General features: G+C 51.9%; 3 protein-coding genes across 4 annotated transcripts; 1 reads left to right on the forward strand and 2 right to left on the reverse strand.

The window, feature by feature from the left end:
• Positions 1-14,826: 14,826 nt before the first annotated feature.
• Positions 14,827-20,838, reverse strand: RNF112 (ring finger protein 112). Of its 2 annotated transcripts, none has more exons than XM_036073480.2 (14): positions 20,637-20,838; positions 20,400-20,440; positions 19,366-19,651; positions 18,976-19,182; positions 18,739-18,867; positions 18,400-18,504; positions 17,897-17,947; positions 17,522-17,578; positions 17,367-17,441; positions 17,108-17,225; positions 16,785-16,945; positions 16,646-16,699; positions 16,458-16,532; positions 14,827-16,376 (listed from the first exon to the last, which is right to left on the reverse strand). In XM_036073480.2, the coding sequence occupies exons 1-14, from the start codon at positions 20,688-20,690 to the stop codon at positions 15,906-15,908; spliced, it is 1,884 nt and encodes a 627-aa protein (XP_035929373.1). In that variant the 5' UTR covers positions 20,691-20,838; the 3' UTR covers positions 14,827-15,905. The 2 variants fall into 2 exon arrangements, with proteins under 2 accessions (XP_035929373.1, XP_035929371.1); XM_036073478.2 differs by having other exon boundaries at positions 16,785-16,951; positions 20,637-20,833.
• A 29,529-nt stretch (positions 20,839-50,367) lies between these two features.
• MFAP4 (microfibril associated protein 4) lies at positions 50,368-53,467 on the forward strand. Its single transcript, XM_036073481.2, has 6 exons — positions 50,368-50,424; positions 50,697-50,775; positions 51,036-51,190; positions 51,662-51,758; positions 51,846-52,028; positions 52,419-53,467. Exons 1-6 carry the CDS (start codon positions 50,419-50,421, stop codon positions 52,664-52,666), a joined length of 768 nt encoding a protein of 255 aa, XP_035929374.1. The 5' UTR covers positions 50,368-50,418; the 3' UTR covers positions 52,667-53,467.
• A 118-nt stretch (positions 53,468-53,585) lies between these two features.
• On the reverse strand, positions 53,586-58,720 carry MAPK7 (mitogen-activated protein kinase 7). The gene is made up of 7 exons (XM_036073476.2): positions 58,534-58,720; positions 58,004-58,240; positions 57,182-57,347; positions 55,509-56,587; positions 54,724-55,403; positions 54,198-54,331; positions 53,586-54,066 (listed from the first exon to the last, which is right to left on the reverse strand). The coding sequence occupies exons 2-7, from the start codon at positions 58,233-58,235 to the stop codon at positions 53,913-53,915; spliced, it is 2,445 nt and encodes an 814-aa protein (XP_035929369.1). The 5' UTR covers positions 58,236-58,240; positions 58,534-58,720; the 3' UTR covers positions 53,586-53,912.
• Between the last annotated feature and the right edge of the window lie 2,228 nt (positions 58,721-60,948).

The raw sequence follows: 60,948 nt of genomic DNA on the forward strand, positions 1-60,948 counted from the left end.
GTCCCCTGGGAAGATCTGCATTTCTGGAGCCCAAATCTTGAGTTGTGGTTGGGATGATTTATGATAGTAAGGAGTAAGAATGGTAACAATCACTGTGTGTCATCTGGTTATTTTTCAGCCTCTTTTCATCACTCTTCATACCAGCCCCCTTTGAAACAGAATGCTCCTGTTTTGCGTATGGGGAAACTGAGACATGGGGAGCAACAGTGTACAGAACAAGGGTGCACAGCAGGTAAGTGGCACAGCCAGAACCCTGGCCAAGTCCACTCCACAGCCCCTGTGCTCATGGCTACATTCAATTTCTCAGTGCCCTTCAGCCAGCTTACGAGGAACATATGTGTAATATGTGTAATTGACCAAGTTGGGTTTTTTAACTGGATAGAGGGTAGGAGAATGCACATCATGGGGACCTATTAGGGGATTTGGGCACTAGGTGGGTGATTTGGTGAAGGGTCCAATCCAAGGAAGCCAGGGATTTGCTCCACATCCAATGCTATTAGAAAGCAGGGAACAGTCTTACAATCGGGCACTTTGTGGATGGCACAGTGACCTTATTTGAATCTGTTCTTAGATGAAATTATGAAGCAGCTTTGTTTCATTTTACCCTGGTCTCAGAGTAACCTCTGAGGTTGATAGTCTATGAAGGTTCGTATGTCCAACAGAACAAAATGGCCTGGCTGTGAGCCTCAGACAGCGTCATGATCACACTGAGATCTAGCTATGAATATTAGATCAATTCCAGATGTCAGGGGCTGCTTTTTTTCCCTCACAGTTTCTCTTTGGCCAAGGACAGATGACGTCAGGCTGCGGGACATTAATTCATGATGTCTAGATTTTTACCCTCGTTAAGATGTTGTTAAGAACAGAAGCACCTGCATTACACATACTCTGTAGCTGACCCAAGTTAATCTCTGCTTTTCTTTCTGTTGTAGTTTGAGTTGTGGGATCACCTGATGTGACAATGACTGCAGTAGCTTTTAAAACTCTGGACAAGATATATAAATCAACCGTGAAATAGGCAAGTAACACAAACAAAATGACTATCGATGCTTGTGATAGGTCTCCAAACTAATAGGTCCCACAGTCTAGTGGGTCTGTTTTGGAGAGTCAGGTCCTTCTTCTTTAGCTTAGTCACAGACTGTTCCATATGCCCTGTAGCACTTACGTATGTGTAACAAGATGTGCTATAGCATTAGGACCCCCCGCCCTCCTTGGCTGGCTAAGAGCAAGTCAAAGGCTATATGATTGCCATGACTACTTTAGCTAATACATTTAGACTAGTTTTTGGGCCTTCAGAATAGAAGTATCATCTTTGACGACTTTTTTGAAGGTTAGGGAAAAGTTTGAACACCTTTTCTAGTTGTTTGATTCCCTTTGTGGGAGATGTATTTTGTGGAGTATGAATGAAAAGGGAACCAATTATCCCTTCTGGAAGTTTTTAAGAGTAATCTGTGTTTCGTTTGTTTTACGAGCTTCTGGATGTCTTTTTTTTAAAAAAAGATTTTATTTAGAGAGTGTGTGAGCAGGGGGAGGAGCAGAGGGGCAGAGAGAGGGAGAGGAAAGAATTTCAAGCACTGAGTGCAGAGCCCCACGTGTGGCTTGATCTCATGACCCTGAGATCATGACCTGAGCTGAAACCAAGAGTTGGACACTTAACTGATTGAGCCTCCCAGGCACCCCTGGATGTCCTTTTCAGGACACATGATTGACTGGAGTGGTGGTAGTTTTAAATATCTGAATAACTCTAACAATTATTCAGGTTACACAGGATAAGTTAGAATACGGTAGACAAGTACAATCCTGATATCTATATGAGGAGTAATATCTTAGTGAAGTCTACATTATATTGGGAGCAAAAATATCATTTATTATAATAAGAATGAGTCAATTTGTGTTTCTTTTTTTAAAGATTTTATTTATTTATTTGAGAGAGAGAGAGACAGCGAGAGAGAGAACACAAGCAGGGGGGAGCTGGAGAGGGAGAAGCAGGCTCCCCAGTGAGCAGGGAGCCCGATGTGGGGCTTGATCCCAGGAGCTGGGATCATGCAGATGCTTAATGACTGAGCCACCCAGGCACCCCTAGACTGTGTTTCTTGAGTCTTCACTGATACCAATACAGTATTTCAAGTTGGCCTTTGCTTAGTGCACCTAAGGAGGTTTTGTGGGGTTTTTTTAACCCAAAAATCTGACTTGGAATTTGTAGCCTGAACAATTACTGGCACTCATGCAGGGCTGGGAAGAGATCCAGCATGGAAAGGGCTTATAATACATGGGACTTGATATTGTCTTCCTTGAAAGGCTGTTGTACTTTGTTCTGGAGCATGGCTAAGCTACTGGGGATCCATTTGATCCTTTCAAGCTGTTTGTCAGCAGAAAATCCCACACTCTTTAAAGGAATTCAACAACATTTGGGACCCAACAATGTAAAAGTCACAATGTCTAGCATTCAATTAAAAATCGGTAGGCCATGGGTGCCTGGGTGGCTCAGTTGATTAAGTGCCTGACTTCGGCTTGGGTTGTGATCTCAGGGTCCTGGGATCGAGCCTGGTGTCAGGCTCCATGCTCAGCAGGGAGTCTGTCCCTCTCCCCTCACCCCACACCCTGCTTGTGCTCTCTCTCTCTCTCAAATAAATAAATAAAAATCTTTAAAAAAAATCAGTAGGCTTGACTCAAAAAGGGGAAAAATCCTGTCACAGGCTACAACGTGGATAAACCTTAGAGATGTTATGCTAAATGAAATAAGCATGCTACAAGAGGACAAATATTGTATGATTCCGCTCATATGAGGTCCCCAGAGTAGTCAAATTCATAGAGACAGAAAGTAGAGTGGTGGTTTCCAGGGCTGGGAGGGGAGTTGTTTTTTAAGGGGGACAGAGTTTCAGCTTTGCAAGTATGGAGTTTGAATGGTGGTGATGGTTACACAATAATGTGAATGTATTCAATGCCACTGAACTGCACACTTAGAAAATGGTTACAATGGCAAATTTTGTGTTATATATATTTTCCCAGTAATTTTTTTTCAGAAAAAATCAAAAGGCATGGAAAGAAGCAGGAAGATATTACCCATAATCAAGGGGAAATCTATCAGTAGAATCAGATCTCTAAGTGACAGAGATGATGGAATTAATAGACAAAGACATAGAAACAGTTATAAATATGCTCTGTGTGCTCAGGAATGCAGAAGATCAGGAGCGAAATAGAAGATATTTAAAAAAGAAAGACCAGATGGAATTTACAGCAGAGTAGATATTAGAGAGTAAAGATAAGAGAGGAAAATACAGAGAAAGAATGAAAAGAGGAGGGAAAATAGAATATCAGGGACTTGTGGGACAATATCAAATAGTCCACCGTACATGTCATTGAGGTTCTAGAATGATAAGAGGCAGAAAAAACTTCAAAGAATAATGTCCTGAAATTTTCCAAATTTGATGGAAACCAACAGATGCAGGCTCAATAAACCCTAAGCGCAAGAAACATAAAGAAAACCACACCAAGGCACATCTTATTAATAATTACTTTATTTTTTTAAGATTTTATTTATTTATTTCAGAGAGAGAGCATGCACGCGTGCTAACAGGAGGAGGGGCAGAGGGAAAGAAACTCAAGCAGATTTTGTGCGGAGTGTGGAGCCCTCTGTGGGGCTCCATCTCATGACCTTAGATCATGACCTGAGCTGAAACCAAGAGTCGGATGCCCAACGGACTGAGCCACCCAGGCACCTCATATTAATAATTACTTTAAATGTTAATGGCCTAAATAATGCAAACAAAAGACAGATATTATCAGATTGGGTAGAAAAGCAAGACCCAAAATATGCTCTCTATAAGAAACACAATTTAAATATAAAGACACAGCTGGTTAAAAGTGAAAGAATGAAAAAGATATATTAGGCAAGCACTAAATAAAACACACCTGGAGTAGCTGTATCAGTATCAGACAAAGCAGACACAAAAGGACTTTTACCAGGGTGATAGAGAAACCTTTCATAACACTGCATTCAAGGGAAGACATGACATTCTTGAATGTGCCTACACCTAAATAACAGGACTTCAAAATACATGAAGCAAAAACTGATCAAACTTCTGGGAGAAATAGACCACCACTTATATATATATCATATCTATATTTATAAATAGTCCACCATTACCGTTAAAGATTTCAACATTCCTCTCTCAGTAGTTGATAACCAAGTAGATAAAATCAGTTCAGACACAGAAGGCTTAGCAATGCTGGAAACCATGTTGACCTAATTATTATTTTTTAAAAAGACTCCACCCAATAACAAAAGAGTTCTTTTCAACCGTTCCTCTTTCTCTGTGGTTCCCTCCCTGACTGAGGAACAGGAGTTCTTACTTTCTCCTGATTCCCCTGTAAATCCACAGGGGAGATGCCCACTCTGCTGGTGGAGACCTACCATATTCTGTGCTCCGATGGAGTGTTTATGGAGCTCCCTGGACAAAAAGCTGACTTGGTTACCCTGTGCCTCCTGAAAGAGAGAGGGAATGACAGACTGGCAGCCTTACACCGTGCTGGAAAAGCACCCGGGCTGAAACAGATCCCGGCACCACTCTGGGGCCTTGAGAATTAGGATACTGGTTTCTTTGGAGATGTAGAACTGATAAAAATAGCTTACCAAAAGGATAAGCCATGGCCATGTGTAAAACAATATCTTTTTCAAGGGCTCTATTAGAGGAAATCAAACCAGTTATTTTAAAAATTAGACAACAGGGCCGCCTGGGTGGCTCAGTCGTTAAGCGTCTGCCTTCGGCTCAGGTCATGATTCCGGGGTCCTGGGATGGAGCCCCGCATCGGGCTCCCTGCTTGGCGGGAGGCCTGCTTCTCCCTCTCCCACTCCCCCTGCTTGGGTTCCCTCTCTCGCTGTGTCTCTCTCTGTCAAATAAATAAATAAAATCTTTAAAAAAAAATTAGACAACAAACCATCATTTTTTAAAAAGGGACACTCACCCTTTTATATTCCCATACCTCCAGCAAGCAAGGAAGGTGAATTTGAGATAAAACGTTGACCCCTGTGGGGATTTGTACCAGATCTTAGGGAGGCGAATGAGTTTGTCCTTTCATTGAGCCCTGTGGTCTCTACACCTGCAACTTTTCTGACTTTGATTCTATTGCTTGCAAAGTTTTTCTCTACATTCTGCTGTTTTCTTTTTTCTTTTTTTCTGTCCCTCTCACTAATGAGCTCAAATTCCCATTTGCTTTTACCTTTGAAGGAGTCCAATGTGTTTTTAGCAAAGGATTCCTCAGGAGTTTGGGGACTCCTACTATTTGTCTAGCTGTCTTCGGGAAACCTGTCTCACTGAGTGATCTATAATTATTTGGTATGTGGATGATTTGCTGGTAGCTTCAGAAACTAAAGAGTAATGCAAAACTGATACTTTGGCTTCTGACAATTCCTCGCCACGCAGGGACGTAAGACCTCCCTAGACAAACTGCAGTATTGCCAAACTGGGGTCAAATATTTCGGGCATTGGTCGTGGAAGGCCACAAAGTGTTAGAATGTAGGAGTTGGCCAATTTTGCAGATGAAATAGCCTACAACAACAATGAAGCTACTTAGACAATTTGGGGGACTAGTAGGATATTTTCCACAGTGGATTCCAGCTTTTGCAGAGCAGGCAAATCCTCTGATAGACCAACTGGTTGATAATACTCTAGGCCCTTGTGTTTGATCCCTAGAATCTGGAGGAAGCTTTTCAACAACTGAAATTGGCTGTGGTCTCTCCCCAGGCAGTGAGGATTCCAAGTTTTGAAAAATCTTTCCATATGATTTGCCATGGAAACACAGGCACTGACTGCTAGCAGAATTTAACTCAAGAGTTGGCATCTGACTCTAGACCAATAGCATTATTTCTCAGCTCTTCTGGATGCCTCCAAGCTGTGGTGGTAGCAGTCACCCTTATTGAAAGGGCCAAGCCTTTCTTGGGGTCATTTGACTTCTTGGCCCATGGTCATGGGCCATCTTTCAAGTGCAGAAGACCCAGCATTGCAGGTGCGCCATCAGACCAGTTCTGACCAAGCGGTATAACCCAACCCCCATGCTGTGCTTGGGAGACATGACCTCCTAAACCATGCTACTCTGTTACCTGATCAGATAGATGGCTGGGACTGTATGATGGCAACAGAGTTAGACATTAGGCCCCGATTGGATTTATCTGTCATTCCATTTCAAAATTCAGATTTGATCCTGTTTCCTGCTGGGTCACGCTCAGGGACAAAATGGCCAAGACAAGACTTCCTGCACTGTGGTGGCTGCTCATCAAACCTCGGAAGCTTAAGTTTTGCCTGAAATTAAATCAGCACAAGTGGAGTTAACTGCTAGCAGTTACTAGGACCATGATTCTCAGTTGAGGACTTAGAGCAAATCTACATACTGATAGTAAATATCTGTTCAGGGTCTGTCGAGCAACAGGGCAAACTTGGAAAAATAGGAGACTCTTGACTAAGATGGGAACTAAAATATCTCACGGAAAATTAAGAGCTGAGCTGTCAGAGGCTTTGCAGCTCATGTATCAGCAATCAGTTATAGACTCACGTCGGGCAAAATGTCGGCTTCTAAAGGAGCTGATTTTGCTGACAGAGCTGCTGGAGCCCCTGTTAAAACGTGGACCCCAACCTTAGATGTTCCATTTTTAATGCAAGTAATTTCTGCTCATTTTCAAAAACATGCTTCATGAAAGGAAATGGACAAATGTGTTGAGAAAGGGGCCAAAAGTAATTCGATTGGACTCTGGGAATCCACTAACAAAATCATCCCTGTACCATACTTCCCATCTGCTTGGTTAGTAATGTGCCATCAACAAAATCATCTGAGTCAATCATCTGAGAGGGATTTTAAAGGCACTAGACTCTTACCATGACTACCAAGCAGCTGACATTATCCGAAATGTATCTGAGATGCACCGTGCTATCAGGAGAATTCTTTCCAGGCCACTGCCAAGGCAGGCATAGGAGGCACCTGGGGGCAGCTCAATTCCATAGAATCGACACCTGTGGAAGGTAAGAGATTTTTTGTGTCGTTATGGTTTGCGGGATGTGTGGTGACCTGACATCCATTGCCACTTAGGAGTCATGCAAATCATGCTGGGATACTTCCTGTCCTCTCAGCCCTTTGGACAAATAGAATGGATGAATCCAACTCTGAAAGCTTCATTCAGGAGTCTACCAAGTGAAAATGGCCTAGGGCTTTACCACCAGCCTTATTAAAAATGAGAGTGATCCATGTCTCTCACTTTGAACTTAAGAACTTATGTTTGACAGGCCTATGAATTTGGTCTGAGACCATATTCTGTGCCCAGTTTAGCTGAATCCTCTCATAAACATGTTCAATACTTAAAAGGGCTTCTCTCCCTAGAAACTGTGAGACATAACATCATAAGGAGCTGGAAGGACCAATTGGAAGAGGTCTACCACCCCTCTCAGCCGGGGGATTTCATGTACATAAAGGTGTTCCAGTGGACAGATGCCTGTCACCACACTGGGAGGGACACTTTCTTTTTTTTTTTTTAAAGATTTTATTTATTTATTTGAGAGAGAGAGAATGAGAGACAGAGAGCATGAGAGGGAGGAGGGTCAGAGGGAGAAGCAGACTCCCCGCCGAGCAGGGAGCCCGATGCGGGACTCGATCCCGGGACTCCAGGATCATGACCTGAGCCGAAGGCAGTCGCTTAACCAACTGAGCCACCCAGGCGCCCCGGGAGGGACACTTTCAAGTGTTCTGATACAGCTATCAAAGTGAAAGAAAAATCCAATTGGATTCATGCTTCTAATGTGAAGTCAGCATCTCAGAAAGAAGGGACTGAGGTTCCCACAAGGACTTGAAACAAGTTTTCGAGAATCACTGATATTGGTACTGAGCTCAATAAAAAAAGAGCTTTTTTTTTTCTTTCTTTCTTTCTTTCTTTTTTTTTTTAGAAAAGAGCTTTTCTAGTGAAATTATTATTATCATAAACAGCCCTGCTGGCTTATTCACAGTAGTGATTATCTCAATTACTTTAAGACTCACAATTTATTAGAAACAAACATGTTATTTGGAACTTTGTTACTTCCTTTGAAATGGTTCCCACAATTACATTTTTCTGGGTTTTTTTTTAAAGATTATATTTATTGGGCGCCTGGGTGGCTCAGTTGGTTAAGCGACTGCCTTCGGCTCAGGTCATGATCCTGGAGTCCCAGGATCGAGTCCCGCATCGGGTTCCCTGCTCTGCAGGGAGTCTGCTTCTCCCTCTGACCCTCCCCCCTCTCATGTGCTCTCTCTCTCTCATTCTATCTCTCAAATAAATAAATAAAATCTTTAAAAAAAAAAAAGTTTGTTAAAAAAAAAAGATATTTATTTATTTGAGAGATAGAGAGCGTGTGAGAGAGAGAGAGAGCACAAGGTGGGTGAGGGGCAGAGGGAGAAGAGGACTCCCCGCTGAGCAGGGAGCCCGATGCGGGGCTCAATCCTGGGACTCTGGGGTCATGACTGACTGAGCCAACCAAGAGCCTCCACAATTATGTTTCTGATCAGCTCCATATTGTACTCCCAGGAGAGACACGGTCTGGACGTACAAGTCCAACTACCTATTATTGGCAAAGTGAGGTTGGGACCATCTTCATGAGTAATTTTTGATAATGCTAAAGTAAAGGGAACTAATATGCATCTTGATACCATTCAAGAAAAAATTGTTCATGACACTTAGAGAACCATAAAGCAGACTTTATTCAGGACCATGGGATAGGTGTAGGGACCTCTGCAAAGGGGGTCTTGTGATGGGGGAAGAGATTGGGCTCAACTCCAAACACAACAAGGAACAGTGGAAATTTATAGCCAAGGAGTAGGGTGGGGGTGGAAAATCACCAAGAGGAAACATCAGGGTTCGGGGGGGATTCTGACTAAACTGACCTAATAGGAGTCTTGCTGAAGGCAAGCCAAGGTGATCAGACATCACCTGGGAGTGGTGGGGTGAAGAACCCCATCAGATATCCAAGCTGACCATATATCAAGGGTGGGTAATTCTGGCTAAACTGACTTAGCAGGATGCTTGCTAAAAGCGAACACAAGGATAAACATGGAAGCCCAAAAGTCAGGGCCTAGGTAAGAAGCAAGTCCAGAAGATCTGGCACAGAGTTTGGTCAAGGAGAGAATTTTTGTCAATACTCAAACCCAAAATTTGACACCAAGTGTCTGAGGCTGTCTTTACAACTAGAATTGTACTCCCCGGGTCCCCTTCTTTATGGAATTTGCTTATTAAGGCGGCCATCCAAGGACAAAAAGAGACCTAATAGATACAATCCTTGGAGGAATAAAACAGGCAAGGTCTAGCTAATGCTTTTTGATATTAATACTTTGACCAATAAACTCAGTGCTTCAGGACAATTATGAAAACATGTAATATGATTGCAGTGGAAATGGGGGACACTTGGAATTGGACTGTTGGGACTAATTTAATGCTGGAGGAAAAACTCACCACAAAGTTCTCAGAGGTGCTCAGTGACAAAGCAGCTTAATGGTTAGCTACCAAGCAGCTCTGAAATATCACCGCTAGCTCAGCATGACAGACCTGCTATCATAATATATTATTGACTTGGACTGATGCCAACAATAGCCTACTGGTATTAGACTTAGAACACCTAGAGCCATGGACAGTACACCTGGCAAACTGAGTCTGTACTATTCCCAGGGTCCCTCACAAGAAGCCTTTGCTACTAGATCATGGCCATGGGCATCTTGATGTCTTGCATCAAGAAATATTGTTTAGGATGATAGAAAAATTACTGAAGGACCTAAATTATCATGTAAGTGTGAGTTTACTCATGCAATTGATGGGAACTCAGGACAAAGGTATTGGCCTTACGAGAAAAACTCTTAAAATGTTAGATTGTCAGGCTCTGGAGTTATGCTATTCCTTCCACTAAGATGAGGTAAGACTTTATGAGCAACTACAAAATAATACTCAAATAGTTAATCCCGTGAGAGGGTAAACAATAAAATCAACACACAGTTTGTAAAATTAATGTATGTTGAAGGAGAATTTTTGCACATTGCTTATCAACGGGACTTGAGACACACTTCTCCCTCACCCCACCCCACACCCTGCAAAATGGCAGCTTGGCATATAGAGGATTTTGAAGCTCAAGGAATTTGAGAAGTGGCAGGTTCAGGAAAGGCTTTCTGACCTTCCCCTAAAACAGGTCATGAAACTCTCATGTGAGAGGCACCCTCCTTATACCCAGAGGAAAGGAGCACCCTTATCTCTGAAGATGAAGGGAGGGGGAGAGGAATTGGAATGAACAGGCCTTGCTTAGTTTCTCCTTCTATCATACTTTTCCACAACTTTCCACTCTTCATCAAACCTAGCATAAAAGCACTCAGGCATAACCACTTCCTCAGGTCTTCATTTCCTTGTGAAGACTCTCATGCAGCATGAAACTTACATTAAATAAATTTGTATGCTTTTCTCTTATTAATCTGTCTTTTGCTATAGGGGCCCTAGGTAAGAATTTAGAAGAGTTTTTTTTTTTTTTTTTTTAAAGTCAACTGAGTAAATGTTTCAGATCTTATTGGCTTTATTCAATGACTCATAAATTCAGCAGCATCCAATGTAGCAGACAGAAAGGAGCTCCAAGGAGCCGTATGAAATGCAAGACTTTTATAAGCAGAAGGGAAGAGGAACAAGGAAGTTATACTAGGCAGAAAAGCAGGTTGCTTATTGCAAGGTCATTTTCCTTTAGGGGATTGCTAAGGGTCTATCAGGCAGATGGCCTAACTAGTTACTGATCAAGTAATTCCTGAATGGTTTAAGGTTCAATTTCTGGAAGAGCTGAAATTCTAATTAAGTCTCAGTTTGATAACATGGGCTTAGCACAAGCAACTCCATTTTGCACCTGTTGTCTTGTTTTTAATGTTTTTTTTGTTGTTGTTACTGTTTTTGTTTTTAGAGAGAGGGAGAGGGAGCATGTGCGAGTGGGGCGGGGGAAGGGCAGGCAGAGAGAGAGAGAGAGAATCTTAAGCAGACTCCACACTTACAGTGGAGCCCAATGTGGGGCTCGATCTCACGACCCTGAGATCATGACGTAAGTCAAAATCAAGAGTCAGACGCTTAACCAACTGAGCCACCCAGGTGCCCCTGTTGTCTTGTTTTTAACAAGTAAAAAGGAAAAGATATTTTTTCCTCCCTTACATAATCAAGAATTTGCTTTAAGTAAATATGTCTATTGTTGGTATACACATTTGAAGACTTTTCCGCAAGTCCATATCATACTAAATTTTCTAATTCATCCCAGTGTGATTCTGATAATTACTTGGCTTTGCATTTTACCACAGAATCGCTGAATATTTCAATGACTGCAAAATGCCGAGAGAAAGGTAGAAACAGCAATGGAGATCATTAGAAGTTATAATGTTACATTAAAATAGTGACAAAAGGGGAAAATTGCAAGGGTAAATTAAAATAAGATTGAATTTCCTTTCCAAAAGGAAAGAGATCTTTTCTCCCCCACCTTTTCTTGGAACTTTCCTTGAGAAAACTTGTATTTGTAAAGAATTCCTCTGTCCTAACCATGAGAGAGGATGGACTCTGAAAAACAAACTGAGGGTTCTAGAGGGGAGGGGGGTGGGAGGATGGGTTAGCCTGGTGATGGGTATTAAAGAGGGCACGTTCTGCATGGAGCACTGGGTGTTATATACAAACAATGAATCATGGAACACTACATCAAAAACGAATGATGTAATGTATGGTGATTAACATAACAATAAAAATTAAAAAAAAAAGAATTCCTCTGTCCTTTTGGTATGCATGCAAATTTTATTAAAGGTTAAATAAGCCTCTTACCAGAATTAAAACCCAGGAAGATTTTTCAGCAGGGCCTGGGAGCCATATCTTTTCAATGTCAACATCAAGGAAGACAGCGCCCCATCTCCCTGTTATCGTGGGAATCCAGCTGAGGCATCTCAACTACCTGCTCATCATAGAGGTACAAGAATTTTCATTTTTCCTTCAGAAAGAGGTCATTAACTAGCACAGACGGCCACCCCAGTGACCACAGAGTGATCATTCAACCCAATGAATGCAGAGTGAATTTGAAAGCACGTATAGCGAGTGGGACTGTTGAGTCCTCTTGCCTGACAAGTGTTCATACCTGAGAATATGCACATAGGGTCATATCTGCTTGTCTACATGGAAGTAGTGGGATTTCTTTTCTGTCTTAATAATTTTATGTCTTAACTAGCAGATGACCTGTGACACAGCCCAGTCTGAGTTAATGCTTACTCAGTAATAGAACTATTCCTTTTCGACATTATTAGTAGGGAGGGTTTTCTGGGTGGGCAGATTTTATTTTTCAAGATGTTTTCCTTGGGACACCTGGGTGGCTCAGTCGGTTAAGCAGCTGCCTTTGGCTCAGGTCATGATCCCAGAGTCCTGGGATCGAGTCCTGCATCGGGCTCTCTGCTCGGCGGGGAGTCTGCTTCTCCCTCTCACTCTCCCTCTGTGCTCTCTCTCTCTCTTTCTCAAATAAATAAATAAAATCTTAAAAAAAAAAATTGTTTTCCTCAACAGGGCAAGAATCTGCCTTCCATGTTACTGTAGGAGACAGTTTTACCAAATGTTTTATCATGACATAAAATGGATCCAGCAGTGTGTTTCCTCACTGCCCACCAGCCAGCCAGGTTTTCACCCCATTTCAAGGAGCACATTTTCACGTTAGTTAGGGTTCGGATAGGCTATGATGCAGTAATAAATAAACCTATACATCTCATCCACTTAATGCAAGTGAAGTTTCCTCCTTGCTCAGGGCATGGTTTAGTGAATGAATGGTTTAAGGGGAGGTAGGGGGCTCCTGTTCCATGCAGTCAAGACGCTGCTACAACAAAATACCACAGACTGGGTAGCTTACAAACAACAAATATTTATTTCTCACAGTTCTGGAGGTTCAGAAGTTCAACATCATGATGCCAGCAGAGTTGGTGTGGCGGCTGGTGAGAGCCTACTTCCTGGTTCATAGATGGCTGTGCCCTCACCTGGTGCCAAGGCACTAGTGATCTCTCTGGGATTCTTCTCTAAGGGCACTAATCCCATTTATGAGGGTGCCACCCTCATGACCGGATCACCTCCCAAACGTCCCTCCTCCTAATACCATCACTTGGTGGATTAGGATTTCAGCATATGAATAGGGTTGGGGGTGGGGTTCAGTCCACGGCAGGACTTAAGGAGGCAAGTTCTTTCGTGTGGTGGTTCTGCCATCTCCAACATGAGGACTGGCCTCAGAAGCAGGAACCACAAGCCAAATCCCCAGATCTCTAACCCAGAAACTTGTTACCTGAGAATCGTGCAGTTGGTGACCTTCAACAGGTCATAGAAGAGAAATCAGTCAGGCTTCAGCATCCCGCTGGGACCTTGAGCACAGAGTCATGTGAGCTCTTGTGAATTCCAGAACTGATGCTGGAAACCCAGAAGCCCCCTAATTGGGTTTGGGACCCAGCGGCCTGGTCATGGAGTCTGGAGAGACTTGTGGGGTGAGGGCTCACCTAAGCCAGGAACCTGACATCAGAAACCTTGGGTTCAAGTCTTGGCTTACGTCTGACTAGCCATGTCTCTGAGCTTCCGTAGAAATGGGTACCCTACGGGCTGCATGAGATGGTTTCAAGACTTAAGGAAGGTGATGTTTGGGAAGATGCTTTGAAACTAAAAGGCACAAGACAAATAACTACTTAATATGACTCATCTGGCTTTTGCGGAGCCCTTCCCCTGCGTGGCCGACAGCTCACTTCCATTCAAAGATCAGGGTGAAGTAGCCCACAGCAGCGCCTTCCAGAGCTGTTAGGTGGGATTTTAGCTAGACAAAACCCTCCTTCAGGGACTCTTTGGAACCCCCCCCAAAGTTCTAAGGCTGACAGTCCCGAAGTCTGGGAGGTTTTGTAGCTCATGGGTCCACCACATGATGATGGAAGGGCCCAAAAGATGCTTCCAGGAAGTCATTCTCGGCAAACACCGGACAAAGTCTGGACCCTACCCCCACCTCTGGCCCAGTCTCCAAACATTAGAGTCACCCTCAGCCCTCTGTCTTCACCCCACCAGTCCCCAACCCGGGCTTTGGGATTTCTCTGCGTCATTATTTTGTCCCCGGCTTGCTAACTGAAGCTTCTACTGTTGGGCCATGTGTCCCAGACCACGTCCTTCTGCCTCAGTCCCCCCAGCACTGTTGCCCGGAGCTGAATGGGAAGAGGGAAGAAATCACCAAAGAGGAGCATCTTGATTTCAGCATATCTGACCTTAAAAAATCTCTCTTCTGACATCTGTGGGGGAACCCCAGCTGGGGAGCGTTAGCTGAGACTTCCCCTCTCTGTAAAAGGCAGGCTTTGGACACGGTGGCCCCTGATCTAACTCTGCGATGGGGAGATGAGGCGGAGAGGAGAAGCAGCAGGTGAACGCAGGCTGGCTGACCCCCACGGAGGTGGGCCTGGGTCCTCCTTCCTCCGAGGCTTTAGCAAGGACTCCCCAGCTCTGCCTCCCCTCTCTCCTTCTGCCAGGACAGATGCCAGATGACAATCTGCTCGCAGGGTCATCAGAGGCAGGAGAGACTAGGGGAGCAGGACCCCAAGTCCTACTGAAAGGTGGCTGTGCCCTTGGCCTTTGGCCTGAGCCCTCCTGCAACCCCCGTGTGGGACCTCGGACACTCAGCTCCCAGATCTCTTGAATTTCAGCCTCCCTCTCCCTGTCCACAGGTCCCCACGATGGAGTGCCTTCGTTCACCTCCCCCCACCCCTCTGCCCCAAAGCCCTCTGGGGGCTGAATTCAAGTCCTGTTTCAAAAATTTACTGGGAAGCTGAGGCTCAAGCACACGTATTTTATTTTTTTAATATAACGAGCCCACGAGTACTTTACAGGGTAAATAGCCTAGAAGTCTTCCAGCAGGACTTCCTTGTCCCGTGGCAGGGCGCTGGGACCTCTGGGTTCCCGTGGAGGGCTGCACCCAGGTCTCCTGCAGACACGGGTTCGGGAAAGAGGGCGTGCTCGTGTCCAGTGTGGAAAGTGTTCCCTTTGCTGCCCCTTGCAGGGCTTCCATAGACTTAGGAGCGCTGCCTGGTTTAGCTCCGAATGCAATTACTGGTGTTTTTCTTTGGCATCTAACCCATCGTGGGGACAGCTTTCCAGAAAGAACTTGGGCACTCTGCTGTCCGAGCAGCCTCGACAAAGGGCACCACCATGAAGGAACAGCTGCAGGGACCCCCATTCAAAGTGCCCATGTGGCCTCCCTGGGGCTGCAGAGGGCAGGGGAGGCCATCATTATCATCCTGGGGCAGCCTGGGGAAGAGTGGTCAAAGCAAATGGCTCCACTCCGGGGTTCAGGCCACTGTCCACCATACCTGGACTCTTTGGTTTTGCCCGGTGGCCCCTCCTTCTCTCTCCCCCCCCCAGCCCCTCCTTTGTGCTCCCTGCCCCTGAGCACCAAGGTCACTCAACCTGGGACTTCTCCTCCCATCTGTGAAGGGATGGATCCTCTCTACCCAAGGGAGACTTCCAGAATGGTGCCTGCTCAGCCTTCCTACAATCCGGGGTCATCAGGGGAAAGAAGCCAGGGTGGGGAGGGTGGAGCCTCACTCTTGGTGGGAGACACTGGGGCCAAGTGGACCTGGGAACCATGGCAGGTCAGCAACGGTCCGCCACCAGAAACAGGCCCTATACTCTATTCGCTGCCCCCGGACACGGCCTCCTGGCCCCCGACGGCCTCTCTGGAGGATCCTGGAGCCACCTCGATTGTCCAGCTCAGTCAGCCACCCAGACACTGGGCATTCCACCGCGGCAGCGCGGCACACCGGGGTGGGGGGCGGGGGGGGCCCTCGGCACCACCCCCAACCCCTCCCCTCCCGCACCTCCTTCCCTCCCACCTGGCATCTCTTCCCCCCTTTGGTCACTCTTCCTGCAGCAGGGGCTCTCGGTCCCCTTCCTGCACCCTGTCGTCCTCCTCCTTCTCCATGCAGCCCACGGTGGCGGCCAGGCCCGCGCCCACGCCGCCCCCGACCACCGCGGCCCCCGTGGCCCCCACCGCAGCGCCAGCCGCCACCATCCCGGCCTCGGCAGCCAGCGCGGCTGCGGCCATGCCCGCGCCCACCACGCCGCCCGCCAGGCCCATGAGCCCGGCCCCGACGGCGCCCCCCACGGCGGCCAGGTGGCCACAGAAGCGCATGGTGTACGAGTCCATGAAGACCTTGGCCTCGGCCTGCAGCTCGGCCTCCAGAGCCTCCAGGGTCTGCTCTCTGCCCTTGCACAGCAGGGCCGCCCCGTGGCGGGCCAGGACGGCGTCCTTCTGGGCGCACAGCAGGTTGCGCATGGTGTCGGGCAGCACCCGCAGCGCCGAGAAGATGCGCTTGGTGGCCGCGTCCTGCGGCGGGGAGGAAGGGAGGCCGCTGAGCGCCCGCCCGGAGCCCGAGGCCTGGGGCTCCCGCGCGGGGCCGCCGCTCACCTGCTGCCGTACGTACTCCTCGAACTCCTTCTTGGCAGCCTCCACCGTCCTCAGGTCGTGCAGCTGGGCGGCCATCTGTCCACGGCAAAGCCAGGCTGCCTCCCTCCTCCCTCTCCCGCCCTCGGCTGCCTCCCAGGGCCCACGCACCCGGCCCCCCAGACCCTCCAGAGGGTTGGGGGGGGACGTACCTCGTCCGCGGAGGCAAACCCGGGCCCGGTCCTCCCCATCCAGCCCGAGAGGTTCTGCGGAGACATCAGGGGAGGGGTCAGGGCGGGCAGGGGGCGGGGGGCTCTCCGGGGCCTGGGGGCGGGCGGGAGGGGGGCGCACCTTGATTTCCTGAGCTAACTGCTGCCCCGTGAGCAGGCGTCTGTCCCCCCTGGCCACGGGGCGGCCCTCGCTCCAGTACCCCGGGCAGCGGCTCTTGGCGTGCTGGGGGGCTGCGCTCAGCACGTCCGCCACGTAGGCACAGAGGTGGCCGACATCGTCATCTGTGTCTGAGGAAGAGATTCCTCATGCTGAGGAGACCGGGGGCTGAGCAGGGCCGGGCTTTGGGAGGAGAAAGGGTGTCAGAGGCAGGGAGAAGCTCGCTGGGGCCAGGGGGTCGCCGGAGGAGGGCAAGCTGGGGAGGCCTTGTCCCCGGGGACGCTCACCGCAGGGGCTTCCGTGGCCTTTGCTTGCCCACCGACGCCCCGGGGCGGGCAGGAGGTAACAGCGGGCTCTCCTCCCTTGGAGCAGCTCCTGAACCTTGGGGTATTTGCCGAAGGATTTCTGAGAGACGGATGGGGAGACCTCTGAGCTAGGGACCAGGCTCCTGTTCTTGGCTCCACCGCAGGCCCCCTCAGGCCTCCCCTCCCCTTCTGCCCAGTTCCCCCCCAACCCCCTTGCATCCCCTCCTTCGGCACCCCTCACCTGGATGATGTCACCCACGCGGCCCAGCCCTGCCTTGTTGGAGTAGGATGAGTCACGAACTAAGAGATCTAGGTGCTGGAAGAGAAGGGGTCCTGACACCAGCAGCCTGGGGGTGTTAGGGTCTGGGGTGATGGGTCCAGAAATGGGTGTCTCACCTGGATTGGCACCATCCCATAATGCCTGCCCATCACCTCGGCCACGTGGACAAACATCTGGGGGTGAGGCACCAGGGGTCATGGCTGGATCACGCCAAGGACTGTGGCTTCCTCCCCTCTGGGCCCACTGGGGGACCCCCCACCCTCACCCCCATACTCTCCCCATCCCGCACACTCCCAGCTCTGGGATTCTGCTGCCTCTCCCAACCCGGCATCTCGTGCTCCACCCTCTGCCCTCAAACCCACCAGCCCAGCTCCAGGTCATGAACTCCTAGGCCAGAACTGGAAGGCACCCCATTATGGCTGGTCCAGTCCCCTGGACTTATGGCCAGGGCAGGAATAGGGTGGCACCCCAGGACCAAATTTTCTCCTCACCTCCAGATATTCCAGGTCTGTATCCTTCAGCTCCGGGGAGGTGTTGAGGATCTGGAACCAAGGAGAACAAGATGGAAGAGGGTCTGCAAAGGCAAAGAGATACTGGGAAGACCCCGGTGAGGAAGGAGCTCGCAGGCCGACAGTGGGGCCAGGACCCGGGAGACACCTGCCTGGGGGCCTCCGCAGCCTGCAGGGCCTGGGCTGGCCATGAGGGACCGAAGGCAGGCCCGAGAATGGTCCTGCGGGCCTTCAGCGGCTCCTGGGGACCTTTGACTTCCCTTTTGAACAAACCATGTTCCCACCTTCACCGACTGCAGGCATCCCTCCCTTGCAGGGGCATCCCCAGAACCTTTGGGGGGACCCCAGACACAGGCGTCTGTGAGATCAGGGTAAGCATCCCGAGCACTCCCAGGGCCAGCCCCGGGCTGAGATGTCCCCGTCCTGGAGAAAGCTGAGCGGGAGCTGGGCCGATGGGGCGGGGCACCGGATCACAGCGCCCTCACCTGGTAGGAGCTCAGCATCGTGGTGAGGGCACAGAGCTTGGTCCTGGTTTCTCTGCTCAGCTCGGGGCTCATGGCGTCCCCTGTGTCCACCAGGAACACGGCCACCTGTACAGGGGGCGGGGGAGGCGGGGAGATGAACCGAGGGGTCAGGCCTGCCTCACTCCGCCACGTGCTCCCCCAACCCTCCCTCGTCCACCGCATCTTCCTGTACCTGCCCCCAAAGCTTGCTTTCTCCATTCCCCTCCCCTTTGTCAATGATCTCCCCATCCCCCCAAACCTCTTCACTCTCTCCTCCCCTGCTCCGCAATCTTCACCTCCTGTGCCCTTCATGCCCCTCACCTTCCTCCCCTCCTTCCCCAGCAGGAAAGGGTGGCTCCACATCCATATGCCCCTGGTAAGGCTGTTGGCACCCCACCTGAACCCCTGCAGGGACCCTCCTCCTCTTGGCCAGCCGCCTCCCCCTGACTCCTGCAAGGCAGAAAAAGAGAGCATCCGTTGGTCCATCCAGCCCCCATTCCCCTCCCAATTCCAGGCTGGGACCCCTAAACTGCCCCCCTGCCCCAGCCCTTCCCTCACCAGGCTTGGCAGGCCCCGGAGCAGGTGGTTGAGGAGGAAGGTCTTCCCTGAGTGCTGCTCCCCCAGGACAGCCAGGAGGCAGACAGGGGTGTCCCTGGCCAGGGGGTGCTTCAGACAGCGGTTGATGGCCCCCATCCTCAGGATCAGGCCTCCAGAGGTGTTGATTCGCACCAGCAGCAGCGGCTCAGCCCTCACAGCACAGGTCTCCTGCGTCGGGAGAAGGAAGGTTCCCTGAGCCGCCAAGTGCGGCGCGCATCCGACCCCAGACTCTGTTCCCCACCCCGACATCCCAGAATAGAGCCAGAGCTGCTGGGCCCCTCGGGGATCGGACCCAGGTCCCTCCAGCTCCCCCCGCCCCAGCGGCCCCAGCGCCGAGGCCCGGGCCCCGACCTGCAGCACGGCGGGCAGAGGCCTCTGCGGCAGGAGCTTCATCTTCTCCCCCAGACTCCGGAGGCCCTTCTTCTGCTTGCAGATCTTCCGGCACTCGGGGCAGCAGGCTGGCTGGCAGCCGGGGACACGGTGCGTGCTGAAGCACCGCGTGCAGAAGTCATGGCCGCAGTCCAGTGAGATGGGTTCCCGCAGCCTCTCCAGGCAGATGGAGCAGGCAGGAAGCTCCCGGGGCGCCGCGGGCCGGGACCCCAGGCCCAGCTCTAACTTGGGGAATGGCGTGTGGGACCTGGGGTGGAGGGGGTGGGGGGCGGCAGAGCAGGCTGTTGGGAGCAGCATGGGGGGTGGCGTGCAGGGAGTACGGCGGGCTGGGAGTTTGGGGGGCAGGATGCTCCCAGAGAGGCCAGCTCACTGACTTGCACCCCAGTGCCGGGGATGGCAGAGCCGTGGGGACAGTGCTCCCAGCAGGGAGGCGCCCGGATGGAGTCCTAACCCTGCCCCATCGCCACCGCCACCGCCACCCCGGGCAGCCACGGGCAGGCTCCTGCACGGACTGATCTGGGCCCCCCGTTTCCTAACCGGCCAAGAGGAGAGGTTAGCAGCCCTGGGCTCATGGGGCCATTAGGGCACCCTGCCCAGTGCCTGGCACAAACCTTCTGGAAACCTCTCTCCCACAGCCTTCCACTGCAAGGGCTCCCACTGGGAGTTACCGGCTTCGGCCGGACCTCCCCCCCCCCAGGAGTGACACTTGCATACACACACCGTGGGGCCACAAGGAGAGGGTGGGAGCCTCCCGGTGGTGGGGCAGATGGCTCTGGTTCTTAGAAGATGCCTCCCGCGCTCCCTCTCAGAGCTGGATTTGGTCTCCAAGCAGTACCCACCGGATTCTCCCTGTCCCTCCCCCCACAGCAGATCCAGCTTCGGGCCCTCCCCTGGGACAGCCCGCAGGACGCCGGGGGCCACAGGGCCCAGGTTCCTGGACCCACAGAGAGCGAGCAGGCCTTGAAGCAGTCCTGCTGGCAGGCCCTGCCACTTACCAACTGTTGCGACTGCTTCCCACGAAGCTCCGTTTTCTCTCCTTGGAGACAAAAATGGGGGGCAGGGGGTGGGAATAAAACATTATCTAGAAGAGAATCCAGGTTTCTGTCTTCCTCCTGGGTCTCAGTGGCCTCCATCCCCCTTCTGCAGACCCATCCCTCGTCCCCAGGTGGCCCTTTCCCACCCCCACCCATTCTGCCCCCCCTCCCCCCCAGATGTCAGGACCCAGGACTTGCCTGTTTGCCCAGCCAGTGACAAAAGGAGATGATTGACAAGGCGGACCTCGGCATGGGGGGCGCTGGGAGTGGGGAGAGGTCTGCAAGCAGAGAGCGGAGGCCCGAGACAGAGACCCGGTCGGCTGCAACAAGGATGGCTTTCCTCCTGGAAGGGCCGAGCTGTGGCAGGTGGAGGGTGGGTGGGTGGGGGATGGTCTCCCCAGAGGAGCCGACCCGGACTCGTCAGAGCTGGAAAATAGATGTGACAGTCAGGAAAGAGGAGGCTGCCTCTGGACTCACCCCAGGGGGAGGAGACAGGACTGCGGGAACCAGGGCTCCGAAGGAGGGAGGGACGGAGCCGGGCCCAGAATCCCTGGCAGAGGCTGGGATGCAGGCGAGAGCCGAGGTGGTGAGTCGCCATGGAGACGGAAGGGAAAGATAAGGACAGGGAGGGGGGAGGAGGGATGGAGAGAGAGAAGCCATATGGGTGCATGGCAGAGATGGAGCTGTGGGCAGGCACGGCCCCTACTGGTCCAGCCAGGGTTCTTTCGGGGCCACCTAGCACGAGCACGGTGTGCAAAAGGAGAGGTGTGGGAAACGGGGACAGCACCGCCCCAGCTGACCTGGAGAGGGACAGGGAGCTTCCCTTCCGTCACTGGAGGAACATTTTACTGAGCACCCGCTCTATGCGGGGCCCCAGGATGCCGGCCTATTGCATGTGGTCCTGCGCCTTCCCTCCTAGAGCCGAGTCCCCAGCCCCCCTGGCATCTCTGACATTGGCTGTGTGACCCCTGGTGTCTCCCCCTTCCCATGGCTTTCACGTGGCTTCAAGCTCGTGACCGTCCCCTCTGGACCTTCTGACTGCCTCTTGACTGGCCTCCTCCCATCTGCTGCCCAGTGCACAGCCGGCGTCCCCCCCCCCCGCCCCCGCCCCAGCACAGCTGCTCCATGCTGTTCCATGCTGCTCCAACACTGGCCATAGCTCCCTACAACCATCAGATCAAAATCCAAACAACCTGGCCTGCACCTGCGGGCCCGAAACTTCCTCTCCGGGCTTTGCCCTCTCTCCCCCTTCCCTGCTTCTGCACCTTGGCTCTGGGTTCCCCCTGCCTGCATAAGGGGCCCCCCCTCCTCCCTCCGGAGAGACCCTCGCAGGCCCAGCTCAGATGCCATCCCCCCTCCGGGGACTGCCTGCCTCCCCTTTCCTGACTGGACGTGATCTGGCCGTCAGGTGGCTCGTGGTCAGGTACCTGGTTGTGATAGGTTCCGAGCGGCCAAGGCTCTGGAGCCAGACTGCTCTGGGCTTGCTTCCCAGCTGACCTGTATGAGCCAGGGGCCCTGGGGGTTTGCTTTCACTCCTCTGAGCTCTGAGGGGGTCACAAGTACGTACAGAAAACCACTTGCCCAGGGGAAGTTATTCTTAAGCCCCAGGTGCTAGGATGCAGAGGGGCAGGGGGATGGATTCACCCGGAGAAGTCCATCCAGTAGAGACCTTCCCTAGCAGGCGGGGCTGGATATTGCTCACGGCTCACTCTGGTCTTTCACACTTGGAAACGGGATGGCACTGGTCACGCACCCAAGAAACTGGCCCTGGTCACTCTGGCTTGCTGTGTGGATGACAGATCAGAAGGACGGGGCTGGAGGTGGGCGGGGAGGCCGGCTACAAAGGCTAGGGCCCCCACCCAGGCCAGGCACTGAGGGAGCTGCTTGCTGTGAGCTACTGTGGGAACTGGCCCCGCAGAGCGACAGGCCTGGGGAAACTTGTTGCATCCTGGGGCTGAGAGCCTCCCGCTCCTGGAGAAATTCCAGGCCTCCGTCCCTTTGCTCTTAGAGGACCCTGCTGGTATCTGGGGCTCTAAGGGGCACCCCTCGCCCAGGGAGACCGACTGTGGGGGTTAGGTGTGGATGGCCCCATTCTATCCACGAGGCTCTGTAGGCCTGTGCATGTTTCTACCGTCTCCAAGAAGGATTGAAACCTGATGGGAGCATGAGAATCTCCAAACTACAAGAAGAAAATGTCAAATCAAACATAATACCTGCTGAGTTTGGCACCTGCTACCCTCTACGTGATGTCAACGGGTGAAATCCACTCAGCTTATCCTCTTGAGGTCAGAATCAAATCACGAGTGCCACTGAGCCAAGAAATGGTTCCCGAGCACCTGCTGAGTGCTGAGCACCGAGCTGGATTCTGGGATAGTCGTCACGTGGGCCTACACACGAACAAGTAATTTGTTCTTACCAAATCCAACGCTGTAAAGATTATACAAATCCTCTTTCAAAAATTCAGGGCAGGGGCACCTGGGTGGCTCAGTCGGTTCAGCGTCTGCCTTCGGCTCAGGCCATGATCTCAGGGTCCTGGGATCGAGCCCATCACTGGGCACCCGGCTCAGCGGGGAGTCAGCTTCTCCCTCTCCCTCTACCCCTCCCCCCTGCTCTCTCTCTCAAATAAATAAATAAAATCTTTAAAATAAATAAATAAAATTAAAAATTCAGGGCAAAAAAATGTCTGTTCCACGTGGGCTATGGGCAACACTTGTTTGGGCGTGTCTGCTCTGATGTGGAGAGAGAGTTCCCCAAGGTCAAAGTTCCTGAGCACTGCAGGTAAGCCCTGCCCAGCAGGGGGAGGGGACACTAGCAGGTGGCCCGCTGCGCCTGTGCAGGGACCACAGTGTGTGGAAAGGAAAGGAAGAAACTGTGCTCTGCCTCGCCCCTTGGTTTCTAGCGGGTGAGGATCCCATGTGGGTCCCCCACAGTGCCCCCAGCCCACCCCAGGGACTCCTAGGGTCAGGAAAGGTCACACTGAGCCAGGCCTGGCCCTACAAGGTAGACAGGCCTCCAGGGGTGCTCCTGGGAGCTGAGTGGTGACTTCAGAGAGAGCAGAGCCCACACGGAGGGGCTGGGGCAAGAGGGTGGTCCTGGGTTTCAGGAGCTTGAGCTGTGGAGAGGGAGTGAGTTTGTTCATTCATTCACCCAACAAACATGGTGGCTCCTCCCTGTCTTTGGGACCAGCTCCCAGTGGCCCAGCTCTGACCTCCTGACCTCTGGTTTCAGCTTCTGGCCTGGGGAGAGGGGAGGGCAGAGAGTCGCTTACAGAAAAACCAGGAGCCAAAAATATAGTCTCCTAGACTGCGCCCCTGTTTGGGAAGGCTTCTGGGTCCCCTAATGCAGGCAGGAGCTGCTACATACACACACACACACACACACACACACACACACTCATTCACCTAATCACCCCCTCTCATGCCCTTCCATGCAAATTCACACACATACACGGTCAACATAGTCCCACTTACCCACACCGTGCACACCGCCCCTTGTCTGTATAGATTCCCCAGCACTCATGGGTGTATACTTAGACTCACAACCACACATGCACATCCACACACTCATACACTCGCTCCTTAACACACTCACACACAAACACACTCGCATGCATGCCAGGGCCCTCCTACTTGTGCACACTCACACATGAGTTCACACTTACTCCCATGTGCACGCACACAAGCCACAGACTCCTACTCCTGGGCGTTGTCCCACACACCCTACGTGCATGAACTTACCCTGCGTAACACAACCTACAAGGGAGGTACTACATTACTCCCATTTTACAGAGGAAGAAACAGACCAGAGAGGTTAAGTCACTTGTCCAAGGTCACACAGCCATTCATGGCAGAGCTGGAATCCAAACCCAGTCAGTCAGGCTCCTGTGCCCAAACTCTTGACTACTACATTCTATGGTTTTCTGGGTGGCAGAAATTATGTCCGCTATCATCAGCCTGGAAAGCAGTTTGTGGTCTTGCTGTGTCTCCCTATGCAGTCACTCACTTCCGAGAAGGAAAGAAAAACTGGACAAGGCCTGGTCTAGGTGGATATTGGAATTAGGAATCAGGCAACTTCGTTGTGGATGGTTCTGACCCCAGCTTGCTGTGTGACCTTGGGCAAGTCACTGATCTTCTCTGGGCCTCAGTTTCCTGCTGTGTAAGTGGAAGGGGGCTCAATGAGGCCAGAGGGCCCTTCTACTGGAGAGTCCTGCTCCTCTCCTGCCTCCCTGGCCTGGAGCTTCCCAAGGGCACGGGGCAGGCCGGCACTCCCCAGGAAGCCTGGTCTAGCAGACACTGGTGAGCACTGGGTCCCTCTTTGTCCAGCATCGCCACCTGGACAGCTCTCTCTTGTAGGAACCTGGATGCCCCCAGCACTGCCAGCGACTTGCAGGCCATGAGGGGGATCGTCACACCCTCCCTCACGGTCGCTGTGCTACTGGGGCAGATGTCGGGGATGTGCCTTCTCTGGGAAGATCCAGCCCTTTCCATCCCCTGGCCTCCACCCAGCTGCCCAACGGCACTTCCCGCTGGGTGACCGGCTGGGAGAAATTGAAGGAAACGAGCCCACCTCTGGGGCTGAGGGGACATCCCTCCACCCATCCCCACCCTGAACCCAGGTACGCTCTTCCCCACTCCTCCCCAAGCCGTTCCCAGCCCCCTGCCCTCTCCACCCCCCCCCCCAGCCTGAGCCTCAGCTTCCCTCACCAGCCCCGCATCCCTGTCCATGGTACCTCTCCCTGAATGCAAACAGCTCTCTCTGGTTGTGGCCAAGGCAAGACTCTGCCACTCTTTGTCTTCCATTTCTCCCACAGCTTCTTCCTCCTCCGCAGTCTCTCCAGCAGACTCATGTGCCACTCCTGGACCAGGAAGTCTGTGAAGGTCTCTACTGCAGGTAGATCCCAGACACCCTGATCATTGAGCACAATGTACTGTGTGTAGAGACCCCACCCAATGTGTCCCAGAGGCCTGTCAGGTGAGTGAGTAGTCCACTCACCCACCCATCCATGTATCCTTCCATCCACCCATCCATCCATCCATCCATCCATCCATCCATTCTCCATTCCTCCAAACATCCATTATGCATGCACTGATTATCTACCCATTCGTTATCCACTTATTTACCCACCTACCCAGTCAACCACGCACTCATGCATTATCCATCATTAATTCTTCCATGTATGCACAATTCATTTCCTATATTCTTTTATCCATCTATTCCCCAGATATTCATTGATACATCTTCCCATGCATGCATATATGCATGACTTCTTCCAACCACTTTCCCATTCACCCATCCACTCCTGCACCCACCTGCCCCTTCCTCCATCCTTTCCCCCACCCACTACCCCCATCCATCCACCCACCCACCCATGCATCCAGCCACCCACCCATCCATCCATCCATCCACCCATCCACCCACCTGTCCCCCATCCATCCACCTACCCACCTATCCACCCATCCACCCATCCCCTCACCCACCTGCCCCCCATCCATCCACCCACCTGCCCCCACCCATCCACCTGCCCCCATCCACCCACCCACACATGCATCCGTCCTTTCAGCCATCACTCAACCTTTTGTCTGTCCATCCAATCATCCATTCTTACACCTATCCATCCATATTGCAAAAATATATCGAGCACTATATGCCAGGCATCATGCTGGCCCTGGGAGTATACTGATGAACTTTCATGGTGCTTCCAGTCTGGTGGGTGAGGCAGAAAAATCATTAGACAAGTCCTGGATGATAAACTCTCTGATGAGTGTGAGTGAGGGCTGAGGCAGGAGGACCACACAAAGGCAGCTCACGCAGATCTGGACATCTGGGAAGGCATCTTCTACAAGGCAATGCCCAATATAAGCCTGAAGGATGAAGGCAAGCTGGCCAGCAAGGCTGTTGGTGTGGGATGACAACATTTCTGGCAGGGACACAAGCATGTGCAAAGACCCTGAGGTGCAAGATAAAGAGCCTCGCTTATGTAGCTTGGGAAGCAAGGAGAGGCAAGGGGAACAGGGGCCAAGGCACCCAGGGGCACGTAGCCCTCCCAGCTTCTGGCATCATCCCTCATGCTCGGCCCCACACAGCTCTCTTGCGGGGCTCAGGAGCCCACTATCCTGTCAAGCCAACAGCCCCTGGGTGCTGTCAGGTGTGGTGAGCTGGGCAGGGCAGGTGCTGTGGAAGGCCCAGCTGCCTGGGCGCCCAAGCCGACACGGCTGCCTCCATGCCAGGCCCCCTTGTGTGAGCATCAGAGGCCCGGCCCATGCAGCTGGGCCCAGGGGACAGGCCTCCTTCAGCTGAAGGACAGCAGTGGGACCAGGGCCAGACCAGAGATAGCAGAGCTGGAAGGAGGTGCGGGCCCCCCCAGCAGCTACCGCACACGGCCGGCATCTTTTAGTTTTGAATAAAGATCAAGATAAGGCCAAGCACAGTGCGGGAGTCCTGCTTTTGTGGAGAGAAAACAAGGTATCCACGAAATGGACAGCCACTGCCAGGGTCCATCAGCCCCCTTTCAGCACAGGTGGCCCCAGCCCTGCCCGGACACCTCCCCTTGGATTGCAAGGCCCGTTCCAGGCCACAGCCCAGATGCCCAAAACCCTGATGACACGGGGGGAGGGTGCTGCCAGGTCCGTCAGGAGGCCACAAGTCCCCCCTTCCCACAGATGGCCATGGTTACAAGTGGCATCTAGCTTCGACCTCTGTGTTCAGAGCTGGGAGGGGGGACAGTCGGCAGGGTGGGACACAAAGGCCGGTCCCTGAACTCTACAGCTGGGCAGGAGACAGTCCAGATGTCCTGGCCGCACCCCTCTTCTGCTTGCCAGCTTCTGGAACCTTCTGTCAGCAGCTAGAGGAAAGTCTGAGCTCCCCAGCCTCCTTCGCAAAGCCCCCATCATCAATTTGATCCCAAGCTTCCTGAAATGCTTCTCATAATAATAATTTAAAAAAATGATCCAACATTTGCTTAGCAGTTTAGGATCCACAGCATGCTGCCACGCGAACTGCCTCCGTTGATTCGCATTGCAACACAGTGATTGTTCACACTGAACAGGGAAACTGAGGTTCAGAAAGCTGAGGGGACCTTCCAGTGCCAGGCCTGGCAGGAGGAACTGGGCTCCTTGACTCCCAGGCCTGTGTCACCCCTTCAACCCGTCCCCCCAAGGTTCTGTGCGCTTTAGGGTGTCCAGAGGGTCTCTCCACTCCCCTGCCTGGGACACACTCGCCATTCTCACCCAGGTCCAGGTTGGCTTTCCCCATCCTTCCCTGTCTTCCCCCTTGCTTTTCAAAGTTAGAAAAGGCCTCCTGTGTACCAAACAAGCATGGGGTTGGATGCAGGGGCTACACGTAACAAATGGGGTCCCTGCCCCCAAGGAGCTCAAACCAGGAGACAGAGAGCTGCCCCTCTGCGGGGCCAGGGCTGGGACACAGAGCACAGATTGTAGAGGGACATGGAGATGCCCTACCTGCATGACAATGGGAACCATAAAGGATTTGCAGCGGGTGGCATGCGATCAGATCTGTGTCCCCGAACTGTTACTTGGCCTACTTTGTCTCCTGGAGGAGACCGCTTACGGTTCTGGATAGCCACGTCTCTTGAGCACCTTTGGGGATTTAACTAGTCCTCCACCCAGTCCCCTAGTGACAGAGCTCAAGAGCATATCGTGAACGTTTTGCTGTCACATGCAGTGCTGTGATGAACGTTCCTGTTCTTTTTTCAACTTTTTTTTTTTTTTTTTTTTGACAGAGAGAGACACAGTGAGAGAGGGGACACAAGCAGGGGGAGTGGGAGAGGGAGAAGCAGGCTTCCCGTGAAGCAGGGAGCCCGATGTAGGACTCGATCCCAGGACCCTGGGATCATGACCTGAGCCGAAAGCAGACACTTAACGACTGAGCCACCCAGGTTCCCCGAACGTTCCTGTTCTGACACCACTTCCCACCTGGATCATCTGGCCTCGGGATGTCCTGACCAACGCGGCGGCTCATCACACATTTTGATCTTTGCCAACTGCAGCTACATATGTTGAAAGATGCTTCTTGTGGTCTACACGGCATTTCCAGTTCGCTCCAGGGTTTTGAGGTTATCCATCTGCCTTGTTGACACACACAGGGTTGTTTTGTTTTGTTTTGTTTTCCTTTTAAAGGGGAAGATTTAAAGCCTCCTAAATATCCAGTTATAAATAGATAGTTGATGATTATATAACTAAACATAACCCAGGGTTACTTAGGCGAAGCTGTTGTTGATTGCTGGGCACCCAGAGGCCTGTCCCTTGGACTGAGTCCATTACTGATTAGGATCCAAGCTCTTAATGGGGCGCCAGGGTGGCTCAGTCGGTGAAGCATCCGACTCTTGATTTTGGCACAGGTCACGATCTCAGGTCGTGAGATTGAGCCCCACGTCCCAGCTCTGCACTGGGCATGGAGCCTACTTGAGATTCTCTCTCTCCCTCTCAGCCCCTCATACACACACACACACACACACACACACACACACACACACACACCACATTTGGAATTTCTTTCTCTCTCAAAAAAGAAAAGAAAAGAAAAAATAAAAAGAAATAAAAAGAATCCAAGCAGGGGCGCCTGGGTGGCTCAGTTGGTTAAGTGTCTGTCTTTGGCTCAGGTCACGATCTCAGGGTCCTGGGATCGAGCCCCACATTGGGCTCCTTACTCAGCGAGGAGTCTGCTTGTCCCTCTCCCTCTGCCCCTCACCCCCACTTGTGATTTCTCTCTCTCTCTCAAATAAATAAATAAAAATCTTAAAAAAAAAAAAAAAGAATCCAAGCTGCTGCTGATTTTCTCATATGAGAGATAGGAGGGGAATGTGGCACCTGCCAGAGGCCAGCCACTGGCCCTCGCCTGCAGTAGACGGAGCCCGGCCCCAGGGGCTCCCCCGGCCCCCCATCAGCACATCTGGGAGCAACTCCTGAGGCCCCTGCTGTGCGGGCGGTGGGCAGGGAAGGACCCGCAAGGAGCAGCACTTCCCGTGGACCTCAGGAGAAGAGAAGACCAGCTGAGAAGGGACAGGGGCGCCCCAGGCGGAGGGAAGAAACCCACAAAGATCGGGAGGCCCCTGCCACTTTCCAGTTGGAGAGGTTTCTGGCATATGAATGAATGACCTCATGCCAATACAGGGTTATGAAAGCTGAGGCATATTTTTAAAATTTACAAGGGATGCCTTGAACAACAAAGAAGTCATTCGGTCTAAATGGGAGGCCCCCAGTAACGGGCCTGTGATAGGTCCTGTATGAATCGGATGGGGCTGCCATGACAAAGGACCACAGAAAGGGGGTGGGGATTAAACAACGGAACTTAATTTTCTGACAACTCTGCAGGCTAGAAGTCCAAGATCAAGGTATCAGCGGAGTTGGTTTCTTCTGAGGCCTCTCTCCTTGACCTGTAGATGGCCGCCTTCTCCCCAGGTCCTCACGTGGCTGCCCCCATGAGTGTCTGTGTCCCAGTCTCCTCTTCTCGTAAGGACACCAGTCATTGGATTAGGGCTCACCCCAATGACTCCATTTTACCTTACTTACCTATTTAAAGGCTCTGTCTCTGGGGCACCTGGCTGGCTCAGTTGGAAGAGCACGCAACTCTTGGTCTCGAGGTCATGAGTTCGAGCCCCACCTTGGGTGTAGAGATTACTTAAGTAAATAAACTTAAAAAAAAAAAAAAGTAAAAAGGTCATTAGAGTTCAAAAAAAAAAAAGATTGAAAATTATTTAAAAAAAACGTAAAAATAAAAAAGGTTCCATCTCCAAATAGAGTCACATTCTGAGACCCTGGGGGTTAAGACATCAACATATGAATTTTGAGGGAACACGATTCAGCTCATAAGAGGCTCCATGTGGATAACTAGCATGTGAAGGTGAAGAGGGTGAGGAAAGAAGCTTGCAGGGGCTGGCAGGAGCTGGAAAGGCCCTGGCTATCAGGCTAAGAAAACTAGACTCTGTCCCCTAAAAATAAAACTGGGAACCAGAGTGGTTTTCAGTAAAGCATTTGGCAGTTGGCGTGGAAGATCAGAAGGGGAGAGAAGCTGGGGGCCAGTGTGTGGGGGGTAGGAGGACGGGCAGGAGGCACCCGGAGATTTGTTAACCCTCGCAACGCCCTGACATGAGAATCAACCCTTCCCCCATTGTACAGATGAGGGAACTGAGGCTTGGAGGGGTTAAATGAGTTCCTCAGCCTTCTCATCCGTTCCTTCACTGAAGCTTCAGCAGCTGAAACAGTCCGGCCTGGGGTGGCCCAACAGACATCTCCTGCGTGTAATGAAAGAGTAGAGAAGCCAAGATTCAAATATTAAGAGATAGGAAGGTGTGCTGCAAAGGCAGGTTCAAGCAGGATGTACAGGCTGGGGAGCATCGATTGATGTGGGGGGGGCAGCAGGAGAGGAAGTAGGAGGCTTACTGGTGATAGTGGTGATCACTGGGGCTTCTGGGAGCCCCACAAGCACCTTTCTGGAGGTTCACGTTGGCTGGCAGGAGTCCTGGGCTTCTGGCAGCTGACCCACCCTCACGCATCATCATCCCCCCCAAATCAGATCCTAGACATGGCTCCAGACCCCACGCCCCGCTCCCCTGCAGCACCCCCTTTCCGACTCCCATGCCGCCTACCCAGGTCTGGAGCATCCAGGCAGTCAGCCAAGGAGCTGAGAGTTGTAGCCAGCTGGCCCCTGAGAAGCAAACTTCCCATCACAGACTCTGCCCAGCTGAACCCACGTTCCCTAGGGCCTTGCAGCTGGAGGTAGGCAGACAGCCAGACCGAGCAGAGCCGGGGGCCGGCTGCGGTCCAGACCTCTGCGTATAGACTCCCTGGCCAGGTGGCCTAAACCTTCCTTCAGCTGGACCAGCCCAGCAAGGTTGTGGGGGACGCTGGGTAGCACCCAGGCTTTGGCATCAAACCGGCCTCAGTTCAAATGCGGGTTCCACCCAGCTCCCTGGGCCAAGTCACTCCCCTCACTCAAGCTCAGTTTCCCGGCAGTAAAACTGAAGATACTAATTGTTCCTGTGCAGGGTTATTGCAGAGAGCCGGACATGCTGTTGGTGCTCAATAAACGCTAGCTGTTAATCGGCCTTGGAAGCAAGCCTGGGGGCTCACCTTGCTGCGCCCACATCTCCCCAGGTGCCATCCTCCCCTGCTTTTGGACAATGAGTCTGGGGGCAAAAGGGCAGGAGTTCTCTGCCCTGATCAGACAACCCAGGCCGCTCCATCCCAACTGATGTCCCCGCGCTAGAGAGGAGGGACGCTGTCAGCTGAGAGGCCTGAGCAGATCCGGGAGCAATCCACAGAGCCCAGGCCACAGGCCACCCACAGTGGCCACTGGGAACAGATGACTGGCTGAGAAGCCCCCTCCCTCCCTGCCTCTCACCAATCCACCCTCCACCCCAGCCAGCCCAGGGTATATAAAGAATGGAAATCAAAATTTAGTTCTTCCCAGGACCAGGGAGACTGCTGGGCTGCTAGAAATGTGCAGGAAGATCAGTAGATATGCTTCTTCCTATTCCTGTGCAAAATACAAGAAACCGTGGACATCAGCGACTGTTAAAGAACAAAAATTCAGGGCGCCTGGGTGGCTCAGTCGTTAAGCGTCTGCCTTCGGCTCAGGTCATGATCCCAGGGTCCTGGGATCGAGTCCCACATCGGGCTCCCTGCTCGGCAGGAAGCCTGCTTCTCCCTCTCCCACTCCCCTGCTTGTGTTCCTGCTCTCTCTGTCAAATAAATAAATAAAATCTTAAAAAAAAAAAGAACAAAAATTCAACTAAGTAGATTGAAATATCTAACTGGCTTTATTCAACAATTCCCTCATAACAAATAGAAGGGTAGTCCAAGGAGTTGCACAAAATGGAAGGCTTTTTATAGGTGGTAATGGGTGGGGCAGGATGTTATTAGCAAAAGATTGTTTCAGGCAAGATCACCTTCTCTTAGGGGAAGGCAGGTTTTTTTTTTTTAAATTAATTAATTAATTTATTTGACAGAGAGAGACACAGCGAGAGAGGGAATACAAGCAGGGGGAGTGGCAGAGAGAGAAGCAGGCTTCCCGCTGAGCAGGGAGCCTGATTTGGGGCTCGATCCCAGGACCCTGGGATCACGACCTGAGCCGAAGGCAGATGCTTAACGACTGAGCCACCCAGGCACCCCAGGCAGGGGATCTTCTCAAGCAGATTACCTCACTAGTGCTGACCAGAAAATTCCAGACGGATTGGTTTAAAATTCTACTCTTGGGAGAGGCGGAAACTGCAATTAGGTTAGGTATTCTTGGTGGGGCTTAACACAGTGACGCCATTTCGGCTCTGTGGATTCTTTTTAACAATATACAAAAGAGACTCTGAAAGGTAGAGAAAAGAAAACAGTCTGGGAACCTCGGAACCCAAGGAATGACACAGAGGTGCATGCTCTGGGTTTTCCTTTTGTCTCATTGTCACAGACTGGGGGGCTGGAGGAGCGGGTGATCTAGAAATGGCAGTGGGTGCAAGCAAAAAAAAAAAAAGACCCCCAAAACTCTGTCTCTGTAGCCAAAGCCCCAAGAAAGGTACAGCCTGGCAAGACAGAAAACTTTTAAATTCTTTTTTTTTTTTCTTTTAAGATTTTATGTATTTATTTAAGAGAGAGAGAGTGAAAGAGAGCACAACACAGGGAAGGGGCAGAGGGAGAAGCAGACTCCCTGCTGAGCAGGGAGCCCGCCACGGGACTCAGTCCTGGGATTCTGAGATCATGACTTGAGCCGAAGGCAGACACTTAACCAACTGAACCCCCAGGCACCTCAAGACAGGAAACTTTTAGACAATAAATACTACACCCAGACAACACAGAAAAGATGCAGCCCCACGCCCCACTTACACCAGCAGTGGCTGGGTGGGGACCCCAGACATCCCACCTCACCTGGTTGGTGTCAGAGAAGGCCAAGTAGGGAGGCTTGATTTTCCTCCCAGCGAGGAACAAGTGCTCCCCCGGACCACAAAGTGTTAGTAGAGGCCACATGGGGAGCCAAACCTCTGACCCACCAAGCAGTCACAGTGAACCCCTGCTGGGGTGTCAACGAAGCAGAAAGAGAAACCTGGACTTCTACCTTCACCTGGTATACTGAGGCAGCGGCCCTCTTGCCCTGCCAGAGGGGTGTCAGAGAAAGCTAGCTAAGATAGGTTTAAATAGGACCCAGTGTCTCATAACATAATCAGAAAATTTCCAGGTTTCATTTGAAAATCACTCATCATACTGATGCAGTCTGGCTGGGTCTAGGGACCCAGAGGGGGTCTGCAGGACCAGCCAAGAGGGTCCTTGGCTTTGCACAGGCTAGAAATCGAACATAAGCCAAGAGAAAATGAGAACAGAGTCTAGTAAAGTTGGAGAGAGAGTATAGATACAGACAGAGCATCTGGGAGACTCAGAAAGGAAAGAAGAGTGAGTCTTTCTATTGAGGATGTCTGGGGCACGTGTCCTCTCAGTCAGTAATCCAGGAACAAAGATAAGTTTTTAGGCGTTCTCCATAAGCCACCTCTTGATGAGTCCGTTGTCTTGGAAAACCTTCATGACAACTTTGCCCGGGAACTCCTTTGATGTTATCTATTGTGTTGTAAGTCTCCAAAGAAATCATTAATTCCTTGACCTTTACAAGGAGGACATACATTACCTGTTCTGTAAGGCCTCTATAAGGTGGGGGTGCAGGTCTTAGCGAGAATAGGAGCAGGAAAAGGAGCAAAATTAAAAACAACTTTTTTTTTTTTAATGGGGTCCCTTCAGTTTCTCTGTCTCAATACCAAGAGCCAGGAAGATCTCACGGTGAATGAAAAGACCAATCAACAGACCAACAGCAAAATGACAGAGATATTAGAACGACCCAAAAAAGATTTTAAAGCAGCCATGACAAAATGCTTCAACAAGCAATTACAAACACACTTGAAACAAATGAAAACATAGAAAGCTTCACCAAAATAAGCAAATAAATAAATAAAAGCTATAAAGAAGAATCAGATGGAAATCTTAGAACTGAAAAATACAATAACTGAAATATAAAGCTCAGTGGACGGGCTCCACAGCAGAATGGAGTGGACAGGGGAGAGAACCAGTGAACTGGAAGATAAAACAACAGAAATTACCCAATCTGACAACTCAAAGGAAAAAAAAGATGGGGAAAAAAAATGAACAGAATCAGGGACCTGTGTAACTATAACAAAAGGTCTAATGTTTGTGTCACAGGAGTCCTAGGAGAGCAGAAGGAAGGAAGGGCAGTAAAGGTACTCAAAGAAATAATGGCTGAAAACTGCCCAAACTGGACAAGAAACAGAAACCTACAGATTAAAGAAGATGAGCAAACCCCAAACAAGATAAACCCCCCCAAAAAATTCAAGGCAAGATACTTCATCATTAAACTTCTGAAAACTAAGGAAAAAGAAAAATATTTAAAGCAGTCAGAGAAAAACAACACATATCTATAGGGAAAAACAATTCAAATGGCAGCAAATTTCTCTTCAAAAGCCATGCAGGCAGAAGGAGGCAGCACAGTATTTTTCAGGAAGGAAAAGATCTCCAGGCCCATGTGGTTTCCCTAGAGAATTCTACCACAAAAAAAAAAAAGAGAGAGAGAGAATTCTACCACACACTTTTAAAGAAGAATTAACATGAATTTTATACAACGTCTCCCAGAAAAATGGAAGGAGGAGGAACTGTTTCCCAGTTCATTTATAAAGCTAGTCGTGCTTGGAATGCCTGAGTGGCTCAGTTGGTTAAGAGTCTGCCTTCAGCTCAGGTCATGATCCCAGGGTCCTGGGATGAGCAGGGAGCCTGCTTCTCCCTCTGCCTGCCACTCCCCCTGCTTGTGCTCTCTCTCTCTCTGAAAAATGAATAAAATCTTAAAAATAAAATAAAATAAAGCTAGTAATGTTCTATACCAAAACCAAAAACAGTTCTAAAAAAATAAGTATCCAGACCAATATGCCTCATGAACAGATGCAAAATCCATTAACAAAATATTAGCAAATACAATTCAGCAATATATAAAAAGAATTATTCACCATAACAAAGTGGAATTTATTCTAGGGATGAAAGATCAGTTCAGTATTGGAAAACCAATCAATATAATCCATCATATGAACAGTCATATAATCATATTAATTGGTGCAGAAAAAAGCATTTGACAAAATTCAACACCCAGTGAAAGTCTGGGTTAAAAAAAAAAAAAGCTCTCAGAAAAATAGGCATGCAGGGACAATCCCTCCACTTGATAAAGAGTATCTACAAAAATCCTACAGCTAAAATGATACATAATGGTGAAAGATTGAATGCTTTCCCCCTAAGATCAAAAACTAGGCAAGAATGTCTGCCCTCACTACTCTCACTCAACATAGTACTGGAAGTTCTAGCCAGTGCAACAAGGCAAGAAAAGGAAATTTAAAGGCATACAGTTAGGAAAAGACAAAATAAACCTGTCCCTATTTGCAGATGATATGATTGTATATGTAGAAAATCCCAAGGGATCCACCAAAAAAAAAAGCCAAAACCTCCTAGAAGGAATAAGTGAGTTCAGCAAGGTCAAAGGATGTAAGAAAAACATACAAAAATCAATTCTATTTCTATAGAATTAGCAATGAACACATGAAAATTAAAAATACAATATTTTTACAGTATTTGAATATTTACAATCACTTAAAAAAGTACTTAAGTGTAAATCTAACAAACCACACGCAGGATTTGTATGCTGAAAACTACACAACTCCAACAAAAGAAATCAAAGATCTAAATAAATGGAGAGACACACCATGTTTGTGGATTGGAAGACTCAACATAGTAAAGATGTTGATCAGTTCTCCCCAAATTAACATCTAGGTTTAATGCAATTCCTATAAAAATCCCAGCAAGACATTTTTGTACATACAGATAAGATTATTCTAAAATTCATATGGAAAGGCAGAGGGATTGCAATAGTGAAAACAATTTTTGAAAAGGAAAAAATTAAGATAAATTAGTTTACCCAATTTTATTTATTTTTTTAATATTTTATTTATTTATTTTGAAAGAGAGACAGCAAGAGCGAGAGATGGAACAAGCAGGGGGAGAGGGAGAAGCAGACTCCCAGCTGAGCAGGGAGCCCGATGCGAGGCTTGATCCCAGAACCCTGAGACCATGACCTGAGCCAAAGGCAGATGCTTAATGACTGAGCCACCCAGGCGCCCAGTTTACCCAATTTTAAGACTTACTGTATAGCCACAGTAATCAAGACTGTTGTATGGGCAGAGGAACAGACATAGAGATCAATAGAACAAACTAGAAAGCCTAGAAATAGACCCATACAAACCCAACTGATTTTTCATAAAGTGATAAAAATAATACAATGGAGGAAAGATAGTCTTTTCAATAAATGATGCTGGTGCGATCGGATATCTATAGGCAAAAAAAAAAAAAAAAGAACTTTAAGTTAAACATCACACCTGATACAAAAATTAACTCAAAATGTACCATCAACCTAAATGTAAAATTATAAAACTTCTAGAAAAAAAATAGGAGAAAATCTTTGGGACCCAGAACCAGGCAAAATGTTGTGAGACATGACACCAAAAGCATTATCCATAAAAGGAAAATTTGATAAATTCAATTTAATCAAAGTGTAAAGTGTTCATTCTATGAAAGACTGACTCTGTTAAGAGGATGAAAAGACCAGTGACTGAGTTGGGAGAAGATATTTGCAAGTCACATATCTGACAAAGGACTATCATCTAGAATAGATGAGGATTTCTCAAAACTTGGCAGTGAAAAAGCGAACCACCCAATTACAACATGGGCAAAAGACATGAACAAACATTTCACTGGAAAGGACAGACAGATGGCAAAGAAGCACATGAAAAGATCAACATTATTAACCACCGGGGAAATACAATTTAAAATCCCAATGAGATATGGTTATATATCTATCAGAATGGTTAAGATAAAAGGTAATGGTGATATCAAATGCTGGCAAGGATGTGGAGAAACTGGATCACTCACATGTTTGCTTTGCTGGTAGGAATGTAAAATGATACAGCCGTTCTGGAAACCAGTTTGAGCTTCTTAAAAAACTAAACATGCAACTACCATATTACCCCAGCAACTGTGTTCCTGGGCTTTTATCCCGGAGAAATAAAGAATTATGTTCTGGGCACCTGGGTAGCTCAGTCGGTTAAGCATCTGACTCTTGATTTCAGCTCAGGTCATGATCTCAGGGTCATGAGCTTGAGTCCTGCGTAGGGCTCTGAGCTCCAGCAGGGAGATTCTCTCTCTCCCTCTTCCTCTGCCCCTCCCCCCGCTTGTGCTCTCTCTCTCTAAAATAAATAAATCTTTAAAAAAAAAAATCATGTTCACCCAAAGACCTGTACACAGATGTTTATAGCAGCTCTACTCATAATAACCCCAAACTGGAAACAACTCAGATGGCCTTCAACAGCCAAATGATTACATGAAGTGGTAGACCCAGGCCACAGAATACTACTTATGCCTAAAAGGGAATGAAATATTGATACATGGAATGACCCAGATGGATGTTACATGTTGAATGAAAAAAGCCAAATCCAACAGGTGATGTGTTGTATGATTCCATTTATATGACATTCTTGAAGTGACAAAATTACAGAAACAAAGAACACTTGGTGGTTGCCCAGGGGCTTAAGGAGACAGTGGCGGAGGAAAGAAGTGGGTGTCACTACAAGAGGGCAACAGGAGGGATCCCGCAATGGCGGAAATGCCCTGCATCTTGACTGCATCCATGTCAATATCCTGGTTGTGATATTGAACTATAATCTGACAAGATGTTATCATTGGGGGAAACTAGGTACAAAAATACATGAGAGCTCTCTGTATTATTTCATACAACTGCCTGTGAATCTACAATTATCTCAAAATAAAAAAATCTAACTTAAAAATAAAATAAAGAAATAAAATAAAATACAAATTTTAAATAAAGGTGTCCTGCCTAAAATTTCTCCAACAGCTTTATGTTGCCCTCAGGATAGTCTGAACGCCTTGCTGTCCACGGTTGCCACAGCCCTACGTGGCCTGCCCAAACCACAGTTTTCTCCCTGCCATCCCCTCCTCCACTCCCCCCGCTCACTCCACTCCAGGCACCCACGCCTCCTCCATGCCTCTCAACCACAGCAAGCTCAGTCCAGGCCTCCGAGAGGCTCCCTCACCCTGGAATGCTACTCCCCTCCTCTGTCTTGGCCACTCTTCCTCATCCTTCAAGTCCCTGCTTAGATTTCCCTCACGTTCCTCAACCTCCAGATGGAGTGGGTCCATTTCTCTCCCAGCACGCAGCCCCTTGGGGGCCACATGCTAGACTTTACCTTCTCACACCACTTGTGATGATTCAGAGCCTGCGTGTAGGGCTGGCCACAGTGTCCATGTTGGTGTGACACCAGGACAATGTCCCAGAAGGAGCCACTGTATATTGGGGTGCCTTCATTTGGGGCACCAGACCATGCGCTGAATTAGTCAGTAAGCCAGATTAAGCCCAGGCTGACTCTCCCGCAGCACCACTGGGGGTGTGAGCTGGTACAACCACTGTGGAGAGTGTGGTTCCCAAAGCTAAACACCTGCTACCTGTGGTCCAGCCTCCGCACCAGGGCAAATATCCAAGGAGAGCAAGGGCTTGTGTCCACAGGAGACCGAGACACAGAAGTTCACGGCAGCGTTATTCGTGATAACCCAAGCTGGAAACAACCCAAAGACCCACCAACAGGAGAACAGGTCAATAAATTAGGACATATTCATGCAGTGAAATACTATAAAGCAGCAGGTTCTCCAACATGTTGGTCTCAGGACCCCTTTGCACGCATAGTAATTATCGAGGACCACACAGAGCTTTCATTTCTGGGGGTTACAGCCACTGACATTGACCAGGTTAGAAATTAAAACTGACAGGGGCGCCTGGGTGGCTCAGTCGTTAAGCATCTGCCTTCGGCTCAGGTCCTGATCTCAGGGTCCTGGGATCGAGCCCCGCATTGGGCTCCCTGCTCAGCGGGAAGCCTGCTTCTCCCTCTCCACTCCCCCTGCTTGTGTTCCCTCTTTCGCTGTCTCTTTCTCTGTCAAAAAATAAATAAAGTCTTTAAAAAAAAAGAAATTAAAACTAACTTTAAAAAAATACATTTTTAACTAGTTGAAAATAACATATCCGTCATGTATTTACATCAATAACGTATTTTTATAAAAAAATAACCGTATTTCCCGACACATACACACACACACACAAAATAATTAGTGACAAGAATGCCATGGCTGCTTAATCTGCAGATAGATCTGCTTAATTTGCATATCCGCAAATCTCTGTTATCTGCTTAATCAAAAGCACTTCTTCATTCAGTCCACTGAGATACCATACAGGTACCACTGTGCATCCCCTAGAAAACTCTGCCATAAGCTCCTGAGAAAACCAGAGTGAAAGAGCAAATGACATTTTAGATTTATTTATTTATTTGAGAGAGAGAGGGACAGAGTGTGAGAGCTGGTCAGGAAGGTAGGCGGGGAGAGAGAATCCCAAGCAGACTCCGCACTGAGCGTGGAGCCCAACATGGGGCTCGATCTCATGACCCTGAGATCATGACCTGAACAGAAACCAAGAGTCAGACGCTTAACCGACGCCACCCAGGAGCCCTGCAAATGACATTTTAGTATTATTGTGAAAATCTTTTTGATCTCCCAGATGTCCTGAAAGGGTCTCGGAGACCCCCAGGGGGGCCCCAGATGACACTTTGAGAACCACTACATATACCCACAACAACAACAGGACTCCCCTGTGTTGAGGCGTCTGGGTGGCTCAGTCGGTTGGGGCCTGCCTTCAGCTCAAGTCATGATCCCAGGGTCCTGGGATCGAGTCCCGCATCAGGCTCCCTGCTCAGGGGCCAGTCTGCTTCTCCCTCTCCCTTTTCCTCTCCCCCCCCACCACCACTTGTGCTCTCTCTTTCAAATAAATAAATAAAATCTTTTTTAAAAACAATCTCCTGTGTGGAGCAGAAGAAACCAGACACCAAAGAATATATACTGAATTATTCCATCTACAGTAAGTTCAAGAAGGAGCAAAACTAAGGTAAGGTGAGAGGAGGTAGAATAGAGGCTAGCTCAGGTTGGGGTGGGCATGCAGACTTGGAGGGGCAGGGGGGAGCCTCCTGGGGGCTGGAAATATTCTCTCTCTTGACCTAGGGGTGGTGACGCCACTGTTTACCCATGTAAGGATTCATCAAGCTGCACGCTTAAATTGGTGCTTCCTGCCCCCTTTCCTGTAAATTGTTATATGTCAGTAGAAAGGAAAAACGATGACATCAGGCCAATACACCTTGAACTTGGCTTAAGCTGTATTAGAAATGCCAGGATGTGGGGCCCCTGGGTGACTCAGTTGTTAAGCGTCTGCCTTCGGCTCAGGTCATGATCCCGGGGTCCTGGGATCGAGCCCCCCATCAGGCTCCCTGCTCAGCGGGAAGCCTGCTTCTCCCTCTCCCACTCCCCCTGCTTGTGTTCCCTCTCCCGCAGTCTCTGTCAAATAAATAAATAAAATCTTAAAAAAAAAAAAAAAGAAAGAAAGAAATGCCCGGATGTGACTGCCCTTCAGCTTGTAAGAGCCAAGATCACCCTCATCCAGCCAGGGCAGACCTGGGAGGTCTCAAGACACCCAGCTGTCAACGCCACCATTGCATCAGGGAGCCCCAGCCCCTGGAGGGCACACAGGTGGCCTGGAAGACACACATCCCTTCCCCCCCACTCTCAGCCTGGCCCTGGGCAGGGGTGGCCGCCGTGTCGGGACGGTGGGGGAGGGCATTTGGTTTTTTCTCATCCTGGTGAGTCTCTTGGGACCTAGAGTCTTCCTTCCTTATAATCCTCTCCACCCAGCCAGCTATGCAAGCCACCTATGTGTTGTGTCTATTGTCTGTCCCCACAGCGGAGGTCTTGTCCCTTGGGGTACCCCCATTGCTACCAGACTGGCATTTTGTCAGGGCTCCGTAGTGTGAACGAAGGAGGATGTGGATGTGCAGGATTGTTCGTTTTGTTTCGGTCTCCCGAAACTCTCAGCATTGTAAGCACCAGGGTGGGGCCTGTACCTTTCGGGGCTGTAACCTGCGGTCCTGCACAGTGACTGCCACGCAACGTGTGCTCCACAAAGACCCGAGCATGGGAGGAATGAAAGGATAAACGTGCAAAAGATCTCCAGGAAGAAGCTCTCGAATGTGTATAGGGCACTTCCCAGTTTACGAAGCAACATCACTTTGGTCCCAGCCCTGCAGCCCTCCTATGCTATGAGCTGACCCCCGGCCTCATCTCTCCTTCTTTCCCACTCCCCTCTGCCAGGCCCCTGGACTCCCCATCCCTTCCCTGACACCCCCTCCAGGGCTCTGCTTCTTCCTTCTCCTGGAGATCCCAGAACCCAGGCTTCTTTCCTTCGAAAGGTGCTGGCATCTGGACAGAGCACTGCCCCCACCCCCACCATCAGCACCTCAAGGTGGCTCCCTGGTGTTTGCCAGGTGCCAGGGGACAGCAGGGCCAGCTCCTGTCCTTGGGGAGCTGACGGGCAGGCAGGCACAGGAAGCAAGGCCACAGAAGCCAGGACCTGGCTGACCAGCTATCAGGGAGGGGCACCACGGGGCGGGCACCACAGAAAATGCCGTGTGTCGTGCCAGCCACCTGCTCCCCTAAGAAGCCTCCCTCACCCTCCATGGGCTATGAGTCCTTGTCCTCCTTTCTACCTGGATCTCCCTCTGTCGCATGTGGGCTGCTCTGCTCCCGCATGTGTCCCAAGAACCTGAGGTTTTCCTGTCCCGTGGGGTCACAGGTCCCTTGGAGCTCCCAGGAACCTGGGAAAAGAACGAGCTTCAGGTTCTAACCCCGGTCCTGCTATCTCTCTGAGCCTCAGTTTCCTCATTTATAAAAGAGAGAAAACTGTGCCTACAATAAAATATTATTTAAAAGATGAATTGTGTCAATAATCCAGGAGGTTCAACTGGGTGGGTTTATGTCTCACATGTATTTCCTCTTCTTTCAAAATCCGCTGAAAATACAGTAAGGAAATGAAAAAAGTTACAATACTCAAAGTAGCCCTGCTCTGCCCATTTCTGTATTTTGTTTGTTGTGTAAAAACAAAAACAAATTATCTCCAACTGGGGTGCCTGGGTGGCTCAGTTGGTTAAGCATCTTCGGCTCGGGTCATGATCCCAGGGTCCTGGGATCGAGCCCCACATCGGGCTCCCTGCTCAGCAGGGAGTCTGCTTCTTACTCTCTTGCTCCCCCTGCTTGTGATCTCTCTCTCTCTCTGACAAATAAATAAATAAAATCTTTTAAAAAATTAAAAAAAAATTGATCTCCAACAGGTTGTGCTAGTCGGGTTCTCCGTTCTGTGGAGCAGGACACACTTCTGACCCATTGACCACAGCAGGACCCAGCCCCACCTGGGTCCACAAAGCTCCTTAACAGGTTCCAGAGCCTTCTCCCAAATTGGAATAAACTGGAATCAATCAGCAGCAGGTGTTTGAAGAAAGCCACAAACTCATGAGACAGTGACCAAATCAAACAAACAAATGGAGAAAATAGAGACAGTGCAGGAAACAGAAGAAAACTTCACAGTTATAATTTGTAGCCTCAGAAGTAAGAGAAGATATGAATTCATAAAACAAAACAAAATGAAAACAAAACCACTTCAGGCTATAAAAAAGGCTACCGACTGGACAATAAGAAAACAAACAACTTGATTTATAAACGGGCAAAAGGTCTGAACAGACGCCTCACCAAAGAAGACATGCAGGCAGCAAATAAGCATATGAGAAGATGCTCCACGTCCTATGTCATCGGGGAATTGCAAATTAAAACAACAACACTACACACCTACTAGAGGGCAAAAGTCCAAAACACTGACACCATCAAATGCTGGCAAGGATGTAGAGCAACAGGAACTCTCATTCATCGCTGGTGGGAGTGCAAGGGGGTGCAACCACTTGGGAAGACAGTTCATCAGTTTCTTACATAACTAAGCATACTCTTATCATGTGATCCAGCAATCACACCCCTTGGTATTTGCCCAAATATAGCAGCTTTATTCACAGTTGCCAAAACTTGGATGCAACCGAGATGTCCTTCAGCAGGTGAATGGATAAACTGGGGTACCTCCAGATAATGGGCTATTATTCAGTGCTAAAAAGGAATGAGCTATCAAGCCATAAAAGACATGGAGAAACCTTAAATGCATATCACTAAGTGAAAGAAGCTCCTCTGGGAAGGCTACATACTGTATGATTCCAATTATATGATATTATGGAAAAGGGAAAACTATGGAGACAACAGAAAGATCTGTGGTTGCCGGGGCGGGGGGCAGGCTACGAATCAGTAGAGCACAGAGGATGAGGATTCTTAGGGCAGTAAACTATTTTACATGATACTTTAATGGGGGGATGCCGTTATACATCCATCCAAACCCACAGAATGTACAACACCGACAGGGCGCCTGGGTGGCTCAGTCGGTTGGGCAGCCGAATCTTGGTTTTGGCTGGGGTCATGATCTCGGGGTCCTGGGATCAAGCCTGGTGTCGGTCGGGCTCCATGCTGGGCAGGGAGTCTGCTTGAGGATATTCTCTCTCCCTCTCCCTGTGCCCCTCCCTCCACTGATGTGCAGTCTCTCTCTCTCAAATAAATAAATAAATCTTAAAAAAAAAAAAAAGAATGTACAACACCGAGAGGGAATCCTAATGTAAACTATGGACTTTTGGTGATGATGATGTGTCAATGTAGGTCTATCCATTGTCATAAATGTCCCACTCTGCTAGGGGATGTTGATTGCAGGGGAGGGGGAATATAGGAAACCTCTGTACCTTCCTCTCAGTTTTGCTGTGAGCTTAAAAGTCCTCTAAAAAAACAAAGACTAGGGGCGTCTGGGTGGCTCCGTCAGTCAAGCATCAGCCTTCGGCTCGGGTCATGATCTCAGGGTCCTGGGATCGAGCCCCGCATCATGATCAGGGCCCCTGGGATGGAGCAGGGAGCCTGCTTCTCCCTCTCCCTCTGCCCCTCTCCCTGCTTGTGCTCTGTCAAATAAATAAATAAATAAATAAATAAATAAATAAATAAATAAAATCTTTGAAAAAATAAAAATTAAAAAAATAATAAAAAATAAAGGCTATTTTTTTAAAGGCACAATTGTTGAACCGTACACTTACAACGGGTAGATTTTATGATATGTAACTTATACCTCCCAATAAACCCTTAAAACAAGAAGGAACTGGAAAATAAAAATAACATGAAAGCTAATTTTTTAGTCAATAGGAATGTTGGACCTGAAGGGTGTGTTCCAGAAATCAGAATTAAAAACACAGAGATGGAAAATGTCAGGCAAAAAATAAGAACAAATAAGGATTGATTTGGGAGATTCAGCATCCAACTAATAAAATTATCAGAAAGAGCACAGAGGGGTGCCTGACTGGCTCAGTCCGTGGAGCATGAGACTTTTGATCTCGGGGTCATAAGTATATGTATAATGTTGCGTGTAGAGACTGGTTAAAAATAAAATCTTTAAAGCTTAAAAAAAAAAGAGAGAGAGAGAACAGAGAAAATGGAGAAGAAGAAAGCAGTTAAAGAAGGGGTAATAGGGCCGCACATTCTCAGAATGAGGACACAGCCTCCAGTGTGGAAGGGCCCCCAAGTGGCCACACAATGAACCGGAAAAGACCCACCCCCAGAAACACCAGGGTGGGGACTGCTGTTTTGCAATAAAGGACTTTTCAGCGCTCTTTTTTTCCAACTCTGTGCATGCATTCATTTATTTTAAAAAACAAAAAAACCAACCTTTTATCTGTATGCTTTGCCTGTTTGCCTGGGATGCGGCATGCACATCTCTCACACATTAAAATAAAATCAAGTACCCAAGTTACATAAATCCCAGGTGGTAAACAGGAGACAGAAGATCGAGTCTCAACATACCCTAACTCCAAAGGCCTCAGGGTCAGCTTCAAACTTCAATACCCTCCCCCTCTCCAACCTGCTGAGCTCCATCCACTGAACTTGCCCCAAACTACCCAAAAAAGTAGGGACAGACACAAAATCCCTCCTCATTTCGCCCTTTACAAAGAAGGAAAATATGGGGAGTGAGAGACGTGTCCCCCACCGCGAAAGCTCATGCTGGATCGTGGACCCCGAGCCAGCCACCACCTCTTCTCACCATGACCTTCTTCTCTGCCCCCACCCCCCTTTCTTTGTCACTACTTGTCATCATTTCACTTGTCACTATTTTCCCTCTCTAGCTCCAGGAGAGTTGAAGGTGTGTCTGCTCCCTACTGCCTATAGAGGGGTTAAAGGGTGCTGGATGTGTCCTAGTAGGTGCTCAAGGGACACATCCTGGTCCGGCCGGTAGCCCCGAGGGCCCCGTCCTCTTCCCAACAGCCCCCACCCCCCACCCCCACCCCCGCCTCCTGCTGCAACAGCAGCCTGTTTCAGCCAGTGTCTCTCCTAGCAAACAGCTTCATCCTTCTGGGAGCCCCCTCACTTGGGTTGGGGGCCACCCCTTCTCCCCTCCTTGAGTTCCCTTTGAAAACTCTCCTCCTCAGCGGTTTCTGGCTCAGCTGAAGGCGGGGTGAGGAGCAGAGGGGCAGTTAGGAAAGGTCAATGGGGGGCGCCTGGGTGGCTCAGATGGTCAAGCATCTGCCTTCAGCTCGGGTCATGATCCCAGGGTCCTGGGATCGAGCCCCACATCCGGCTCCTGGCTCAGCGGGGAGGCTGCTTCTCCCTCTGCCTCTCCCCCTGCTCGTGCTCTCTCTCTCTCTCTCTGTATCTCTGTGTCTCCAATGGGGAGATGATGCTGGCCCAGCACCTGCAGAGACAGCAGGGAGGTCTTGTCTTCAGCTGTTGTCTAAGACATTCCACAGGCTGCTGGGCTTTTAGGACGAAACCAAAGTAAGAGCTTGGGGCAATCAGGGTCCTGGCAAGAAACAAAGGCAGTCTAGGCTGTTTTGTCTCGTTAGTAAGGAATTTAATGAGGGGACTACTTACTTGGGTGTGGGCATTAAGGAAGCCAGCATGGGATGCTGGAGCACCCTGGGAAGAGCAATGGGGGAGGGGGGCTTACCATCCCAGGCTGCAGGGGTAAGGGGAGGAAATGGAGGTATAGGGGTCAGTGAAGGGGGTTAGGGCAGCAGCTGTAATTGGAGGCGGGCACAGCCATTGCTGAAACTGCAGTCCTGGGAATGATAGGAGCCAGGGAGAGACACCCCACCCTCTCTCTTCCTGCTGGTGCCTCCCATCGGCCAAATCCAGCCAGAAGCCAGGGGCCATGGGAACGCGCATCGCCACAAGAGCAGGACAGAGAAAGATGGGGTAGAGAGGCAAATGCCAAGTGGGCAGGCAAGTGACCCAAGCCAAGGCCAGTGGGACGGGTGCTCCCCACCTCCGGGAACCTGGCTCTCAAGCAAAGACATGGCCTGTCCAGTGAGCAGCATCACCCTGACAGACTGTCCCCACTACGAGACCACCACGGAGGACCTGCCTCCCAGAGGCTCGGGGCAGCCTCCGCTCCCGCCCGCCCCCCCAGTCAAGCTAGTTCTCCACAACTCCCAGGCCCTGCAAGCCTCCCAACAGAATTGGTCAGAGTTGGCATCTGCTGGCAGTGAAAAGGCCCTAATACAAACATCTTCACCCCTGAGAGGGGGGATCTTTTTCAAACAGATCACGGGCAGAGAAAAGCAATTGCCCAGAGTGCAGATCCAAGCTGAGGGTTTTGCAGCCCGAGCCCGAGCCAATAGGACTCAGCACTGTGCTTGCAAAGTCACCACCAACCAGCCAGAGAACCTAGAAGCCAGACGCCTCTGGGGTCACCACCACCCCAAGAGTGAGTTCTGCATTCTCCTGCCTCTTATATTGGTTATCTCCCAAAAATGAAGCCCAGGGTAATGCATTGGATTGGCTACTCCAAGGTCACGTGTCTTCAACAGACCTGCAAGCAAGCCTGGGAGAGCAAGCACCTGCCTTCCAGTTGAGGGGGGGAACCCCAAACACGGGAAGTTTCCCACCACGGGCAGCCAATAAATATGTCCACTGACTAATCCATGTAGTTTTTCCGTATGTCAGAGTATTTCCTTCAGACAGCATCTTCAAGGAGGTGTTCCTGACTCTTGGGCTGTGTTACCAAACCTCTTTCTTTCCCTGAAGAGTTAAACCAAATCTCGAGAACACCCAGCGAACAGACTGCTTGCTTTGCCACACCTACATACGTTCCTGTGTAGTTAGAGAAAAAAAAAAACCAACTGATAGGCAAAATCTGATTGATCCCTCATTGCTTCATTCTCTCTTCTGTTCCTACATTTGTTTATTAGTTGTATTCTACATGTTTTATTATTTGTTTTGATGACTGATTTTTTTTTTCGTTATTTTCCTATTCGTAGCCAGTGCTAAAATTAGCAGGCATTTGCTGAAAGGAGAGATGTATTAGGATTAGATTCAGCTGTGTGGAACAGGGGACAACCAACAGAGGCTTAAGCTAGATAAAAGTTTCTCTCTCTTCCACGTAAGTGAGGCCTAGGGAAGGGCAGTCCAGAGCTTGGCCTTGGACCCACTCCATGAGGTCCTGAGGGACTCAGATCCTCCCTGAGCACCCTCCGCTATCCTTTTTTCTTTGAGTAATCTCTACCCCCAATGTGCAGCTCGAACTCACGACCCCGAGATCAAGAGTCAGATGCTCTACCAACTGAGCCAGCCAGGCGCACCCACCTTCTACCATCTCTTGATGGGGCCTCATCCTCACTCTACAAGGTGGCGGCTGGAGCTCCAGCCATCGTGCCCAGCAACCGGACAACCCAGCAGGAAGAAGGCAGAATAGCTCCCCACCTTTACAAAACTTACCGTTTGCAGCTTCTTGGCCAAAATTCAGACATGTGGCCCCACCGATGGAGGCTGGACAATCAGCCGCACCACTTAGGACCCCAGGAAATCGGGTATCGCGATGCCAGCAACTATCTCTTCCACAGACGAGGATAAAAATCACACGGAAGACAATCCATTCGTGTAAGGAGCAATCGCGAGGTTTCTGATGATGAGATGGCTCGTATTTATCAGTTACTGATCGTAGGCATAGTTGTGTGCTGTAGGTTATGTAGTCCTTCATCCTTACCCCAGCCCTTTGGAGGAGATACTGTGACTATCCACATTTTACAGAGGGGGAAACTGAGGCACGGAGAGGAGAGAGAACTTGTCCGAGGCCCCCCAGCTAGCGGGCGGCACAGCCTGGATTTGAACGCTGGCAACCGGGCTCCAGAATCCCCAGGACATGCCACAACTATGGAGGCAGACAACTGTTACCGGCAATTACAGAACCAAGTCACGAAAGCCGCCTGGGCTCATGCGAGGGGCTTATTGACTTAGAGGTGACGTGAGCCAGAGCCACTTTCTTTCTTTGTGCCTCTGGATACTTCATTTGCTCATCCATTCCACAGAGGTGCTGGCACAATGTTACGTTTGCAACCAAGTGTCTAATGCCTGTGTTTGCCACTCCTCAGGGGCGGAAACTGGATCCCCCGCAGCCAGCACAAAGTAGGTGCTCAAAAGACATTTGATCTGTGAATCAGTGCGCGTGCCAGGCTCCGGGATGTGCGCGAAGTGTGCAGGAATGACGCTGACCCTGCCCATTTGCACTCACAGCCAAGCAGAGATGACCAATAGGTGGGCCCCCCGGGGAACAACTGAGCAGGCAAAGGCGGGGGCGGGGGGGGGGGTGCTCCACGGCGAGAAATCTGGTGTGGCTAGATTGTACTTTATGAGTCACAAGCAGTCTGGGATAAGGTCCCTACGGCAAGCCTAAGCCAGACTTAAAATTCCTCTCAAGTCCAAGGTGAGAAGCTGAGCCTCAGCCCCGAGGCCGCGGAGAGCCACCAGAGACTTTAAGCAGGTGATTGACGGAGCAGCCGTCTAGAAAGATTGTTCTGGCAGCCTGTGCAGAGGATGGATGGAGGGGAAGAAAAAAGAAGCAGGGACGTCCACGAAGGGGTTGGGGACAATGAGCACCCTGAGAGGGTTCTAAGGAGGCCTGGAAGCTAAGTGAGGAGAGGAGCAGACGGGCCTCAGGGCAGGTTGGGAGGTGGACAGGAGGGCACCCTGGCTCGGTGGGGGCAGGAGGCAAGAGGTGGGCTTTCAGGGCTGAGAAAATGGGACACTACTTAAGAGGGGTCTAGTGGGGAGTCTGAGGGGCAGGTTGAGAGAAGGAAGGGGGGTGGGGTGAGGTGAAGAGAAGGGAGAGAGGCCCCCAGCTCGCAGCTATGCGAGCCAGACACATCACCGGGGGAACTCTGCGGGAGGGGAAAGGAGGGGGCCTGAGGGGCCAGAGCAAGGGGGGCTGGAGAGGGGCCCTGGCTTGAGCTGGGGCAGACAGCAGTTGGACGCCTGCAGGCTGTGCTCACGCCTCAGAAATGTCCCAGCCCTGCCAGGAGCCTGCCTGGCCCCCGCTGCCCCTATCCCCCTCCAGCCCCAGACAGGCTCCCACATCAGGAGCTCTGAGGCGGCCTCCCCAGCCTTCTGCTCCCCCAGAATGGGCCTCCCCCTCCCCAGAACCCAGGCATACCCACGCCCTCCCCACCACTCCTTAGCCTTCCCCCAAAGGCTGATGAAACACAGGCCAGGGGAGGAGAAAATAAAGACATCGTGGGGGGGAGGGAGGGGGGCATGAGGAAGCAGAGGATGGGCTGGGGGTGCCAGGGCATCCACAGGTCCAGGGGGCGGGTGGTAGAGGGGCTCCAGGGAGTCGTGTGACTCAGCAGGGAGTGAACGTCCCCAGTGCTCTGCCCCTGACAGGCCTAATGAGACGCAGGTGGTCCCCTGGCCCGGGCCCCACCTCCCCCCGGCCCCCCTAACTTGTGGAAGCAGATGCCAGTTCAGTGCCGTGGGAGGGGAGAGGGGGGCTCTGCAGCGACAGGGGGCGGGGCCAGGGCGGCTGGCCAGGGCCCAGCACATAACTCTGGGCGGGTGCAGTCTGGGGCTCCGTCTGGGGTAGCAGACACCCTGCCGCTGTGAGCTCAACTGGCAGCATGAAGGTACCGGGCCTGGGGCTGGGGGACTCGCGGCACCGGGGACCCTTACCGGAGGGGGGGCTGTGAACTCCCAAACTATGAGGGCCCCGAGCCTGTCCCGGACAGTGGGGTTTCTCAGACATGGAAAGAGGGGCCGGAGGGCAGAGAAGGGGTGCCCGGCAGGGGGTGGTTTGCACCAGGGACAAGTGCAGCGAACGCAAGGGGTCTGGGGCTCTGGGGCTGGCCGGGGGCGCGGGGGGGCGGTGCAGTGAGGTGACCCTGTTGTCCTGTCCCAGGCCCTCCTGGCCCTGCCGCTGCTGCTGCTTCTCTCCACGCCCCCCTGCGCCCCCCAGGTCTCCGGGATCCGGGGAGATGGTAAGCCTGGCCGACAGGCTGGGGGAAGAGAGGTTCCTCCAAGCCCTCGTTTCTGGGAGGCAGGCTTCAGGGCTGAGCCCCTGCAGGATGCCATCCCCGCCTCCTCTCTACCACGGGGCAGGTGGCAACGAAGCTGGAGCACCCCCCTGGAGGAAATCTCAAGTTATTGGGACCCCAGGGAGGGAGGCAAACGGCAGGGCGCTGAGGGGCCGGTCGCGCCTCGGTCCCCGTCTCCTCACCGTCCCTGCCCCCGCCCCCAGCTCTGGAGAAGTCTTGCCTTCAGCAGCCCCTGGACTGCGACGACATCTACGCCCAGGGCTACCAGGCGGACGGCGTGTACCTCATCTACCCCTCAGGCCCCAGCGTGCCCGTGCCTGTCTTCTGTGACATGAGCACCGAGGGCGGGAAGTGGACGGTGAGTGGGCGGAGGGAATGGAGGCCCGGTTCTGGTCCCCGCTGTGGGACCAAGCTCCACCTCCGTGCACTTCAGTTTCTCCATCTCTAAACCGGGGCTCACGACACCCACAGCAGAGTTTGGGAGTTGAGACCATGGCTGCACTCTAGGTGCCTGAGGCAGGTCAGCACCTGCACCCTCACAGTAATCCTGGGGGACAGGTATGCTTTCCGGAGGACCCGAAACCCAGGGAGGTGAAGTAATTCGCCCAAGGTCACACAGCCCACCCTGGCACTCTAGAACCACCGTCCCCCTCACCTTTCCCTGGCGCCCAGGAGCTGCTCGCTGAGGGGCCTGGGGCCGGCGTGGGCCTTGTTTTAGGCGCCAGCTCAGTCTTTCAACAAAACCCCCTCAGCATCACAGGGTCCATGCCTGGGTGAGGCTTCCGCCCCCTGGACTCTTGATCACCCAGGCCTATCCTCTCTGCTCCAGGTCTTCCAGAAGAGATTCAATGGCTCAGTGAGTTTCTTCCGGGGCTGGAACGACTACAAGCTGGGCTTTGGCCGCGCCGACGGGGAGTACTGGCTGGGTAAGGTGGGGCCGGGGGCGGCCCTTGGGCCGGGGGCTGCCCCGAGCCAGGGCTCTGCTGACCAGCTGCCCCTCCCCTGCCCCCCAGGGCTGCAGAACCTGCACCTCCTGACGCTGAAACAGAAGTACGAGCTGCGAGTGGACCTGGAGGACTTTGAGAACAACACGGCCGCGGCCAAGTACGCTGAATTCTCCATCTCGCCCAACGCGGTCAGTGCGGAGGAGGACGGCTACACCCTCTACGTGGCAGGCTTCGAGGACGGCGGGGCAGGTATCCCCGGCTGCGGGCCTAACGAGAGGCCGTCGGGGGAGAAGGCAGGGCTGGCACTGCCCGCTGGGCCCCCCCTCCCCCGCCGGCCCCCTCCAGGCCCCTCCCTCCCCCTCGCGGCCTGGAGGGGCCGTGCTGGCTCCCACCCAGCTCGGGCCTGGGCCCCCGGAGAAGCTGCGTCCGCTCACTCCGGGCAGCCCTGTGAGGAGCGGCTGCTTCTCTTCATGCACAAGCACAGCTACCCGACGGCCAGTTCGGGGAGGGCGCCCCATCCCGCCAGGCTGCCACGTGACATCGCTCATGGCATCACTCCTGCCTGTCACCCCCATCCCTGCCAGCTTGGGGGCCCAGCTCCCCGCCTCAGCAGCCCCATCCCTCCTTCCCTCTTGCCAGGTGACTCCCTGTCCTACCACAGCGGCCAGAAGTTCTCCACCTTCGACCGGGACCAGGACCTCTTTGTGCAGAACTGCGCAGCCCTCTCGTCGGGAGCCTTCTGGTTCCGCAGCTGCCACTTCGCCAACCTCAACGGCTTCTACCTGGGTGGCTCCCACCTCTCCTACGCGAATGGCATCAACTGGGCCCAGTGGAAGGGCTTCTACTACTCCCTCAAGCGCACCGAGATGAAAATCCGCCGGGCCTGAGGGGCTGGCCCCCATCAGGCCCCAAGCCGCCCCTGGCCGCTCCGGGTCTCCACGAGTGCTCCCTCTGCACCCCGGCCCCACCCGCCCCTGCCCGCTGCTCTCTAAGCACCTGCTTCCCGCAGGGGGGCCTTGTGGCTCTAGCCCCAGTGGGTCCTGTCACACCCAGCGTGTCCACCTCAAAGCCAGGCCTCTGTTGCCCTCACCCACGGCTATGCGGCCTGCAGCCTTCCCAGCCTCCCCTGAAAGGCGCAGCTGTCCGGCCTGGACCTGACTGGGCTCCACGAGACTCTTCCTTGCCTCTGCCCTCCCCCCAAGGCGGAGAGCCGGGAGCCGCTCTCCGAGGCTGTGGGCTCGTGATCCACCTCAGCCAGCTTCCTTGCTGTGGACTCCTCCGTCTGGAACCCCCCTAGCGTGCTAGACTGGGCTGGCATAGTCTGACCAATACCCATGGCGTGTGCCAGGCCACAGGCCAGTAACCCCCCCGCCATGTCCTCAGCCTCCCTCCCATCAACTCATTCCCCAGTGGTGAGCACAATGGACCCCCAGCCCCACCTCACGGTCCTCCTCCGCTGCCCCCTCCCGCCTGCCCCAGGCCCCCAAAGCTCAATGCCAAAACCGTATTTCACACAGCTACTGCACGCTACTCTAAAACAGCTCCAACCGAGGTAGGCATAGCTACGCGGTCCCCCCACTCACCCCAGGGCTGAGGTCTGACCATGTGGGGGGACAGAGGACAACCTCTGTGGGGCTGGAAGGAGGTGGGGAGTGAAGAGCTCAATAAAACCTCAGGATCTAAACGAACTGCTTTGGCTGTTGTGCGTGCAAATGTGTTTGCTTGACCCCCAAATGTGAGGACCCGGCTCCTCCTTGCTCCCCTTATGACAACACCCTGCCCTCAACTCCAAAAACACAACTAGAGTTAGGCACTAAAGGGAACCTTATATTTCACAGGCCTCATCTGGATGACAAAAAGATCGTGTCACAATATTAATGTAATAACGATAATAATAATAAAAAAAATACAATACTGAAAAGGATCGCTCAGGGAGTAGAGGTTTCCTGATCCTGCCATGGCTTGGTGGTGGCTCAGGTGGCTGCTTAAGGCTGCAGAGTGTGTCTGAGATGAACCTGCAGAATCATCGAAGCTGAGCTTCCACGGCTGGGCCCAGGGGTCCAGCCCTTGGAAACGTTCCTGTGAGTCTTGTAGCTGCGTCCGCCCCTGGCAGCAAGGCACAGGCTGTGGGCCTCAAGGCTCCTGGAGGTCCGGCAGGTCAGCCAGCAGCATCGGGGAGTCCATCTGGATCTCACGCTGCAGGGACTCAATGTCGGCAGGGTTCATGCCGTGGCCCTCCAGCCAGTCAGCAAGCAGGGAAGCCGAGAGGGAGGCTGAGTCGGCCTGGCTGCAGGGAGAGTGGAAGGGAGAGGCACTGTGAGCCTAGGCTGGCTCCTTGCCCATCCCACAGGCAGGCTCCTGCTGCACCTGGAAACCCTACCCACGGGCCCATTCCAGAAGCGTGGTCCAGCATCTTACCCATCCTGTGGCCCGTCAGCCACGCCCATGTCAAAAGACTGGTTTAGGAACTCCTCCAGATCAAAGCCAACACCATAGCCGGCCCCACTGCCCTTTGGAGTGCCTGAGAAGACCGGGGGCAGGGGGTCCTCCACCTGCAACGGATGATGACAGGTTACAAGCCAGGCACTACCAAGAGCAAAGAGAGGTCTGCAAGTCTGTCCCAATGCTCCCAGGGACTCTGCGGGAGAGCTGCGGGTGACAGCACCAGCCTGGCCAGTCACTGGGCGCTGGTCGAGGGCCCGTCTCCAGCCCACGTGCTTCCTAGGAAGCATCTTACTTGTCTCCCAACGACCTGTTCGTTGGCACTGTGCTCCTTCTAAGAGCAAGAGAACAAGTTCAGAGATAAAGGCCCATCTGCCACTCAGTTCTCACGGAATAAAGAGACACCACAGCCTCTCCCACCCCCCCGCCCCTGCCAAACAGCAAGGACTTCCTAAACCCATGTTCCCAGGGCCCTGATCCAGGTGTCTTCACAGCCTCTCACCTGAGACTTGGACAGCTGCTGAGTCACCAGGTTCACATCGGGTGATTCTGAGGTGGAGGGTTGAGGGGCCCCTCCGGGGTCCGGAGGGGGTGGGCCAGATGGGAAGTAAGGCAGAACACCAACAGCACTGGGGCCAGGCACCCCGGGGGGTGGCACAAGCGACTGGGGGGCCAGGAGGCTAGAGGTGGCAGTCTGGAGTGGAGGAGGGCCAGGGACGGGCCCAGGAGGGCTGGCCGGGTGGGGAGTGGGGCCAGGGGGTGGGCAGGCGGGCTGCGGGGCAGGACCAGGGGTGGAGCCTACGGGTTGTGCTGGGGGGCCAGCAGGAGGACTGCTGGGCTGGGCTGGGCTGGGTGTTGGGACCGGGGCGTGGGCTGGCGCAGGGGCTGGGGTTGGGGCTGGCGCAGGGGCTGGCGTGGGGGCTGGGGGCCGGGCCATGCGAGTCCAGCGCTCCAGCAGGCTGCGATCATTGTCACTGAGCACCAACCCTGCCAGGGGATCAGTGGAGGGGCCCCCAGAGGTCCCGGCCCCCCGCTCCTTGCGCTCCCGCTCCTGCCGCCGCTTCTCCCGCTCCTTGGCTCGCTCCTGCCGCCTCCGCCGCTTCTCCTCCCGCTCCCGCTGGCGCTCCTGGGCGGTCACCGGCTTCCGAGGCTCAGGAGCTTCCAGAGGAGCGCTGGGGCCATCTGCAGAGAGTTGGCAGGGGGAAGGTAAGAGTCTGTGGCCTGTCCAAGCTGGGAGTACCCCTCTGCAACCCCACTCCCTGGCCGGCCACTGCCTCCGCAAGGCACCTCTGAGCCGGCTCCGCAAGGACTTGAGTAGCGCAGCTTTGAGGGCCGCCTTGGTGTTGTCTGAGATGGCACCCTCCTTCTTGGGAGGAGCTGGTTCACTGGCTGGCAGGGGCGGCTGCAGGGTCAGGTCAATGGTGTCAGGTGCAGGGCCGGGACACGGTGGTGGAGCTGGTGGAGGTGACTCCATGGCACAGTCCCCACTGGGAGCCCAGGGACTGGGCATCTCAACATCAGGGCAGCCAGGCTCACTGGCCACAGGCTGCAGGGAAGGCTGGAAGCGGATCTGCTGGCGGATGCCCTCACGTCGTGCGTGGAAGTCCTCAATCTCAGCCACTATGGCCTCTTTAATGCGCTCCCGGGTGAGCGCTTCACGGTCAAAGGCAAAATCAAAAGGCGGGGCACAGTCAGGCTCATCGTCAGGGTCATGGTACTTGGCCAGGAAGGGGTGGCGAAGGGCAGCAGCTGCGGAGATGCGGGCGCTGGGCTCGAAACGCAACATGCGCCCCAGCAGGGACAGGGCCTGGCGGTCGGCACCTGGGTACACCGTCTCCCAGGGCACAGGCTGACGGGGTGGCAGGCTCTGGATGTAGGCCCGCACCCTCTCAGCCCCCACAGCCTGGATCACAGCCGGCGATGGGGTGCCCAGCACCATCATGATCAGCTGCAGTTGGTGTACATAATTTTTGCCTGGGAAGAGTTGGCGCCGGGCCAGCATCTCACCGAAGATGCAGCCCACAGACCACAGGTCGATGGCCTGCGTGTACTGGTGCAGCGAGAGCATGAGCTCAGGAGCACGGTACCAGCGTGTGGCCACGTACTCAGTCATGAAGTACTGGTGTTCAGCGGGCGAGGTGCACAGGCCACGGGCCATGCCGAAGTCACCAATCTTGAGCTCACAATTCTCATTCACCAACAGGTTGGAGGGCTTGAGGTCGCGGTGGATGACCTGAGCCGAGTGCATGTACTTGAGGCCCCGGAGCAGCTGGTACAGGAAGTAGCGCACGTGCTCCAGAGTGAGTGGCTGGGAGGAGTGGATGATCTGGTGCAGGTCGCTCTCCATCAGGTCCAGGACCACATAGCTAGAGGGGACAAGAAAGACAGGCATGGCTACCTTGCCCACGCGCCAGCCTCACTACACGCTCCCAGCTCGACAGGTAATGGCCTCGTCTTTGCATTCTGCACGGGCCAACGGCAGGTATGAAGATTCTAGATTTTCTCCGTTTCCATGAACTTAAGTGAAATCACTTTTCTCTCTAGATCTAGTCTCCCCATCAAAGAAAAGATGAGGCTGGACTAAACCAAGGCTGACCAACAGATTTAGTTTTAGGGCCATCTCCATTGTTTGGCATGGCTGCCTGAAAGACTGGGAAAACTATGAAGGCTTGCCCATTTTTTGTAAGAAAGTGCTCTATAACTGACCGGGGATATCTGCTATGAGAGTAGAAGAGTGCGGTTACTGTATGAACGTCCTACATGCGCCATCCTACGTACCAAGATTCTATAAAACAGCAGCATCTGCCTCTTCTCAAGCAACCAGTTGTCCCTGGCAAAGCCCTAAGGGACAATGGTCTGGAATCACGGGAATTTTCCCAGCCTGCCTTACATTAGGTTCAGCTGCCCTTCAGAAACTTCAGGTCCCACCTCTGCCTTCCTTTCCTATCCCTGCTCCTTACACAGATTTGAACTCGCCATAGGGCACGGTGGGCCTCAAGATGTCCTTGATGGCGATGATGTTGTCGTGCTTGAAGTGTTTGAGGATCTTCAGCTCCCTGAGGGTCCGCTTGGCGTTGGTGACCACATCAAAAGCGTTAGGGATCTTCTTAATGGCCACCTGCTGGCCTGGGGAGCAGGGAAAAGGCAGATACCATGAGGTAGCTCAGAATAGCTGCAGATTGGCAAAACGCCCCTTTCAACATCTCTCTTCTAGAATGCAGTTACCATACACTGAATGACCACCATCATATAGCAAGGACCTACTACGTGCCAAGCACTTTACGGACGTTATCAGATTTTCCCTTCACACCTACCCTGAGGCAGATACTAACCATTCAAAGTTGGGAGATGACAAAACCCTGGCTCAGCAACTTGCTGGGGGCTGCACAGCTAGTTAGTGGTACCGTCTTGACTCTAAAGCCTGTGCTCATTCTACCCCCCTGCACTCTCTATCTCAGACCTCGCCCATCCCACCACCAATTCCTTGCACCAGTCTCTGGCTCCAGAATACATTTCTCCTTTAGAAACCAAAGATAGAATCTCCATTCTGGTCTAACTGGAACTGTCATTTTTCTAAGGAAATAAGCACCAGCACCATGGCAGTTTCAGAGAACTATGCCCAACGCAGAGCCTGGCACCCAAAGGCACCTAACCAGTATTTGTTGCCTTGAACCAGATTTTAGATCCCAGCTTTCCTTCCTGGCTGCTTGAGAGGGGCCAGGTTTCTCACTCTCCGGGACCGGCTTCCACATCCCTAAGCGGTGCACGACAGGGAGGCTCACCGGTGAGACGGCGGCGCGCAGAGGACACCACGCCATAGGCCCCGTTGCCTATGGTCTCGATAATCTCGTACTCGTCCCCCACGTCAAAGGTCACGTCGAAGGAGCGGGCTTTGAGCAGGGCCAGGTTCTTGGCCGCTACACAGGCAGCGGTGTTGGTGGGTTCCGCCTTCACCGGCCCGGGGGGCTCCGCAGAGCCGTCCTCGCCTTCTTCCTCCTTCAGGGGTTCAGCCATGGCGTCTGCGTGGAGACGCTGGTGAGGAGCGGCCCGCCTCCCCCGCCAGGCCTCAGTTTCCCCTCTGTGAGGCTGGGGAGCAGGACCAGGGAATTTCCAAGTTCCCTAAGCCGATGGGGGCCGGAGAGGGAGCGAAAGAGAGCGGCTGGCACGTCGTAGTCTTCCCACACCCGGACCTGGAACCCACAGCTCAGGTCCAGTGTGGAACGCAGGGTGGGAGGTGGGGGAGGCGCCGCCAGGCGCGGTCCAGGAAGAAAGGGAGGGGCGGGGCACTTCGCTTTTCCCTGTCAACACTCACCGAATGGTGCCTCACTCCGACGCCTCCTCCAGGCCTTCGGAGGTCGCCGGCGCTCCCCGCCTCCCCGGGCTCCCGTCCCCAGTGGAGAGGTACTCCAAGAGTCGCTCGCTCACTTGTTCAAGGCCGCCGCCAACACCTCAGCGTCGCGCTGTACCCCGCCGGTTCCCCCGCCCCGCCTCCCCAGACCACGCTCCTTCCAGCCTCTGGCCAATCGCTGGGCGGTCTCTGCGGAGGTTCCCACCCCTTCGACTTGCTGCGTCCAATCCGAGATCACCGGCAGAGGAAGCCACGCCTCCGCCCGCGCGCGCCTGCGCGCGCGCGCCGCTCTCCAGCCCGCCCGCGGGAGCCGCCCAAAGGGCGCTCGGCGCTTTGCAGGCTCTCCGCCCCGCTCAGTCTTCTGACGCATGCGCGCTAGCTGTCCCAGGAGCCGCGCGAATGGAAGGCAACGCCCCCGTGCGTGCTTGCGCACCGCCATCCACAAGTTTGACTGCCGCTGGTCCCGGGAGTTCGGAAGGGCTCAGGTGCGTGGATCTGTTACCTTGTCGGCTGGCTCATGAAATCCCCCTCCTTCAGGCCCCTGTTCTCCTGTCAGTCCCATCGCCCGAGGAATGATGCACCACCCCCTTATTTTCCCGATCGGTCCCGGGAGCCCGGCTCTGGTAATACGCCACCCCAAGTAGACGGATCCGAGGCGTCCAACCACAGAGACCCTGGGCCTCCGTGATTCTAGAGCGCCGGCCTGAAGCCGCCACTGACTTCCGGTGGCTGGTCCTCCGCACAGCTTCCGGCGTCCCTGGGCTTCAGCTCGGGTTTTCCAGGCCTCCGGCGTGTTCCCTCCACTTGGTGGCTCAGTCTCAGTCCAGAGCCCGTAGTCCATTCGTAGAGTAAATATTTATCGAGCACCGTCCCTTAAAAGACCAGTGCTGAGGAGGCAGCGGTGACACGGGGAGGCAGTAGGAACCTGGTGGGGAGGAAAGGTTTTCAGCAGGGAGCTCGAGGTCGTGCCGGTAAGGAAGAGCGTTTGCAGTTGGGACACCAAAAGTGGCAGTTTTCACCAAGTGACAAGAGAAGGAAGGGCTCTGGAGCTGGGGAGACGAGTAGGCAAAGGTACGGAGACCGAGAGGAAGAGGAACGCAGGCTCTGCAGGTTCTTTCTTTGCCCTGGAATAATGACCGGTGGGTGGAACCCAATAGACTCTGAGCGCCAGATCGAGGGTCTATTCCTTACATCACAAACTGGGGGCTGAAAAGTGGATCCAGACCAGAAATGAATTTTGGCAAGCTCACACACTTTTTTAAATTTTTTTTTTTAAGATTTTATTTATTCATTTGAGACACACAGATACAGAGAGAGAGAGAGAGAGAGAGCATGAGCAAGGAGAGAGGCAGAGGGAGAGGGAGAAGCAGGCTCCTCGCTGAGCCAGGAGCCCGATGTGGGGCTCGATCCCAGGACTCGGATCATAACCTGCGCCGAAGGCAGATGCTTAACCATCTGAGTCACCCAGGCGCCTCCCTAAAATTTTGTTTAAAAAAGAAATAAAAATTTTGTGTATATTTTGTTTTGTTTTGTGTATTTTGTTGTGTTTTTGTTTACTTTTCACATGCAGAAAGTTAGACCTAGGTGTATATATAGTTCCATCAGTTTTCACAAATTCAACACCAGTTGTACTGAATTCGGATAAATTATCAGCTGCCCGGAAGCTCCTTCTCTTTTCTAATGGTGACAGTTTCTTTTTGGTAACCCTTTCCCACACTTTTTGGGGCGGGCACTGAATTTTCAGAGGTTTATTGGGATCGTACGTTAAAATGGAAACGTAGATACTGCATTTTTATTTTTTATTTTTTTTATTTTTAAAGATTTTATTTATTTATTAGAGAGAGATTGCGAGAGAGGGAACACAAGCAGGGGGAGTGGGAGAGGGAGAAGCAGGCTTCCCGCTGAGCAGGGAGCCCGATGCAGGGCTCGATCCCAGGACCCTGGGATCATGACCTGAGCCGAAGGCAGACGCTTAACGACTGAGCCACCCAGGTGCCCCGATACTGCATTTTTAAACACTCAAGGAGAAACATATTTATAAATATTAGGTCAGCCTCTGGAAAAACGGCTACCTAATACTTAGACATACAAAGATCATATGGGTGTCCTCAGTTAAGGCTGAACTATAAATTCGTTTCTGATTTTTTTTCCACAGCAGAGCAAAAAGCCAAATAATCTGTTACATGATTTGTATTGAATATTAATCAATAAACCATACTTGGGGAAAGTGAACATTTTCTGTCACTGAGGTCTGAAAATATTTCTTTGATGGCCTTTCTTTATGGGATACAGTAGACAATCTTCCCTAACTGACGTACATGCAGTATAAGGCCCACGGTGACCCTCAGTGTAAGTAGAGGGCCTACAAAAGCAAGGCAC

Source organism: Halichoerus grypus, chromosome 2 (assembly GCF_964656455.1).
Source record: "Halichoerus grypus chromosome 2, mHalGry1.hap1.1, whole genome shotgun sequence".
Taxonomy (NCBI): domain Eukaryota; kingdom Metazoa; phylum Chordata; class Mammalia; order Carnivora; family Phocidae; genus Halichoerus; species Halichoerus grypus.

Bases quoted from the DNA above. Each gene is read 5' to 3' on its own strand.
- MAPK7 (XM_036073476.2), bottom strand. From the start codon at position 58,235: ATGGCTGAACCCCTGAAGGAGGAAGAAGGCGAGGACGGCTCTGCGGAG. The intron at 55,404-55,508 runs GTGCCTTGCGGA...AACTCTCTGCAG, and splicing joins CTTGCGGAGCCGGCTCAGAG to ATGGCCCCAGCGCTCCTCTG. The intron at 54,332-54,723 runs GTGAGAGGCTGT...CATCCGTTGCAG, and splicing joins AGCAGCTGTCCAAGTCTCAG to GTGGAGGACCCCCTGCCCCC.
- RNF112 (XM_036073478.2), bottom strand. From the start codon at position 20,690: ATGCCGAGGTCCGCCTTGTCAATCATCTCCTTTTGTCACTGGCTGGGC. The intron at 18,505-18,738 runs GTGAGGGGCATG...CCCCCTGTACAG, and splicing joins TGGGGAAGGAGGGGAGGAAG to GTGGCCGTGTTCCTGGTGGA. The intron at 17,948-18,399 runs GTGAGGGCGCTG...CCTTGGTTCCAG, and splicing joins CGATGCTGAGCTCCTACCAG to ATCCTCAACACCTCCCCGGA.
- MFAP4 (XM_036073481.2), top strand. The intron at 50,776-51,035 runs GTAAGCCTGGCC...CCCCGCCCCCAG, and splicing joins CTCCGGGATCCGGGGAGATG to CTCTGGAGAAGTCTTGCCTT. The intron at 51,759-51,845 runs GTAAGGTGGGGC...CCTGCCCCCCAG, and splicing joins CGACGGGGAGTACTGGCTGG to GGCTGCAGAACCTGCACCTC.